This window comes from Pimephales promelas, chromosome 1 (assembly GCF_988280905.1).
Source record: "Pimephales promelas chromosome 1, fPimPro1.hap1.1, whole genome shotgun sequence".
NCBI lineage: Eukaryota > Metazoa > Chordata > Actinopteri > Cypriniformes > Leuciscidae > Pimephales > Pimephales promelas.
Window position 1 is genome coordinate 47,907,904 of NC_142769.1, and position 72,089 is coordinate 47,979,992.

General features: G+C 39.8%; 2 protein-coding genes across 4 annotated transcripts in view; both read left to right on the top strand.

Annotated features, from left to right (window-relative positions):
* Nucleotides 1-4,893: 4,893 nt before the first annotated feature.
* On the top strand, nt 4,894-41,251 carry serpinh2 (serine (or cysteine) peptidase inhibitor, clade H, member 2). Of its 3 annotated transcripts, none has more exons than XM_039658270.2 (6): nt 4,894-5,049; nt 6,515-7,146; nt 16,897-16,927; nt 24,215-24,276; nt 24,353-24,585; nt 40,842-41,251. In XM_039658270.2, the coding sequence occupies exons 2-6, from the start codon at nt 6,522-6,524 to the stop codon at nt 41,142-41,144; spliced, it is 1,254 nt and encodes a 417-aa protein (XP_039514204.2). In that variant the 5' UTR covers nt 4,894-5,049; nt 6,515-6,521; the 3' UTR covers nt 41,145-41,251. The 3 variants fall into 3 exon arrangements, with proteins under 3 accessions (XP_039514204.2, XP_039514202.2, XP_039514203.2); XM_039658268.2 differs by having other exon boundaries at nt 4,900-5,049; nt 40,839-41,251; XM_039658269.2 differs by lacking the exon at nt 4,894-5,049 and adding an exon at nt 5,099-5,201 and having other exon boundaries at nt 40,839-41,251.
* A 14,067-nt stretch (nt 41,252-55,318) lies between these two features.
* Nucleotides 55,319-72,089, top strand: part of dnah2 (dynein, axonemal, heavy chain 2) — a 224,084-nt gene continuing 207,313 nt past the window's right edge. Inside the window, exons 1-8 of the mRNA XM_089130887.1 lie at nt 55,319-55,408; nt 57,617-57,798; nt 59,686-59,756; nt 60,953-61,123; nt 62,014-62,242; nt 64,163-64,273; nt 67,255-67,493; nt 70,684-70,875. Coding sequence (XP_088987013.1) covers nt 57,651-57,798; nt 59,686-59,756; nt 60,953-61,123; nt 62,014-62,242; nt 64,163-64,273; nt 67,255-67,493; nt 70,684-70,875 — 1,161 coding nt within the window. The 5' untranslated portion in view covers nt 55,319-55,408; nt 57,617-57,650. The remainder of the gene's footprint in view (nt 55,409-57,616; nt 57,799-59,685; nt 59,757-60,952; nt 61,124-62,013; nt 62,243-64,162; nt 64,274-67,254; nt 67,494-70,683; nt 70,876-72,089) is intronic.

Genomic DNA, 72,089 nt, shown 5'->3' on the forward strand with positions numbered 1-72,089 from the left:
TTTAGTTAGCAACATTCTTCAATATATGTTCGGCAGAAGAGAGCAAGTCATACAGGTTTGGAACGATGTGGAAATGTGCTAAATTAGTAAACTTGTCTATAGTCAAGTCACCTTTATTTATATAACACTTTTTACAATACAGATTGGTTATGCAACAACGTTTCCAGAAGAAAATGGCGTCACAGTCCATCTTTTGTAAGTTCTGTGATTTTTTGTTTGTTTGTTTGTTTTAAAAAAGTTGTTAATTTAGTTAATTTATATATATATATATATATATATATAGCCAATTTGGAGAACACTGTGATGTCATCGTCCAGCTCAGTTCAGTTCTGCAGGCAGATTAATAATATTGTTGAATATTAAATGAAATGTCCGCAATTAAACGAGCAAAGGCCAAAAAGCCAATGGCGGGAAAAACGTGACAGTGGCGATGAAGCAAATCTCCATCAGGTGACGGAATAAAGAAAAAACCTTGGGAAAAACCAGGCTCAGTTGGGGTTTGCCTTCACCAACCTTTCCCATCTCTTATTAAAAATGAATGATTTCAGGGTCGCTTAGTTGCTCTAAATCGCTGCACAATGGCCCTTAACCCATAAACCCACATGCATGTTTGATGGGTACATGGGTTTCTTAGGCCTCTACATCATATAAAGTCAGAGTTCGGCGGTATAAACACGCAATTGCAAGAAAAAAAGTCAGAATTGTGAGATAATTACCTTTTTCTTATTATCACCACTGTAGTATAGCTTTGTGCAGGGAAATCTTTGCGTTTTCGCTCGCATGGCATTATGGAAAAACCTTGTGCATTAAATACGATGGAAATACATGCACCTTTTAAATGTTGAAAAAATGATATGTCATGCATGGGTTTTGTATATTTCTCTGTCTATGTGTGCTTTAACCAGACGGCGTTACTGAAAAACACCACCTCTGTCATCTGCTCCCTTCACCCGACACCCTTGTTCTTGACTCGGGATCGCCCTGAGGGTCGGCCGCCCGGTTCGCTTCGTCTCGCAGGAAAATCCTCAAGCCTCTGCCTGGAAACATCCGAGACAGAGAACAGATGGCGCTGTGATTTCTGACAATTGTGAACATGTTTTCCCCCCCAACTGCGTCTGTGTGTGTGTTTGTGCTCTTTTTGCTATCCAGACCTCCGCTCCTGTAGACTATACACCCTTGGGTGAGTATTTGTATGAATGAGAGAGTGAGAAAGAAAGGGAGAGACGGAGGAAATACATGTTTATGTTCTTTTCAGGCCTACTTGCTGCTACGGGTCAGACCCATAGAGTCATCGTGGATTAAAAGCACTGGGAAACGCGCCATAGGTCCATCACTCAACGCATCGGATCCAAACTAGCACAACGGGGTGTTGACAGATCTCCTCTTTTAACGCTGATCTCAGAGCGGTATTCCAGAAGCTCTCATTGTGATGGGAATTTGAATGCATGTGAGAGCGACTGCTCCGAAACCAGCATATATGGGAGACTGAGCGTGAAACGGGACCGGCGGGACCCACGGGTCAGGGATGATGATGATGATGAACTGGCGGAGCCCAACCCCACTGTTTGTCCTGAAATGGCTCCAACATATAAAAGACCCTGCAGTAAAGGTGTGTGTGTGTGAGAGCTTTACTGTCCACAAGCTCGTACGGAAAGTAAATCAGGGGCCTATTGTACCGTAAATGTCATTGGCCCTGCCTCTCGTCTCCTGTCGCTGGCAGAGCGTTTTGTGGGTTATGAGACTGGATGGACACCAATACTTTGCCTTAAAGGTGTCCAGAAGAGGCTGGAAGAGAAGATGAACTGTGAATTCGGGACTCTGTATGTTTTACAAGACAGCATCCATGAGGAAAATCAATTAAGCTGAGTGGTAAACGTCAGTTATTTCTGTATATTGTCTCTGGCACTATTAGGACGTCCAACATATTTGAAGCAAATTTGTGCCCTTTAGGGAGGCTTGTAATGAGAGTTTTTACACATTCTGAAGAAAGTGTTGGTGGTGCTTGCCTGTGGAAAACTCACCGCCACAATGCTACCGTATCAATTATCTGCCAAAATTAGAGTATTTTTTATAATAGTAAAGAATATTAGCCAGTATTTGATAATTGTGCGTGCTCATTTCCGCTAGTTTTACATTTAGAATACCATTGCCATCTAAAGTAATTCTCACAAACCTTTGCGAAAACTAATTAAAGGAGTAGTTCACTTTTAAAAAAAAATTTTGCTGATAATTTACTCGCCCCCATGTCATGCAAGATGTCCATGTCTTTCTTTCTTCAGTCGAAAAGAAATTAAGGTTTTTGATGAAAACATTCCAGGATTTTCACCATATAATGGACTTCAATGGGAACCAAATGGTTCAAGGTCCAAATGAGAGTTTCAGTGCCTCTTCAAAGGGCTTTAAACGACACCAGACGATGAATAAGGGTCTTATCTAGCGAAACGATCGCTCATTTCAAAAAGAAATAAAAAAGTTTAAGTTTTATAAGCACAAATGCTTGCCTCGCTCTGTTCTGTGAGGAGCGTTCGTGACTCAAAATGAACAAATCTTTTTTCGAGTCATGACTCGAAGGGTCCTTGATAAGACTTTTATTCATCGTCTGGTGTCGTTTAAAGCCATTTGAACAGTTTGCAGTTTGCACTGAAACTCATTTAGACCTTGAACCGTTTGGTTCCCATTGAAGTCCATTATATGGAGAAAATCCAGGAATGTTCATTTCATTTCTTTTCGACTGAAGAAAGAAAGACGTGGACATCTTGGATGACATGGGGGTGAGTAAATTATCAGCAAAAGTCTTTTTAAAAGTGAACTACTCCTTTAAATAACTGTTAAATGTAATGCAAATCTCAAAATTAATATTCTTTTCTCTTTTAATTCTTTTGGCTTTGATTTTAGTTTGTAGTAAATGTGAAAATCTTTTTTTTTTTTTCCTTACATGAAAATTATACTTCTATACTCAGCCGTTTATTAGTTATTGGCCATAACATTTTATAACAATTATTGCCTTATTGTATTTGCCAAAATCTCCTTATCGGTGCATGCCTTGTTCAGTCAAATCTTTCCGAGATGTTCAGGTCACTCCTCGAGTGAATGTTTTCATTTCTGTATGCCTCAGAATATGAAATCTTCATAAACAAATCATCATAAACAAGCTATGCATTCCCTTTTAGGTGTTCTAACCCAGTGTAGTCATGCCCCGAGGCCAAACATTTAACCCACAAACCTACTTTGAGGCTAATGTTGAAAATTTGTGTACGTGGATGACCTGCTAAATGGAAATAAGACGTGATGCATTTGAAACATCAACGGAAAGCCACGCATTGCTACAACTATAGACCATTTCACAAGATGTAAACAACACTGGTCCAGAAGCACTTCCTGTTTCAGTTTTTTAACACTACATAAAAGCTGGGATAAAATACAACCAACAGAACATTTAAAACTGACTCAAAAAGTTAAACAAAGATCTTTAAGATGTTTTCTTTACATGTGAAATAAAGAAAACAGTTACAAACTGAAACAGGAAGTGTTTCTGGACCAGTGTTGTTTACATCTTGTGAAATGGTCTATAGAGGTGAAATGAACATTAAGGGTGTGTGTAGGAGGTCAAAGGCTGGATATAAGAATAGCAAAGGTGTCAGACCGGTGAAAGGTGACACCCCGGGAAGATGCAAATCTCCCACAAGGTTCACAGGGATTTGGGAAGTTTCCCCGGGGACTCGTTTAGGTGCGGTAGATGGATCACCTGCACCACTGTATCTGTGAAACCTCCTCATTACAGTCCCGCCTGACTGAGATAACCTGATCTGTTTTACTGCGGCTCTTATAACCGCTAAGGTTTTGATTTGAAAACAGGGAGGGAGTGATTGTAGACCAGTATGGGAGAGCAACTAATTACAGGCTCCAATGACCGTGATGTTCTGCCAGTGTCCTTAAGGCAGCAGCTCCCACAGAGATGCTTAAGACGTATCCAGTTACACCTATCCTCCACATAAAGCAAGCAGCCATGACCAGGCACACATTAGTCATCATTACCGCTAGTGCACGTGTGTGTGAAGGAGGGGCGTATCTCCATCAGCATGCGCACGTCGGGGGTGAATGCACTATGAGGCCTCTGACAGCTTTACATTCAAATAGCATATGTACAGCATGCATGTCTAATTAGCCATCACAACATATGAGTGCACGCTACGGTGTGTGTGTATGTGTGACAGCCACACAGAGTGCTGAGAGTGCACTTGTGTATACGCTTTCGTGTGCTTTGTAGACGACTATCTGAGAGTGTGGATTAGAGAAGTAATTGGCATAGTCTATGTACTGTCATGTCCCAGCAGGCTGTTTAGTGTTGCGGCGTGTTTTTGCCGTGATCTGAGAGTCTGTCCCCAGGCCTGATCCTCCTTTTCCGCCGCCTCTGAGTATCTAAACATCAATTGATTCTGTCTGCTTGTGCTATCTGCTCATTGATCAATTTGCAGTTCAACTTGACTAATCTTGAACTTTACCTCAGTTGTGTTTTTTTTTAATTAAGCTTCCTATGAGAATGTTTGGAAAATGTCACATGCAAAATCCCAAAACTGGGAGCTCGAAATGTAAATCAGAAGGATGAGGAGTGTGTTTAATGCTTAAGTCGACCTTATGTTGGGCCGGGGCAGAGTAGTCCGCGCGCGCCCCCTTTCGGTCACGTTTGTAACTGCGTGCTTTGCTTTCCTCGAGGTACAGCTGAGGGAACCAACCAGTTGCGTAAAAAAAACGGCTTTTTGTAAATTTTGATGGTCAAAACACAAACTAAAATAACACTCTGACGCTTAATAACACTGATAGACAAAAAATGCCTTGGTAAACAAGAATGCCTTATTTAGCTAGAAAAGTAGATGGAATGTACGAATTCTGGAAAGCTGAAAAATACCCGGATTGAGAGCTTAGTAGAAAAGTGAGCAAACTGTGAAAAGACCCTCCTCTGTCACGTCTGAACCTGCCCTGTTAGTTCATTTTTCAGCTCAAACCCGCAGAAGAAGCCGGAGGAAAGAAGGAAGCTTTAATTAATTAACGGTACAAGCAAACAAGGAACTTTTTCACTTTGTGTTTTTGCCCCTCAGTTCTCCGAGCAGACGGAACAGCTGCTCGCGCAAAGCAAGCGCAAAAAATCAACATCTACTGTTCCTCCTGTATAATATCCTCCGACGTCTGCTGTTGTTTAACTGGTTTGTTTACTCGGTCTTTTCTGTGATCTCTCGGATATAACGCGAAATTTCATCAGGACTCTGTTCGGTTCATGGTTTTAAGAGGATTTTAATGTTGATTTAAGAGATGTATGGGGTCGTGAGGACGCCTGGTTACTATTTAATGCCCTGTCAGCAATGCAACTGTCTGGAAAACGAATTGGAGGTCGGGATTAGAGGGACAGTCGTATAAAATCACCACAGAAACCACGTTTAGCAGTTGCTACTTCTGCAAAACTATAATACATTTAACCTGAATCTCATTCAGAAGGTTTCAGAACCTATATTTCATATTCATTTATTTTTATTGTAGCCTACTGTGGTCAAACTATGATAACCACTTTTTTTTAAGGCAACTGAGAATTATTTTATTTTTCCTTTTTAGAATATCGTTGTTATATCTATGAGGTGGGTTATGGCCTGGGCCCCGGGCCCTTGAGCTGAGGTTTCTGAATCATCCAGAAGCAAGGCACTGCAAATGTAAATTTATATAGATAGTCAAACACTGTTTGCCAGTAATATAATTAAAATCAATGAATTTTGGGGGGTCTCCAAAAATCCTGGGGCCTCACAGGAGCATAATCCATCCTTGGGATTCACTTTAATAGAGTCTTGCATTTGTGAAATGAGAGAGAGAGAATTTTTTTGGAGGGGACTTGATATTGTCCGCAGTAAATTGATTAGAATGAAAAGTGGGCGTTATACCAGAATGAAGTGTTGTGTGTGTGTGTGTGTGGCGGTGGTGTGGGGGATTTATGAATTGAATTATGAACATGTTTTAATGAAGTAAATAAGATCAGTTTGTATTCACACAGCATTGATTTTTGTTTTCGCAGAGCTTGGGCATTGGATAGGGGAAAAAAACTCAAAAGTTGAATTTCTTATAACTTGAGCGCAATGTTATGACGTCAAATACGTCTGTCTAGCTTATTTACATTGAAAAACAATGGAAAAGTAGCGCCGTGTTTGTGAATCGCCCATCATTTACTCACCCTCAAGTTGTTGCAAACCTGTATGAGTTTCTTTCTTCTACTGAACACAAAGGAAGATATTTTGAAGAAGCAGTTGTTTGGCACCATTGACTATCATAGTAGAAAAGAAGAAAGTCAATAGTGCAAATCATTCTTTAAAATATCTTCCTTTGTGTTCAGTAGAAGAAAGGAACCCATACAGGTTTGCAACAACTTGAGGGCGAGTAAATGTTGGCAGAATTTTCATTTTTGGGTGGATTATCCCTGTAACAACACTTGTAGAATAATATTTGTATATTTTCTTCTCTTTCGCTTTCTCTCCAGACCTGCAATGCTGCCCATGTCTCCTGTCCCTCTCCTGTCTCTACTACTGTTGGCTCTACAGAGCGTCTGGTCATCTACTCCACAGGAACCCAAAGTTCAAGGCTCGTCTCAGCCAGAAATCTCCAGCTTACATCACCCCACCTGGAGCCTGGGACTGGAGCTGTACAGGTCGCTCCGCATCGACATCGACGCTTCCAAGACCAACACCATCATCTCCCCGCTTCTGTTGGCCAACTCTCTGTTGGCTCTAGGAGGTGGAGCTAATGGATCCACACTAGCCCAGTTTCATGATCTCCTGGGGATCACCAAAAATGAGAAAGCGGTTGGAGAAGCTTTGACCAGGGCGCTGAAATCTCTGCGTGAAGCTAATGGAACCAGCTACACGTTGCACAGTTCCTCCGCACTGTTTTCCAAACAAGCCGCTGAACTGGAGAAGAGCTTTCTGGAGAAGCTCCAGACCCACTTTGGGTTGCAGCATGTGGCCCTGGAGGATGCACAGAAGGAGACTGACATGGAGATGCTCCAGTCCTGGGCTAAAAATGGGATGGATGGGGAAGAGACGGCAGCTCTGGAACGAGCGCTCGAGACCAAACCTGGAGCCATGATCCTAGCCAATGCACTGCGCTTTAAAGGTGAGAAGAAAGAATGAGTTGGAAACGAGTTTAGCTGGCTTTATATAATGGTAGAGCACAATTTATTCAAATATAGAAGTTATTTTCAACACTGAATGCAAATGACATATCACAGGACATATGATGAAGAAGGACTAAAAAGCTTTTGTGAATTAGATGCTTTAGAAACATTAGGCATTAGACTGAGTTTTACTGAAGGTGCGGCTTGTCTACTTGGAGGATCTGGATAGTTGTGTCTAATCTTGAAGCTTTATGGTCCATTATGTGTTTGGACAGTGGCCAGACTGCATTGCAAAATTCATGGCCTCGTCTTGCCTGATGCACTGGAAAACCCGGCTCTACTTAAATGGCCTGTCGGGAGTGAATACTATTATTTTTTTTATCATTTGAGTTCCTAGCGATGCTTTGTTTGTGAACTAATCGGTGTTTTAATTATTTGTAGACATGAAAAATTTGTAGATTTGTAAATTTGAAATAATAGTTTGTTAATAGTGCGGCTCCGTAATCTGATTGGTAGAGCGGCTTTCCTGGAGGGCTGATGTACATTCTAACAGCATCGGGACATTCATGTGGGATTTAAATCATTGATTAAAGCAATTTGTTCAAAAACACTGATTCATTCAGCAAAAAATGGCCGCATCTGAAATCACATACTTTCCTATTATATAGTAGACACACACACACACACACAAAAAACAGTATCTGACAAAAGTAGTATCTCTTCAAAAAGTTCATAAAGAGATTGGACTAAACCGCTCGTATGGATTCGTTTTACAAATTTTCTGAAGAGACTCGATCAACTTTTTTATTTTAATCCCCCCAAAAAATACAAATCAGTATACGAATCTTTTTGGTGAACTGATTCAAAAGAGTCATTGGGATTAATCGAAATCCTCACTGAGTTGCAACTCAACTAATTTCAGGCAACCATTAACTGTTTTAATAATGTGAATGGGTAACATTTTCATAACCAATTCCAGGGTCATTGGGAGTTAAAACACTTTTACATTTTTCTTTTAAAAGAAAGGGCAAGAACTGATGTTTGAGCCAAGCGGGATCAGACGGAGCAGGGCTTCTGCTCGTCTGCGTGCTAGAGAATTAGCCTAGCTAGTACAGATTGTGCTCCTGCTTGATAAATGTAGTGTAAGCAGTTGCACGACTGATGCTGAAGGTGAAAATTAGCTTGGAGGATAAGGTATCACACTTCAGGGGGTGTGCAAAACACACGTGTGTGATTATAGTGAGTTATGTTGGTGTAGCAGACGCACCTGTGAGGACCATGTGTTTACAACGTATGTGTTTGTATTTATTTGTGTACTGTATACACACCTGTTTGTGTTCACGACGGGAAGTCTGATTCATTTTGTTGAACTTTTACAGTGAGTTTATTACAGTTACCAAACTACAATCAAATGATTTACACGCTTTTTTGAATGGGTCTGGACAAACGACGACAAAATTATTCTTTCACATATGTGATGGTTCACACGTTCGGGGTTGATGACACACCATGTCCAGTATGTCAGGAAAAGCCTATTAATCTTCCCAGGAGAGGTGTGTCACCTTAAATAATGTAGTAATGATCGTCTGCATCTCCTGTCCTGCAGTGAGTGGCTTTTGCCAGGGGTAGTTCACACAAAACTGAAAAAATGCTGTTAATTTAATTCACCCTCAGGCAATCCAAGATATATTGGTGGCTTTTTCTTCAGAAGAACAGTAAGGATTTTTAGCTAAAACTGGTCCTTGGTTACTCACATATAATGCAAGTCGATTGTTACCGTCACTTTGGAGTAAAAAAAACGAAAAAACTAAAATAAAAAACTAAGATACAATCAGGTCTTAAGCGAAACAATTGACATGCATTAATTTTGCATTGCATGTTTAATTACGTGGATGGCATGCCATGTCTGAAATAAACATGTCTTCTGTATTTTTTGTTCTTTTTAGAGGGTATTGCATCTAATACATTATTATTAGGGCTGTCAAACAATTGATCACGATTAATCGCATCCAAAACAAAAGTTTGTGTTTACATAATATATGTGGGTGCACTGTGTATAATTATTTTGTATATATATTAAAAATACACACACATGCATGTATATTTAAGAAAAAAATATTATTTATACATAAAATTTTGATATTTATATATAATATAAAATGTATTTAAATCTATATACAGTAAAAACATGAAAATATTTCTTAAATATATACAAGCATGTGTGCGTGTGTGTGTATATGAAGAGTTCAATTGCAAAAGCCTCTAAGTGCCATTTGAAATTTTCTTCTAGAATGATCATTTTTATCAAGCTTGTATATTTAAGTTGAGTGATTTTACTTAAATGGCAATGATAATTACCTATTAATTGTTATTTAAGTGAAATTACTGTAATATACAAGTTTGATAAAAAAAATCATCATTAAAGAAGGAAATTTCAAATGGCATTTAGAGGCTTTTGCATCTGAACTCTTCATATATAAAATAATTATACACAGTGCACCCATATATATTATGTAAACACAAACTTTTATTTTGGATGTGATTAATCGTTTGACAGCCCTAATTACTATATAATCTATTCACATGCATTTAGCTGACACTTTATCCAAAGCAACTTGTCAGTTCATGCATTATTCATGGGAATCGAACCCATGACCTTGGTGTTGCTAGCACCATTCTCTACCGCTTGAGCTTCTGTCCATATGAGCCCTGTGGTTCAGTGTGTAAGAGCGTGCATGCATGTTAACCACTAAGCCAAAGCTCTGATTTAGTATGTTTAACCTTGAACCCATGTTCAGACATTTAAAACCTGAAAGGAACATTTTTTGACACACTCTAGAGATGGTAGTTTTCTTGTCTTATTATTATTGAGCAGTAATAGTGGTAATATTGTATTCACACAAAGCTGTGCAGTGCCATGTTTAGTCAAATCAGAGACAGTTCAACAATACTTATGCTTCTTGTCATTTCCAAGAAGAGATGTTAAATATGCTTGAAGGGCTTAAAATGAGTTTTTAACATGCCGGTGTTATTTTCTGTTCTACTTCACTGGAGATCTGTCTCTCTCTCTCTCTCTTTCTCTTTTTTTTGTGCATTGTCTCACCCACATGCTGGAGTCTTGTTCTACTCATCGATTTCTTTGTCTGAGTAATACTGGCAGGTGCTTTGATCCTATTTTAAACACAGAGCGATGGGAACGGAGCGGTGGGAGGAGAGCTTCTCTCTACCACCAAACGCAACAGGAAATAAAGTTTGGATTGATTTTAGGTTGATAAGCAATCTAATTAATTTCTTTTGTTTTATGTTTTGACTTAATTACATATTTTTTTCCCCCATTCTCAAGCAAGAAGCGGGAGTCGGTGGACGTTCATTAATTCAGCCGATGAAATATACAAATTAGATCAGACAATAGATTGGGTCCTGTGAATGAGATTATGAAAATTGAATTCATAGTTTGGATTTATAATTTAAAAGCAGTCAGTAGTCGCACCGCTTCAGGGTTCTATAGTAATTCATTTAGTCGCCTGTGCAATATTAACTTTGTCCGAAGCTTTTTCATTGCCTCTCTGATGGGGCGTTTGTGGACTTTTACTCTGGTTGTTAATCTGAGAGCAGTTTTCTCTGTTCTCCTGGACCGTTCAATCATGCATGGGCCGCTTCAAGTGGATTTAAATTAATAGTTAGCTTTTTTTAGAGAGTAAGTTACAAATGTTTTATTGGCCACATCCACAATGCAGTTAAATTTTCCCCTTTTAATGCTTGTTCCCATTCCATACACAGTTTTTTTTACGGGAGTGAAAACTGCATTCTACAACCGAATTAACTCCCAAATAATCTATGCAATGTGTACGGAACCGAACAGCTTGTTTATGACATTTTGTCGTGCATCAGAGATGTGTCCCGCTTCTGTATGTCTTGATTCATTTGTGTTGCCAGATCTTCCTTGAAAAAAAGCGAAAAAGCCCAAAATAAAGCGAGTATATAAATAATAATAATATTGAAAAAAAAAAAATTGAAAACAATACCAAAAAATTATGACCCACACCTACCTACTTTATGACTCAAGCTCAAACAACAAGCCCAAAAATGCTTTTAATAAGTGGACATGGCAACACTTCAAACATAAATGAAACTCTGTAGATGATGGTTATGTTAAAATTGCAGAATATAATGAGTATTTTGTTGCTGTAATATTGATAATAGGGTGTAACAAATAACAATATATCGTTCGTTTCATTCACAATATATAGCAATACAAAAACGCAACAATATGTATCGTGGATAGTTTTATTGTCAGTACTACAATAAACTATATATAATGTATAATTTTGCAATGAGGGAATATTTCAGGGTTTCCGCGGGGTCTTAAAAAGTCTAAAATTTCAAAATCACAATTTAAGGCCTTAAAAAGTCTGAAATTGGCTGAAGTATTGTGTTCTAGGTCTTAAATCATTTTAAACGTGTCTTAATTTTCCTACGTCCAAGTAAATCTCGTTGAAATGTTCCTGAAGCGCTTTGGAGTGTGTTTTTTTTTTTTTTTTAATGGTTGTAGCTCTTTATTTTGCTAGTTCAAATACATTACAACTACAAAATAGACCAACATGCAACAGCCAATCAGTTTTTAGGTTTTAGTGTTATTGGCACATGCATATCGTAGATGCATACCACACACAGATTTTATTCAGCAATGGGGAAGTGGAAGTTTAGCGATACTTGGCTTGAAATATCTGAGTTTTGGATCAGATTTTGCTGATTTGGGTTTTGCTTTTGGATCATCAGTAGGGTTGGGTATCGAGAATCGAGTATCGATTGGAACCGAGACTAACTTTTCGTTTTTCCCGGAATCGTTCAAAAGTTAAAATTTCGATTCCTAGTTTCGATATTCACAGTCCGCCAAGCGGAAGAAGAAACCGCTGAACAACACCAACGAAAAAGCGTCTACCGGAAATGTTGGCATAACCACGCGAGTCAAACATGAGTACCTTACGTCGGCGATCCAAAGTGTGGCTTCACTTTTCTAAAAATAACGAAATCTCTGCAAAATGCAAAATTTGTGACAAAAGGAGTATTTTTACAGAAGGAGTATTTCCTTCAGAAAGGATTATTTCCTTCAGAAAGGCCGTTGGTTAGCTAAACTTTTTTGACCCTGCCTCTTAAAAGAATCGGAATCGAGAATCGTTAGGAACCGGAATCGGAATCAGAATCGTTCAAATTCAAACGATACCCAACCCTAATCATCAGAGCCGACACTAAAAGCAGAGGTGCTCTGGGTTCTCCACACGGTGACAAGACACCAGCCCTACATTGTTTCAAATGATGTTTCCGGAAACATCGCTAAATCCTTCAAGTGCGGGAAAGATAAAATGGCTTACATTGCGCGCTTTGGAATAGTGAATTTTATAAAAACAGAAACGGAACTAATTTCCAAAATCACGGGACGGTTCGTGCTGATTTTCAGTTTGAATAAATTAAATTACTTTGCGAATAATTTTGAGACTCGTTACACATTTCCTTTGTACGTTTTTTTTTTTTTTTCATTCATAATCGTAAATTCATTCATAATCGTCTTAAAAAGTCTTAAATTTGACTTTGTGAAACTTACAGAAACCCTATATTTGTGTGTACCAGTAAAACATGGCCTAGATTATTTAAATATATCTTGTCAGTGACCGAGTCTAAGCATATTCGTCAAAAATAATTCAGTATTTTCAGCTTCAGAATCATGAATATTATTATTCTGGTGTCACTATTGTCCTGTGCATTGGGTTATCAGCACCAAGTCCAAGCCTATTCATTTACACACACAATGTAATATCAAATTTAGCATTTTAATCAACAGTACATTTTCTGTTAACCTTTAACCATATGTCTTGGAGTATCGTATCGTGAGTTCGGTATCGTGATATGTATCGAATCGTGACATGAGGGTGTCATTACACCTCTAATTAAAAATGGATCCAAACCCGCGAGACGCCAGAACTTTACTATGCCGTCAATCATCCCAATTTCAGGAGTGAATTGTGTTTCGTACACACTTGTAACGATAATTTAGGGGATTCACTTCCGTACAGGCTACATGCTTAGTGCATGTACAATTCATAATTCCAGGTACACTGCAACAAATAGCCAGACACCATGGAGGACTGGGTTGGAGCTCATAGCAGGGGGCAAATGGAGAGCCACAGGTGTGAAGGGAAAAGAAAGACACGAGATTTTTGGTTTAACGAGAACTGTAGGCCCATTCGGGGTGTGTTGTGGTGGCAGACACAACAATCGCTCAGCTCATTACCTCAGTCTTTGTGCTCTGCACAGCAAACCCCAAAACAAGCTCATACACTTCACCTCCAAAAAGCAGAGCACCAAAGGATCTGGCGAGTGCTTTAAATCAAAGCGATTTAGCTTTATTGTTTGTGGCACGGTTATTAGTGAAAATGGGCATGAGAGAGGTTTCAAGATGCAAAACCACACAATAGCCGCATTGTCTTTACGCTCTGTAATTAATGAAGAAGGTATGAGCGTCTCTCTCTTGCGAATGCTCGTCGGGTCACTGTTTCTCTCTTTCAGTCACAGAATCTCCCAGGATGTTTTTCTTTCTTTTGATTGCCAGCCAAGACCGCAGTGACAAGAATCCTTGTGTGTGGCATTTCAGAAACTCGCATGGCAGAATCCCCCCTTTAATGCTCGCAGTTCCAAGAGCTTTGCCACCCCATAATAACTGACAGATACCATGCCATGTGTTTTGAACTTTAGACTGATCAAATTTCATCCCCCTGTATAATTATTGAAATCCGACTGCTCTGGCTCTTGGCTTGTGTTCACAAGCTCAAAGGGAACTGCTAACATACCATTGAGGCGCATGCAAAGCTTGGCACGGGGCCGACCGGAGAGGTTTGCTTTCCTTACACAGGATCAGGTGTTTCTCATAAGCAATGACGGTTGAGCGTCTCGTCTCGGGTTCGTAAAACTAGGCGCTTTTCTTTAAAGAGGATTTCTAACCAAGTTTCTGTCTCTGTTTGTTTTCTGGTTTTGTTAAAGGTATTCCTAATTATCTGTAAGGAATATGTTTTGAATTCCTCCGGTTGAGGATGTTTAATGCTGAAAGCAGTGGTTTTGGGACCAGGAGTGTTTAAAGGCGATTATGGAAATTTCATCTTGGGTGGCACATTCCTTTTTAAGGCACAACAAAACTGAGGCCTGGATAAACTGCTAAAGCTATAAATACAGATGTGCGATCAGGTGACTGTGATGGGAAAGTGAAAAACTAACACCGAATTACAAAGGGGCTAGAGATTCTTCTAATACTGGCCAGTAAATATATACAAATGGACCCGAAATGATATTTTTAACATGCAAGCCACATTTCAAAATGTATGAATGCCATTGCAATGGAACATTCATGAATTTTGTTCAAAGAAAAATAGCCTTAAGTCCACTTATCAAGCAAAATATTGTATGAAAAGAATGTTGTGTGGTTTCTATTTTTATATATTTTAAAATATAATTTATTCCTGTGATCAACGCTGAATTTTCAGCATCATTACTCCAGTCTTCATTGTCACATGATCCTTCAGAAATTTTTCTAATCTGATGATTTGCTGCTGAAGAAACATTACTTATTAGTATCAATGTTGAAAACGGTTGTGTTGCTTAACGTTTTTTTAGAAACTGTAATCTTTTAACAGTTTATAAGAACAGCATTTAAAGGAAATCTAAGTATTTCGTAACATTATGAATGTCACTTTTGATCTATATTGTGAATGCATGCTGAATAAAAGCAATCATTTATTTTCCTCCCAAAAAAATCTGACTTTTGAATGTTAGAGCTCTTAATCATGGATAGTCGGACAAACTTTTCTGATCTAAGTACATAATCTGAAAGTATCTTTAGTGTCTATGTTCAAAGTTAAAGGGGTCATGAAATGAGAAATCGGGCAAATACATTTGCATATGACTGCCTCAGAGCAAGACATCGACAAATAGTTCTACATCATCTCCTCATAGGCTCCGCCCATTGGCGTTCATTCGCTTAACGAGTCGCTTGACAGGATGTGAGTTTTGCGTCAAAAACATAAAACCCATTATCATCACTGACGCTGTCTACACTGATAAAGTTTACAGACGTGTGTTCAGTTTCTGACGAACTCCACACACTTGAGTCTGTCGACAACTTGACTAATGGACGAGTGGAAGAACTTTCACTTGGTACTTTAAACCACTTGTTTGTGTCTCTGTAGAGACTTCAGAAGGATTCCAGCGTCATAAACAAGTGGGTGATTTATTTTAATGTCGTCCCGGATCACGTCAGAGGATTATATGTTTATTCTGAGCTTTTTTGGGGGGGTAAACGAGGCTCAGTGTAATGGAGAGTTCACAAAGAAACTCTTGTTGAAAGATGAAGCAGTGACTGTATTGAATCTGACAGCAGCTGCATCACAACCTGTGCTCAATAGAGAGTAGGCGTTGACACTGTTTTCTATGCAGTGACGTTAGCCAATCATAACAGTGGCTGTTTACTGACGAGCCTTAAAGGAGCCATGCCTTAAAAACAGACAGAGGCTCAGAATGAGGGTTGAAATCGATAGTTTATACACTCTTAGAAGAAATGGTTCTATTTAGAACCAGAAATGGTTCCATCCCCCGCTTCATATATGGAACTCCAAAATGGTTCTATATAGAACCATTTTTTTGGTAAAAGGTTCTATTGGCCAAGTATGGAACCCCAGGGTTCTATATAGAACCCAGAGGAACCCTTTTTTAAGAGTGTATAGAACCTTTTAGGGGTTCCAAATACGTAGCGCTTATAGAACCTTTTAAGGTTCTATATAGAACCTTTTCTTCTAAGAGTGTATATTTGTTTTATTAACGTTATAAGTGAACCTCAAGGAACATAAAGTAATGAAATAATCAAATTCATGACCCCTTTATTGTGATCATCTACACTGGTGGTGTTTTAAAACAATTGCAAAAATGGCTCAAAAAGTAAAATTATTTTAGCATCATTTTTTCTGATGGAACTTTGATACGTTTTTTTATCCGACACAATGATATTTTGACATTTTAAGTGTGGCTAAAGTGTCCAAATAGTTTCTGGGGTGACTGTAGGTCTAAATAACAAGTGTCTAGGTTCAAATTGAGTTGCAGAGGCCACTGACTGTCTTATGTTTTTGTCTCTTCTCTCCTCTTGAAGAGCAATACAGTGCTTTTGGTGAAGCAAAATACAATAACGTGGCCTGGCTTAACCCCATATTGTCTTGCAATCATCCTTAGTGTTTGATTTGAGTCTACTGCTTTTTTCGTCCTCTCTTTTTCTCTTATTCTTTATCTTTCCCTTGACTAATCCAATAAGGTGGAAAGACTGTGGAAAAGAACATGTGACTGTAATACTGCTAATAGTCTCTTTATCGAATCTCATCTTTGTCAGTGAATTTAATGGGTGTAATGGGCTGTAATAATATGTCCTATGCCTCTGCCTCCCCTGCACCCCTCCTCTTGCCTTTTCTTTCTTTTATCTTTCGCTCTTTTTCTGGCATGGTGTCTGTGATGTTCTTTTGTATGATATGACTCATCAAGGTCTCAGTGCATGTCAGATCCAACAATGAGTTTGGCTGTAAGATTAGTAATGTAAGATAATAGTACTCGATGTTCTCAAATAGTTTGTGTCAGGACGTTAAAATGCCTCCCATGGCGTCCAAGTCATGTTCATTTATCCACTGTTCGCATGTGTTTTTAATGGATTTTTCTGTTTGTAGGGTTTTGGGATCGAGGCTTTCACCATGAAAGCCAAGTGTACTGTTCTCCTTGCATGTACAGATGCAATTTAACAGCCAGCCAAACTCCATCCATAAAGTACAGATGAGTCAGGATTCATCTTAGTCTTTGCCGTTTAATAAGATGCCAGGTACATTATGAATTAGGAGTAAAACTGTAAATAATAGCAAATAAACAATAATCAGAACAATAATACAATGACTGAAACTCTTATCTGACGACATGACAAATTAAATCAGTGTCATCAATTCACTTATGGAATTATCAGGTAACAAAGAAAATAGCAACAAAGATAGATATTGATTCATATAGTGATGTTATCACATGAAAGTAGAACGGAATCAACACATTATATGCTATGTCAAAGGAAGGCTAGGCTAATAGCTAAAGGCTATCACAAAAATAACATTAAGTCAAAGCTCCAAATAAACTTATCGCAAATATAAGCAAATATATATCATCAAACATTATGCAATGAAGAATTAACTTACAGATGATGCTTTTACAAACACAAAACAAAGGATGGCTTCGAAAGATTGAAGAGAAGCTGACTGCATGAAATGTGGTCACTTATATTTCTAGACAACTACCACAGGGGGGCGCCAGAACTAAACCAACTATACAAAACAATTCAAGTGACAATTTAACTTGAAGCAGAACACTCCCCGCCAGACGTCCTAAGGATGTCTCATTTAAGTCTTAATTTTCCTTAGGCAACAGCAGAACAACTTCTGTAATTGGTCTGAGATACTTTACTTCCTTTCCAGATCCATTTTTAGTAACTTTCAACTGAACCTTGCGTACTCTGCCATCAGTGCTTGGAAATACTTTGGACACAAGAGCCATTGGCCACTTGTTACGAGGGCTCTGATTGTCTTTTAGAAGTACAAGATCTCCTTCTTGAATGTCGGGTTGAGTACTATTCCATTTGCGGCGAATTTGTAGTGTTGGGAGATATTCACGTCTCCAGCGATACCAAAAATTGTCCGCAAGACTCTGCACCTGCTTCCACTGTTGTCTGAACATGTCACTATCTGAGAAGTTCCCAGGAGATGGAGGAGCACCAACCTTCTGAGTCAGAAGCATAGCAGGGGTCAGTATAAGAGGTGAGTCAGGGTCTGAGGAGATTGGAACTAAGGGCCTTGCATTAATTATTGCAGAAATTTCGGCCATGAATGTGCATAGGACCTCGTGTGAAAGGGAACGAGACCCATACTGCATCAACATTGAATCCAGAATCCTTCTCACTACACCAATCAAACGTTCCCAAGCTCCCCCCATGTGTGAAGCATGGGGCGGATTGAATTCCCATGTGCATGAGCAATTGGTGAGGTATTCTTGCATCTCTGGGTCCTTCACCATTTTGGAGAATCCCAGTTCTTTGCTTGCAGCTACAAAGTTAGTTCCACAATCTGACCGGAATTGTTTCACGGGCCCTCTAATGGCAAAGAACCTCCGTAGTGCATTTATACAGCTGGATGTGTCAAGGGATTCAATCACCTCGATGTGAACAGCTCGTGTGGACATACAAGTGAAGAGAATAGCCCAACGCTTGCTCTCTGCATGACCTCCTCTTGTGCGACGAGCTGAGACTGAGAAAGGACCAAACACATCCAAGCCAACATAAGTGAAAGGTGAGGATGCACTGAGACGCTCTTCCGGAAGATCTGCCATTTTTTGACTCTCCGTCTTCCCACGCAACTTCCTACATGCAACACATTTATGTATGACACTACTAACAGATCTCTTTCCATTAATCAGCCAGAATCCTGCTGTGCGCAGAGCTCCTTCGGTGAAAAGACGGCCCTGATGCTTCACTTGATCATGGAAGTGACGAATTAGTATGGTGGAGATATGATGTCGTCCAGGTAAAACAATGGGATGTCTCTCATCACTGACCACAGGTGCATGTGCTAAACGACCACCAATTCTGATTAGCCCATCTTCACCCAGAACAGGATTCAACTTAATTAGAGGACTATTCTGAGAGATTTCAGCATGTCTCATAAGAGCACTGTACTCTTCGGGAAAGACAGACCGTTGGACTGAAAGAAGGATGACCTTTTTGGCTTGGGCCAACTCACTCAGGCAATAAGGTTGATGACATTTATGCCAGCTTATGCGTTTGCAGGTCTGTTCTTCAGACATCGAATGAAAGGATCGGGCAACATGGATCAAGCATGCCACTGCTTTTAACAGAGAGTTCCATGTGGAAAAACGCTCAAAGCGCTCTGGGTTAAGTGGTTTCTCAGTTATACCTGTGGCAGCAGTGCTCACTTGAGGTAAAGGACGAACCTCGGAATCTGTCTCTGGACTCACCAGCTCAAAGGTGTCTTGCAAAGTTAGATCACTTTCTAAAGGTCCATAAAGAAAGTCTGGTCCTGTCAGCCACATGGTGTTTGCAAGAAGAGAAGCTGGAACAGACCTAGAGGCACAGTCAGCTGGATTGTGCTCTGTAGGGACAAAATTCCATTGCTCAACCTTCGATGATTGCCTGATTCTTTGAACACGATTGTGCACATACACATAGAACCTCCTACTTTCATTGTGTATGTAACCCAATACGACCTTGCTGTCGCAGAAAAACTTCACAGAGTCTGGTTTAAAATCAATCTCATCCAAGATGAAATCTGAAATCTCGACAGCTAACACAGCTGCGCAAAGTTCTAGCCTAGGGATAGTAGGTTCATCTGGAGGTGTCAATTTAGCTTTACCTAAGACGAAACCAACGTTGATCTGTCCATCTTCATGAATAGTCTTGAGGTATGCTACTGCTCCAATCGCTTTGAAAGAGGCATCTGAAAATATGCACAGCTCTGTAAATTTCGCTTTTGACAGTGACTTCAAGCTATATGTCCTCTGAACATGAATTCTCTCCAGGTCTTGCAATGAATTTCTCCACATTTCCCACTCTCTGCATTTCTCTTCCGACAAGGGCTCGTCCCAGTTATCTATTCCCTTTGACAGCTCTCTTAACAGGAATCTTCCATGAATTGTTACAGGTGCTGCAAAGCCCAAAGGGTCATACAAGCTGTTCACAGTGGAGAGAATGCCACGACGAGTCAAAGGTTTGTTGTTTTCTGGTGAATGGAATGTAAAGGTATCTGTTGATATTCTCCAGCTTAGGCCAAGACTACGTTGAGCAGGTATGGTTTCATCTCCGAAATCAAGATCCTTGACACCTTCAGCACGGTCTTCACGTGGAAAGGCTGCCAACACCAGTGGGCTGTTTGACATTATCTTGTGGAGTCTTAGATTCGATTCTGCCAGGGACGCTTGTGTCCTCTGAAGTAAATCAACAGCTTCGGAGGCAGTCGGAAATGATCTTAGACCGTCGTCCACATAAAAATCTCTCTTCACAAAGTTGTAGCTGTCAGTTCCATGCATAGGCTCTCCTTCTTTGGCAGCCCTATGCAATCCGTAGATAGCCACTGCTGGGGAAGGGCTATTTCCGAACACATGGACTTTCATCCTACATTCAATTACATCCTTGTCGAGATCATTATCCCGGAACCATAGGAACCTCAAATAATCTCTGTGGTTTTCTTTCACTGTGAAACAGTGGAACATCTGCTGTACATCTGCAGTCACGGCAACAGGCTCCTTCCTGAATCGAATCAGCACACCTAACAAGCTGTTGTTTAAATCTGGTCCTGTCAAAAGGACGCTATTAAGAGACAGACCCTGATATTGGGCGCTGGAGTCGAACACCACTCTGATTTGGTTGGGCTTTTTTGGATGATAAACCCCAAAGAATGGTAAATACCAGCGTTCCTGGTCATCGCTTAGGGGAGAAGCATACTCAGCATGATCATTATCAAACAACCTTCGCATGAAGTCTGTAAATTGCTGTTTCATCTCTGTTTTCTTCAGCAAAGTGCGACGAAGAGAGAAGAGCCGAGTGAGAGCATGCTCTCTGTTATTGGGAAGTTGAGGCCTTGGGTATCTAAAAGGAAGTGGACCCACCCAGCTATTGTCACTATCTCTGGAAAACTCCCTGTCCATGATCTCCAGGAAGAGATGATCCTCAACAGATAGAGCATGCTTGTTGTCATCCCTTGTGCGCGTGAACACCGAACAGCCAAGATGATTTTCTCTGCTTGCACCCTTGTAGAAATAAGGGATACCTTGTACTTCAGCTGTGAGACCCAAGTTATCCTTCAAGTTAACGTGACTTTGACATGGTGGAAAGTATGAGGTTCTACCATTGTCCAGCACATGTGTCTTGTAACTCAACACACTTGGTTTGTGAGAATTACCCAAGCATACATCTCCAACTATAAGCCAGCCCAAATCTGTTTCAATCGCAAAGGGAGCATTATGAGGCCCATTTATCTGGCGTCTCACCTTATGGACTCTCAGAGCATCACGACCCAACAGCATGAGGATCTGTGCACTGTCATCCATTTCTGGAATCTCAGAGGCTATCCTTCTAAGATGAGGATGACTTTGAGCAACCTCTGGAGTAGGTATTTCTGCCCTGTTATCTGGAATATCATTGCACTCAATTAGAGTAGGTAGAGCAATGTTAATATCACCGCTAACTGGCTCTATCTGAAATCCGTCGGCTCTCCTTCCAGATGCTTCAATAGTTCCGGCACAGGTTTTCATGAGATAAGGAGAAGCTGGACTATTAATGCAGAAAAGCTCGAAAAACTCTGATCTTACTAGTGACCTGTTGCTCTGGTCATCGAGCATTGCATACATTTTGACAGCGGCTTCTGGATTGCCATTAGGATACACTCTAACTAAGCATATCTTAGAACAGGATTTGGCTGACAAACCTTCCCCACAGACTTTGGTACAGGCACTGTTCACAGAAGGTGACGGACGTTCTTCCTCCCCGCCATGCTCTGAAGAGGTTGAGATTTTGGAGACCCATGGTGCTGGTCCTGGGTGGAGGGCAGTGGCATGGTCCTCGCTACCACATTCTGTACACTTCTCTGAAGTTTTGCAATTGCGTGCAATGTGAGAAGAAGATCCACAACATCGAAAGCAGATACCATATTCCTTTAAGTAGGCCTTTCGTTCCTCCAATGGCTTCATCCGGAAACCACGACACTTTTTTAGTGAATGAGGCTTGTTATGTATCGGGCAGTTCTTAGGGTTTTCATCACTAATGCCCGAATCCTTACTGGGGTAGGCCTTTTGAGAAACGTCGATTTTATGAACAGAAATGGGCATCCTCTGATGTGTTTGTTTTTTGAGGAATTTCTCATCTTTAGGAGGACCGGCAATTGTGAAGCTTGGATCATTTCTGGCTTTTGCCTCATAACAGACGAAGCTAACAAAATACCAGAAAGGAGGAAAGGAGGCATTATACTGTTCTTTATATTTCATGCCGTGAGAGAGCCATTTCTCTTGAAGAAAGTGCGGTAGCTTTTCCACTATGGGGTTTATTCCTCTTGCAGTATCCAGATATGATAGCCCGGGCAGATAGCCATCTTGCTTAGCCGCCTTTAGTTCTGTCAGGAGATCACCTAATTCTCTTAACTTGATAAAGTCCTTATTAAGAACCCTGGGGAAGTTTTCGAGCCTTTGCAGAAGAGCATTTTCAATTATCTCAGGTGCACCATAACATTCCGTTAATCTTTCCCAGGCGACGTATAGTGCTGCCTTAGGATCTCTGACATGAACTGACCGTAACCTTTTCACATGGTCAGATGATTCTTTGCCAAGCCATCTAATAAGCAGGTCCAGCTCTTCACCAGCTGTCAGGCCTAAACCCTCTGTGGCTCCAACAAAAGCTGATTTCCATGCTCTAAAACTCTCAGGTCTGTCGTCGAACTTAACGAGACTTGTATTTACAAGCTCACGACGTGCTAAATATTTAGCTAAGTCCATCATACCTGAGGCTTCTGGCTGGTGAAAGGGTACTGGCTGTGGCCATGCTGAGATAGGTTCCCTCTGAGAGAAACATGAAGCATGATGATCATATGTTTCCTGTTTAACTTCATTTCTGAATGACTGATCAAACGTCTGAGATGGCAATTCAGTGAAGGCATCCTGTGCACATTTCATTTTAATGGTACTATGAGCAGAGCAGTTGGGGTCTGAGGACTCAGGGTACAGCTTGTCACTGTAATTTGAATTCTGCATGTATGTTTCTTTGGGCTCATGTAGTTCCACCCCACTTTGTGTTTCAACATAGTCTTTGGTGCGCTCCACTTTGCTATGTGAAGACACAGAGAAGCTACCACTGGAAGCACTGTCCTCAATTGCTGCTACCGCTGCTTCTAGTACTTCTGCCTGGGCCAAAGCAGCGGCTTGTTCCTTTTCATGTTGGAGCACCTCCAAATCTGCTTCCATTTTGGCTGTGTCCAGTTTATGGCTCATTTCTAATTTAATCTTATCCAGTTTGATTGCATTTTCTTTCTTTACAAACAATACGCGAGTTCGTGCCGCTTCTGCTTGGGCTCGAGCAGTGGCTGCAGCCATGCTAGCTGACATCCTTGATGATCTTGATGATCGTGATGATCGTGATGAATGCGAGCGCTTCGAGCCCGCCTCAGAAGCTCGGTCTTCTGTGCTCATGGTTTTATCTGCGTTTCCTTCAGCAGAGACTGTAGGTTTCTCTTCATGGATCATGGTACAAATATGACCGCAATCTTCTGCCATGTAACTTGATTTGCTTGTAGGATTATCATCTTTTTACTGTACTGTTCTCCTTGCATGTACAGATGCAATTTAACAGCCAGCCAAACTCCATCCATAAAGTACAGATGAGTCAGGATTCATCTTAGTCTTTGCCGTTTAATAAGATGCCAGGTACATTATGAATTAGGAGTAAAACTGTAAATAATAGCAAATAAACAATAATCAGAACAATAATACAATGACTGAAACTCTTATCTGACGACATGACAAATTAAATCAGTGTCATCAATTCACTTATGGAATTATCAGGTAACAAAGAAAATAGCAACAAAGATAGATATTGATTCATATAGTGATGTTATCACATGAAAGTAGAACGGAATCAACACATTATATGCTATGTCAAAGGAAGGCTAGGCTAATAGCTAAAGGCTATCACAAAAATAACATTAAGTCAAAGCTCCAAATAAACTTATCGCAAATATAAGCAAATATATATCATCAAACATTATGCAATGAAGAATTAACTTACAGATGATGCTTTTACAAACACAAAACAAAGGATGGCTTCGAAAGATTGAAGAGAAGCTGACTGCATGAAATGTGGTCACTTATATTTCTAGACAACTACCACAGGGGGGCGCCAGAACTAAACCAACTATACAAAACAATTCAAGTGACAATTTAACTTGAAGCAGAACACCAAGATTTGCGCAGCTTCCTGGGCACCAAATACTCTAAAGTTCCCATGATGCACAGATCCGGTAAGTCCCAACAGTTATTTTTCATTGGCACACACACATCTAAGATATCTAAACCACCAAATGTCTGTTTTCTCAGGTGTATACCGTCACTACGAGGACATTGGGAACATGGTACAGGTGTTGGAACTGGGCCTGTGGGAAGGGAAGGCCAGCATGGTACTGCTTTTGCCCTTCCATGTGGAGAGTTTGGCTCGGCTGGATCGTCTGCTGACCCTGGATCAGGTGGAGAAGTGGATGGGGAAACTAAACTTCACAAGTATGGCATTATCCCTCCCGAGAGCCAAGATGAGCAGCGCGATTAATCTACAGGTAATAGTCTAAATATTGTACGTATCAATTCCCGCGCGGTCGTTATGAGTGTGTGAAATGCAATTCCAAAATATCACGTTATAGATAAATATTCTATAACCCACAATGTAGATAACACTCATTTAGAAAGCTAATGGAAGATATCCAGAGATGACATTAGCATAATGAGAACCAACCATAGGTCATAGATTATTCTCATTCAGAGGGAAAGCTATTTTCCTTTTAATGGAAATTGTGTTTGAACTGAAATTGCAGTCATGGTTTGGAATGCAGTTTTATGTGTCTTAGGACACTGAGCTATGGTTTTTATTCTTTAAAACATTCCTCAGTTGTGCATTTACGTAAGCTCTTCCATTGCCTTCTTTTTTGAACACCAGCAGGTTGAGCATGTTGCCCTGGGATCAGGGTGCAGATTACACAGGGGTTCGGGCAGTGTTCATTTTTGAAGGGGCTTTAGTGTCTAAAATGACACATTTTGTATTTTGATTAAAATATCTAGTTTCTTCTTTCCTCTCAAATATCTACATTCATGAATTTTCTTTCTTTCTTTCTTTCTTTCTTTCTTTCTTTCTTACTGGTACTTGCTAGGTGGAGGAATGTTTTCATAGTTCCTATAACTATTGGTATAAGTAACCAATTTTTGGCTAGTTTGCACCAGTAACTGGGAACTATTTTTGTTAAAGGAGTAGTTGATAATTTACTCACCCTGTGTCATCCAAGATATCCACGTCATTCTTTCCTCAGTCGAAAAGAAATGAAGGTTTTTGATGAAAACATTCCAGGATTTTTCTCCATATAATGGACTTCAATGGTAACCAAACGGTGCAAGGTCCAAAAGAGAGTTTCAGTGCAAACTAAAAACTGTTCAAAGGGCTTTAAACGATTCCAGATGTTGAATAAGGGTCTTATCAAGTGAAACGATCGCTCAATTAAAAAAAAAAAAAAACAAAGTTTAAGTTTTATAAGCTCAAATGCTCGCCTTGCTCTGTTCTGTGATGCACGTTCGTGACTCTCCTGTTCGAACTCGTTTATCAAAATGTACAAATCTTTTCCCGAGTAAACTCATTCATTTCGTTCGTTGAATGAACCAAACGACACGAAAAAAGATTTGTTCATTTTTACAATTTTAAGGAAAAAGAATTTTATTTCACTGGAAAAAAACTTTTACATAATTTTGGTGATCAAAGATGAGTTTAAAGTTTTAAACTTTGAAATTAATTTTTGGTATGTTCTATCTTACCTCAAGGGCATCCAAGGTGTAGGTGTCTTTGTTTCCGCAGTATTTTCAATTTTGATATTTTTAGGTCAAACCGTTCTTGTCTGTCAGTCATATAATGGAGGTCTATGGTCACCACCTCAAAGAGCATGCACAGAGAAGTCCAAATTAAACATGATTTAATGACTCGTAAATGTAGAAGTGATCTCTCGCGCATGTCCGTCACTCATTGTTTACACAGAGATTTCAGATCTTCAGATCAGAGATCACTTGGACGTGTCTGTGGTTACACGAGGTAAAAACGATATAAATACTGTTCGTTTTCTCACACATACCGCTCGTTTCATGTCTTAGGCCATCAATGTGTACTTACATTTACGAGTCATTAAATCATGTTTAATTTGGACTTCTCTGTGCATGCTCTTTGAGGTGGTGACCATAGACCTCCATTATATGACTGACAGACAAGAATGGATTGACCTAAAAAATATCAAAATTGAAAATACTGCAGAAACAAAGACACCTACATCTTGGATGCCCTTGAGGTAAGATAAAACATATCGAAAATTAATTTCAAAGTGAACTATCCCTTTAAGGGACACAATTACTAACTACAGGGTGACGTTAAACATTGTTGATGGTCATTTTGTGCACTATAGATGCCAACAGAACCCCCCACCAGCACCACCGAAAGTCATCCTGTAATTGTGTGTCTGTGAGCCCTTTAAGTGTTTTTTCATACAGACTAAAGACTCTTTTGGCATCCCAAAAATTCACGCTCCATCAAGGCCTGGGCAAAGCCATAGCGTAGTGGCCCAGAGCCCCTCAGAGAGATGCCATGCTGGGTTAGAAGCTCAGCAAGAGTCTCTCCAGCAGCTCGGCCACAAGACGCAGCCTGGACTCAGACAGCAGAAAGTGACAGAGTTTTCGAACAGCACAGATGGTTGTGCCTGCACTGCTGAACAGATCTGGATTTGGACGACAGAGAGTGACAGTGACAGTGACTGTGGCGGGCTTGTTTGGGCTGTTGAGTTCAGTAGATGAATCCGTGTCTGGTACGATTGGCTCGTGTGGTAAGCACATTGGATTCTTTGGTGTCTTGCGGTGGGTGGATATGTCAAGTACGCCTTCATAGCTCTCTTCTTGTGAATTGTGGAGGTGAAGTGTTTTGGAGCTTGATGAATGATTTTGTGACATCTGCTGGCTCTCCTCCTCTCTCCTCCCTCGCCTCTTTCCTGTTCGTCTTATCCTTTTTCTCTTTCCAGCTACCTCTCCGTCCTCCCTCTCTCAGCGTCTGACCTCAGCACATCTATCTCTTGCTCGGAGTCCACTGGTTCCTCCCACTCATCCTTCGTCTCCCTTTCTTTATTCATCACTTCATGCACCACCTCAATCTTTGTGTCTGCCCTCTCATTCTCTCTCATTTCTAGCTGGTCAGTGCCCCTGCAGCTCATCTTCTGTCTCGGCCCTTTTCTTCTCTCACACGCTTTCTTCTCTCTCTTTTTACCTCTTTCATATTCACCGGCACCTCTTTCTGCAGTCTTCATTTATTTCACTTTTTTTCTGTCCTCGAACATAAACAGAAGCTCACTCGAACATACTTGACAGGAGAATGAACCTCATTGGTTCTTGCTGAAGCTCAAATGTGATGCGTAACACGAGAATGAATCTCATTGGTTATTGTTGAAGCTCAAACGTGATGCGTAACACGAGAATGAACCTCATTGGTTCTTGCTGAAGCTCAAACGTGATGCGTAACACGAAAAATGAACCTCATTGGTTATTGTTGAAGCTCAAACGTGATGCGTAACACGAGATTGAACCTCATTGGTTCTTGTTGAAGCTCAAATGGGATGTGTAACACGAGATTGAACCTCATTGGTACTTGTTGAAGCTCAAATGTGATGCGTAACACGAGAATGAACCTCATTGGTTCTTGCTGAAGCTCAAACGTGATGTGTAACACGAGATTGAACCTCATTGGTTCTTGTTGAACCTCAAATGTGATGCGTAACACGAGAATGAACCTCATTGGTTCTTGCTGAAGCTCAAATGTGATGCGTAACACGAGAATGAACCTCATTGGTTCTTGTTGAACCTCAAATGTGATGCGTAACACGAGAATGAACCTCATTGGTTCTTGCTGAAGCTCAAATGTGATGCGTAACACGAGAATGAACCTCATTGGTTCTTGTTGAACCTCAAATGTGATGCGTAACACGAGAATGAACCTCATTGGTTCTTGCTGAACCTCAAATGTGATGCGTAACACGAGAATGAACCTCATTGGTTCTTGCTGAACCTCAAATGTGATTCGTAACACGAGAATGAACCTCATTGGTTCTTGCTGAAGCTCAAATGTGATTCGTAACACGAGAATGAACCTCATTGGTTCTTGTTGAACCTCAAATGTGATGCGTAACACGAGAATTAACCTCATTGGTTCTTGCTGAAGCTCAAATGTGATGCGTAACACGAGAATGAACCTCATTGGTTCTTGTTGAACCTCAAATGTGATGCGTAACACGTGAATGAACCTCATTGGTTCTTGCTGAAGCTCAAATGTGATGCGTAACACGAGAATGAACCTCATTGGTTCTTGTTGAACCTCAAATGTGATGCGTAACACGAGAATGAACCTCATTGGTTCTTGTTGAAGCTCAAATGTGATGCGTAACACGAGATTGAACCTCATTGGTTCTTGTTGAAGCTCAAATGTGATGTGTAACACGAGATTGAACCTCATTGGTTCTTGCTGAAGCTCAAACGTGATGTGTAACACGAGATTGAACCTCATTGGTTCTTGTTGAAGCTCAAATGTGATGCGTAACACGAGAATGAACCTCATTAGTTCTTGCTGAAGCTCAAATGTGATGCGTAACACGAGAATGAACCTCATTGGTTCTTGTTGAACCTCAAATGTGATGCGTAACACGAGAATGAACCTCATTGGTTCTTGCTGAAGCTCAAATGTGATGCGTAACACGAGAATGAACCTCATTGGTTCTTGTTGAAGCTCAAATGTGATGCGTAACACGAGAATGAACCTCATTAGTTCTTGCTGAAGCTCAAATGTGATGCGTAACACGAGAATGAACCTCATTGGTTCTTGTTGAACCTCAAATGTGATGCGTAACACGAGAATGAACCTCATTGGTTCTTGCTGAAGCTCAAATGTGATGCGTAACACGAGAATGAACCTCATTGGTTCTTGTTGAACCTCAAATGTGATGCGTAACACGAGAATGAACCTCATTGGTTCTTGTTGAAGCTCAAATGTGATGCGTAACACAAGACCTCATTGGTTCTTGCTGAAGCTCAAATGTGATGCGTAACATGAGAATGAACCTCATTGGTTCTTGCTGAAGCTCAAACGTGATGTGTAACACGAGAATGAACCTCATTGGTTCTTGCTGAAGCTCAAACGTGATGCGTAACACGAGAATGAACCTCATTGGTTCTTGTTGAAGCTCAAATGTGATGCGTAACACGAGAATGAACCTCATTGGTTATCTCAAGTCAAGCGAACATGCTTGAGCTTCCATTTACCACGACTGATGTGTGAGATGATGAATGTTTATATGTTAATAAAAGCCTAAATTCAATCTGTTCATCATATAAAGCGATCGAGTCTCTTCAGAAAATTTGGACAAAACGGCTTGATCCATATGGATTAGTTTTACGATCTCATTATGAACTTTTTGAAGCATCAATGCGTCAGTTGTAGCTGTCAATGGAGGGACAGAAAACTCCCAGATTTCATCAAAAAGATCTTCACTTGTGTTCTGAGGATGAACGAAAGTCTTATGGGTTTGGAACGACATGAGGGTAATTAATGACTAATTTTTTTTCCCTTTTTGGGTGAACAATACCTTTAATTTAAACATATTTCATTAATATCTTAAAGAGCCCCTATCACGGATTTTTGAAAATGACTGTTCATATGGTGTGGAATATAGCTCTAAGGGAATGAAAACATCCTGCAAAGATTTATATCTGAAAGTGCACCGTATATAAAGTGATTGTCTTTCAAAAGTGAGAGTCTATGAAATGAATTGTTTTTGAAACGAGTCATTAGCTGGTTCGTCGTGACGTAGAGACACATTGGCCGCGCCCAGTTACCGCGCGCGCAGACGGAAGTGTAAACTTGAAGTCTACACATTCAAATACTTCATCATCGCATCATGTTGAGAAGACGCTGTGTTCTACAATACAAAGATAGTTCAGCCACTTTGTTTTCATTTACCAGCGACGAGCATGTGAAGAATCGGTGGTTAGAGTTCATATTTGCAACGATACCACAACAGTATAGCCCGATTGTGTTCTCATCATTTTAATTAATCGTTCAAAAACATATGAATTCAAATGTGGATTCGCAAGCGGAGGGCTCAGTACTTACCCAGTGTATATGGATCAGCTTCCTCCTTCGAATCACAACCTGTAAGTATTATTAATAATTGTTGCTTTTATGGGTTTTGAACGGTTTTGCACCGTCGGGGCGCGACGCAGTATGTGTGTGCGCGTGTATCTGTGTGTGTGTAAGTAACGCTCAGCGCAGCTTCTAGGTCTCCAATGTCAATTTTTTTTAAATATGTGAAATGTTTGTCGCTGTTATTGGAGTTGTCATAAAGAATAGAGCGTCTTGTAGTACTGCAGTCCTTCATCAATATGTTTATGCGTTATGCTAACAAACAATAACTGACTGGGTCTGTCATCTGACCAATCACCGCCGATTAGCGACACGCAAAGGAGTGCTTCAGAAAAATGAGTCGTTGTACGAATCATTTGGGAGTTGGTGAGCAAATCAGTTAAAAATAAATGCATATTATAAGACAAATAAAGTGTTTTTTATCCTTGCATGCATGTTAAACTGTTTTTGGGAACTCCTAAAACAAAAATAGGAACATTTCAAATGCTATGATAGGGGCTCTTTAAGTGCATAAGTTAACTTTGACAGCCCCAAAATGACATTTTATTAAAAAAAAGAAAAAAAGAAAAAGAAAAATTCTCTCTGCTAACGCATTTGCTCTTCCTTGTGGTCCCCAGAGTCCATTTTGAATACCCCTGCTGTAGGGTCACTGTCCCAGGGTAATGTTGCAGGCAGATGACATGCTGTCTAAACCAAGGTTAGCTCTATCCTCATAGTAGACAGCAGACAAATGTGTCAAGAGGAGTCCAGCTAGGAATTTAGAAAAGTAGAGGTTAAAAGAGACAGAGAGAGAGAGAGTAGAAAAAAGGTACAACAAAATTGACAGTTGTTGAACTAGACAGGTCAAACGGGGCACAACTCTTCCCAGGGAGCACAGAGAAGAGACCAGTCGCTGCAGTGAGGAACAGCGTTTTGTTAAACTCTTGTAATGCCGGGTGAGAAATATAAGCGCCCACATGCCATGTCCGTGCACTCAGCCCTGCTCGGAAGAACAAGATTTTGACATTAAAATGAGCGGTAAGGATGCCCAAGAGAGACCCAGAAGCCTGCTTTAAAAGAAACCCACCGACAGCCCGGACATGACTCCCTTTTTTAAACTTGCTGTTCACACACTCTAAGTGATGCCCCAGCATTGCGGAAAGAGGCCGAAAAGTCATGAGATGAATAAAGCTGTATTACTTCTCTGACAAGCTCTCCTGCTGCTCCGCGTCATTCAGCTCTCTATCTTTCCGTTCTTTCATGCTCTTGTCTGGCTTTTTCTTTATTCTGCCACTCTCTCTCTCTCTCTCTTGTAGTGTCTGAGGAAATATCACTGTAGGTCAGAGACACTTGATTCCTCTACTTTTATATGGGCAGTGACAGAAGAGGGGCGCTGAGTGTTGCTTCCCTCTCCCTCTCCGATCGGGTCGAAAGTGAGCAAACACAGCCTCTGTCTCGAGGCGTAAATGGCGTTTTCCACTTTTATCCATCATCTCGCCTCAGAGCCTCAGCCTCCAACATGGCCGTCGCTCTAGGCTTCGGCGTGGACGTCTTCGGCCTCAGGAGGAGCCGCTATTATCCTGATTTCCAATCCGTATGCGCTAATGTAGCCGTGCTGCGTGGATACATGGGCAGGATGACCCAAATTGGACTGACGTGCAGCTGGAGAGGTGAGTGGTTATGAGGGAGGAGTGCTGGAGACGGGGAAAGGGCAGAGCGGATGAGCCGGATAAAAATATCCGCTCTGGTGGCGAGGCCAGAGCTCAGGAGCGGTTAGTGGCAGGCGATAGCGGCTAACAAGAGATTGAGTCTGGACTCCATAACGAGCACGAGGGGTCGAGGGGTCACCGTCTGCCTGATGCCTGGCAAACGCACACAGCCAGACACACTGACCTTAAGAGTCTGACGCAGGGATAGACAGAAAACACTCGCGCACACGCTTACCGTGCCAAGGCCTGTGGATGCCAGTGTGGCCGTAATTGGATTGCACAGTTGTGTGTGTGTGCCAGGGAGACGAGAGGGAGTCAAGCTAACATGCACACACTCATTGATGAGGTCATGAAGTGGATGTGGTGTGTGTGCCAGGACGGGAAAAGCCTGTTGTGTTTTAGAGTCCAGTGTAAAATGCTAATTCATAATCTCATACAAATATTGACATATCCTTTTTGTTATGTATAAAATTTGACGTCTTGTTGTAAAGTTTTTTTTTTGTTTTTTTTGTCACGCTTGCCAATTGCAAATGAATTTCTGTTATTATTTGTCATAAATAATTCTTGGCGGCAAATGAAATGTGTTCTGTTAATTCCATTAATGGTTCTTTTAGTGCTTCTTTGGAAGGGTTATTTGGAAATAATAAAGAGACGCGGTTCTTTTTATACGATCATCGTGAGTCTGTTGTCAATCACAAACAAAAAATGTATTGTTTTATTTTAAAAGTCTTCGTAATGAGGCACAAAAGTGGCATAAATTAAGTATAATATTATGATTATAATATTAAACAATAGGGATGTTCGCCAGCGTCATATGTGACGTCACGAAATGGGCGTGGGCGCGAACTGGTTGGCAGAAAGAACCAAAACATACGCTGCAGTCTGTGTTCTGTCAGCAAAATGATAATTCTTTGTACGAAAAAGCTAAAAGGAGATATAAGGTAAAGCTTTTATATAACCACGGTTCATGTTCTAGGCCTGATCCATATCGGCTGAGTGAGAATTGGAGCAAAAGCCCGAACACATGGCCACATTTGACATTCGGCAACATCTACAGTACCTGTATCTCATCGACACGCCGTCTATGTTTATCAGAGAGTCAATGAAGGCGTACAAATTTTTAGATGCCTATAAGTCATAATTACAAATATTACTTGTGTTAACTAAGGATAACTGGTAAATTTGTTACAACTAGTGTAAAATAGAGGTGTAATTTGTCCATGGGCTATATTTTGAATCAAAATTATCTTACCTCTGATATATAACTTTGGTCAACATGTACGTAAAAATGTATCAAAGAAAATACAATAATTTGCCCTTAATCTATAAGGTTGTGTACACAGATGATACACTGACTGTACAGTACCCAATCTTTGAGTTAAATTATGACTTTATAATACTGTGCGGCAAAGGGCCAATACTTTTCTGCCAACCAAAGCACATGTAACCGCGTCGTTTTTGAATGAAACCTCCATTAAAAGTCTATTAAACCAAACCTTTAAAAAGTTCATAAAGATATCTATACACTCTAAAAAATGCTGGGTTGTTTCAACCCAAATTTGGGTCAAATATGGACAAACCTAAATGTTGGGTTAAAAATGTAATTAGAAAATTTACAGCTTAATAAAATTTTACATTACATTTCTAACCCAACATTTGGGTTTGTCCATATTTGACCCAAATTTGGGTTAAAACAACCCAGCATTGTTTGAATCGAGTGGTTTACCAAGTCTTCTGAAGAAACATGATTGCTTTTTCAAATTTGTTTTAGGCTTTTATTCATATCAAGATAAACATCTCAGACTTCATTTGAATATCTTCGTTTCTCTTTTAAGGATGAACGAAAGCTTTCTGTTTTTGAAACAACATGAGGGTGAGTGCAGTAATTCAGAATTTATTTATTTTTTTTGTAGGGTGAACTATCCCGTTTGCAGAATACCACAGAAGTCAATATTTTAGTCCTGTGAATTTGTGTGTTTTCTCTTATTACAGCAATTTCTGTTAGCAGACTCACCCCGGCATTATGCCTCTGTTATCTAAAGTGGGAGGCTCCCCCTAGGGGAGGGGTTCTGCAACTGCTTCCACTGATCCATAAAGGTTTTTGATTCACTATACAACCTGCTCACAAGAGTCATTCATTTGGAAATTGGCTTGCAATGCACTGTTGATTTTAGCTGAGGCTCAGTGGTTCTCCTGAGCGCAGGAAATATTGAAGTGTTTAGTATTTAAACGGAAAATGTTTTAAAAATCAGTTGCTCCAAATTATTTTATTTTTTTTACCAATTTGGAACATGAATGTATTTATGTATGTAGACCTGGCTCCCAACTTTGAGAATAGATTTACGGCAGTATTTGTTTTATCGCCTGATAAGAGTCTCACGTTAACGCAGCACCTTAACGCCGATAACGGCCACCACTATTAATTTAATAAATGCATTTCATGTGTTAACACGGTGGTTTTGAACCAGCAGGTTTGTATTTCACACACATTTTTTGTGTGATTTTTTTTTTATTTTATTTTTTTCCCTGGAAGCTGATTCATGGCAGAATAGACCCCTTTTGCGCCGATGTCACAGGTACGTCATGGCGCTAGCTGCAGGCAAAACAAAGTGAAAACTGGAGGCGGCCAATACAAACCAGCACAGATTCGGCTACATAATAAGGAGCTTAAATTACTTTTATTATTATTAAACGTACAGTATGAAATTTTTGGCCACCAGGGGTCACTCATTTAAAATAATAACAAAAGACGTACTTTGATGACGTCGGGAAAGAGCGTGGGCTCACGGGACTTGTTGTCGCTGTCCATGACAACCAGCTCAGCTCATGGCATGACATCATCGTTTCACAAAATATACGGATATACGGCATCTCTCTGTAGATTTAGCTTGTCGAGAAGCTTTAAATGCAACCCCAATGTTTACCTGTGTCATGCTTCTCCTGTCCCAAACCCTTCTCGGGTCATATTTTTCACCCGTACGTTTGAGCTTTACTGAGCTGGCTGTAGCAGCAGAACGTGCAGGCAAAGCGTAATCGTGCTCCATAACTATAATACAGACCGCAGTAGACGAATATAAATATTTATATTACGCTCCTTCAATGAATGACCTATTTTAGAACATTTTTCATTTATAGAGCGCACCGGATTATAAAGCACATACTGTTTAGATACTATAAAGATTCTGCAGTCAAACGTTTGACTGGGTTTGCGTTATGCATCCACTATGTGCTAAAGGCTAAAGAGAATATAGTGAGTGCGCGGCGCCGGAGGTGAGGCGTTTATTTAGTAAGCATGAGAGAGCTGAAGCGGGCACGTACATTCGCAGCCTGACTCATACGAGTATTCAATGTGCGCGGCTCGCTAACAGCAACAGTTGGCTGTTTTGAATGAGTCGAACCGGCTACTGTGAACGGGGAGCGCTTTATGCGCGAGCAGCACCGGGGACAGTGTCTGTTAAGAGTGAGCGGGCACGTGATTTACACACATAAAAATACGTACTGCTTTTTTTTCTTCGTCATTTTCTTTGCTTTATTGACGGTAGTCCAGTGTTCCCCTTTGTGTTTGACGGTTTCGCCGGGTTCCGCAAGGAAGTTAGAGAAAATAGAAGAGCCAAAGGTTATATGACGGCATAGACGGGCGACGAAACGGAAATAAAGAAACGTCCCGTGTCTTCGAATTAAACGATAAATTTCTCCGTATTTGAAAGTTGGTGGAAACTGTCGGGATAATTGTAAGTACACATCTAATAGAAATATATAACATAGATACAGTTATTTTTGCTACTTTTAAAGCAGAAAAAATACATATTGTGGCTTTAAATGTCATCTTATTGTGTTGTTTGGTGCAAGAATCGATGAAAAATGAATATGCTGTAACTGGAATTTTTATTCAGTCATTGTTAAAGAAACAAGCTAATAAAACTTGCTAACTAGCGTTAGTGAAGCGGCCAGAGGGATCGTTCTGCCTCCAACTAAGCTCCGCCCACATAAAAATGTCACCGTGTTTACCAACTGAAAAGGGGTCTATGTGATGTAAAGGATAAACAAAAAGAAGAGTATTGAGCGTGCAGGGGAAGTAAGTGATGAGGAGAGAGATGGAGAATGTAAATTAGACATAAGGTACTAGTGATAAAGAACTCTGCCGATGAATAATGCCCAAGATGTATTCTGAAACCGACCGCCTTGATGCTGCGAGGCTGAATAAAACAGTTTCTGAAGGCTCAGTGTGTCACTGGTGAAGAAGCCATACACCATCAGCCGACGATTCTTCTCGTGCGGTATTCATGAGCTGTAGGTTTTTATAGTTGTGTTTATTGATGTACAGTAGGTGCTTGAGTTATGCTACTACGGCATAATGCTGCAGTTTGCAAAAAAGAAAAAGCGATGGAGAGAAAAGACGGGCTGCAACAGACCGAAAGAGAAGAAAACAGAGACGCTCCATTTCCACCCAATGAGCAGCATTAGAGCTGAACCATGTTTACACAGCCCTTCTCCTCGCTCCATCTCTCTCTCTCTCTCCCATCTGACCATCACATTTACTGCATTAGTTGGGAGTCTGTGTGCCACATTACTACATGTTATTTATTAGCCTCCTTTCATCTGTTTCCAAGGCAGAAACTACTGTACTCGTCTGCAGAGCCATCACTCAATCCCACTGCCTGCTGGGCACGTCTCCTCTCCGTAAACGTGTCATTAATTCATTTGGGGGCTCACTGCACTCAGGGAGGGTTTACCTGTCCCTCCTCTAGGGCATCCTTTGAGCTGCGTTGGAGTGAGGGCAAGCCTCACTAGCTTCAAATGACTCAAAGCTAAGCCGTGTGTCATCTTGGAGATCCGGACTCGGTTAATATGGTTAATATCCGACCGTCGGACCCAGGGAGGGTTTCTTGAATGAACCCGTGCACAACGCCGGCCCGTGCTGAATATTTAAACGCTGATTGTTTTAAAAAAAATCAAGTGACCTCAGCATATCCCTAGAGGTGCCGCCATCCCAAGGAGAAAGAGCGAGACGGTGAGAGAGACATGCTATTTATAGAGGCTGTCACAATGCAGGCTGGGAGATGCCTGCTAATGTTGCATGTGAGCGTAATTGCTGGAGACAGCACTGTCGTAGTAACACGCGGTGCCATGTCACGGAAGAGGCAACAAGCTGCTTCAGGTCAAGGCCCAGGAGCGGATGTGCCGGAATCTATAGTGCCGGAAATCATCAAAGTTACGTGAGATGCAAGGGGGAAAACCCTTGGAGACACAGAGAATTAATTAAAGGGAAGTAAATGCGCCCGATGCAGTGTCAGCCTGCATGGCAAGGACATACAGCCGTGAGAAAGCCTCAAGAGACTGTCACTCTCTGGAACATAAATACATGCTTAGATTAGATACAAGCCTGGACTTGCGGATCAGAGCGGGAAAAAGACTTGAGTGGAATTAAACAAGCGGCGGATGGTCAGATGAGGAATGAGGATGCCACAGAGGTGGCTGAGCCGTCGACAGGATCAGGCAGTGATGAAGTGATGGAGGAAAGAGGTAGGAGAAGGAGAATAATGGATGAGGACAATAGAAGTGCATTAGTGGAGGTGTGTGTGCCGAGACTGTTGAGAGAGAGAACCGCAGAGGGTCGAACCGTGTTAGTGAGGTGACAGCCTCCCCCACCTCTCTCCCTCATTATCAACCTCTCCGTCCATCATTCTCTCGTTTTCCACCTCCCCTTTAACTACCTCTGTGCCAGCACCAGGGCTGTGTGCCCATTCAGAATTGAATTGAGAATACATTTTAATTGCTGAATTGGAATTGATGTGGCGAACTTTCGGAGAAAAGTCAGTTCGTTCGGTTGCCGTATTTGGAACGCCTCCGGGCAGCTATTTCAGGCGTGTAAAAGCAACTCCTGTCTACAGTGCTTGAATGGGGAAATAGCATCAAAATCTCAAAAACTAGTGCCAAACTCACATTTAAGGAACATATTTCAAATAAGCCATAAAACCTTGATGCAAACTGTCCAATAAATGTAGCCTCTTATGCTCAAATAGCAGTAAAAAAGCATATATTTCAAGTTGGTCCATTCACTCTCAGAAAAAAAGATACAAAAGCTGTCACTGGGATTGTACCTTTTCAAAAGGTAAACTTTTGTCCATTTTAGGTGCTAATATGTACATTTTAGGTGCCTATATGTGCATTTTAGGTGCTAATATGGAAATGTAGGTGTTAATATGGACACTTATTTGCTAATATGTACATTTTAGGTGCTAGTATGGACATGTAGGTCTTAATATGTACATTTTAGGTGCTAATATGGACATTTAGGTGCTAATATGTACCATTAAGGTACTAATATGCACACTTTAGGTACAAAAGCGTACCTTTTGAAAAGGTACATTTTGGCATTTGTATCGCCAAAATACAAATGACTTATCGCCAAAATACAAATGACTAAAAAAAAAAAGACTTATTCATATATAATTATTAGCAGATGCGCTATACTTTTACTGTTTTGAATAGTAAAAGCGCGAGACGTATTTAGCGCGGTGCGATGGACACGATTTCGCACCTGTTTGTGAAAGTTTTCTTTTCTTTTTGTAATGGTTTGTTAAAACAGCACCTGCTTTTATTTAATCGTTTGGTTTTGTGACAAAAGATGAAAGAACCATGTATTAACAGTCAGATGGCACTTTTATCGATACTTTTTTGATTTGCTATATGTCTGAATAAAAGAAATAAAAGTTAACTGTCTATAGTAAAGTTAATAGAAATAACTTTAGTATAGAAATAACTTTACTATAGAAAAGTTAACTGTCTATCATACTGAAATTATATTATATATGAATATATATATATATATATATATATATATATTATATATGAATTATATTTTTCTCAGTTGCATCATATTACATTGAATCGCATCGCATCGCGTTGAATCGAATCGAAATCAGATCGCATCGCATCATAATACTGAATCGTATTGCATCGCATTGGTTGCTGCTTATATGTATCGTCTCGTATCGTTGGCTATGCATCGAGATGCGTATCGCATCGGCCTCAGCTATGGACATGCACATCCCTAGTATGTAGGCTATGATGATGATGATGACACCTTTTGAATCGCAGGCTACGACGCAAGTTAGCATAGAAGAATAAAAAGTCATTTTTATGTGCACTGAAGAAAGAGGAGAATATGGACACGATCATGTCTAGGGAAAAGAGGCCAACTTGGCATGCATATCTTGCAAATGGAGCTTGAGGAAAGTAATTGAGTAGCACACTCTGATTGCAATTCGAGCTTGAGTAAGGGAAGTCAAATCGAAGAAATTGTCACTTTTAACTAGGAAAGCAAAGTTGTCAAAGCCTTGTTTGACTAGTTTTATGGGCATATAAATAGATCTACTGAAGTATTTATATTTAATCATATTTAATTAATTACCTTTTTCAGACCAGGGTAGAAGGACACTTCTTTTCCCAGAACGTACAAATGTGTTGATTTTATTAGACTCGCCGTTCTGTCCTTCCGTTTTAAATTCTGCTTTCTGTCAGGTGAGGATAGTTAAATCACAATTACAATTGGTTCATTGATTTGAAACCAATTCTTTAATTCTGAATGTAGTGCAAACCTAACTAGCACACCAACCCAGCCATTCCTATGCCTTGAGCTCACATCATTTTTGCAACAAGATAGAGTATGCATGCGCTCTGCTTTAATTACAATAGTCATTTAGGCGGGAGTGCTTAATCATTTAGTTAAAGCACTTGCCATCGGTCTCAGCTTTCACAAACAAGTTGGGTGTCTCTCAATCTTCCCACAGCAGTTCACTTATTATCTCCTCTTCCTCATTCCTCCATCTCTCTCTCTCTCTCCCAATGCGGGTAACTGTCGTTTATCCAGGATCTCATCCAGGGGGAATATAAACTACCTGTCAAGCGAGCATCTTTCTGCCAAATTCATATCTGAAAGGAAAACAAAAGCGGGCCGAGGTCAGAGAGATCTTTTTTAAATTATTCATAAGCAGCTCTCTCTTGGCCACCGTCTTCAGCTCCTGTCGCATGCTTTGTACCGCCCGCACTGCCAACAAGGGCATCTGTCATGCCTTTAAAATAAAGGGGAGGCAATGAAGAGGGGAAACAACCAGATTTTTTGAAACATTGTTGATTTACAGTGACACTCTTTATGTTTTGCTTTCATTTGTCTTTTCTACCTGTCTGAAGAGGGACCGCTGTGTTGTTGTATTTCCACCATTGGGAGTCATAAAGGGGCATGAATGTTTAATTTTCCAAGGTCCAATTGGCCCATATGTGTGCTTTTATTTATAGTCCGCATAATTGATTCACATCATCTTGGGTCATTTGGAGCATGGCTTTTAGGTCTATTGTTCACCTGCCTTTTCAATATGATCAATTAAAGACTGTAAAAAAAATATGGGAGTAGTGTCTGTGACATCATCCATAGGTTTTTGAAGAGAATTTTTCCACCCAAAGTGGGCGGAGCCAGCCGTCGCCATCTTGGCAACTCCCGGATAAATGAAAATGAGCAAAAAGTCGGAGGTGATTAGCTGAGGTGACGCTAACAGACGGTAGACAAATGGCTAGTAGTGAGAGCGGCTTCAATCTGTCAATCAAGTAGCTACGCCCTTAATTATGCAGAACTTTAAGGCTTGATATAATTTATACTGATTAAAAGTTTAAAAAAAGTTGTTATGAAGGTAAAAATTAGCTATATAGACCAAATGCTGTAAACCTATATGTTTTTCTACTGTAAAGTTGGGCATTTTAACATGGTGGTCTATGGGATTGACTCTCTTTTGGAGCCAGTCGGTGAATTGCAGAGACTGGAAGGTTGCCGCTTGTTTAGAATAAACTTAAATTAAATTCTCTCTTTTTCTTGCACTTTTTTCCCCCATACTTCTCTCTTTTTCACTTCTTTACTCTCACTCAGAAGCAGCTGGCCACATTGGGTTTGGTAGGCGCGTGGAACGAGATGTCAGCTGATTTCTCCTCTGCATCAAGCATGGGACGGGGGAAGCTCCACCTGGGAGCCGTGCTGCACTGGACGTCCCTTGAACTGGCCCCTGAATCTGGCAGCATCGACGGTATGGATGAGGATGAGGACGTGGAGAAGCCAAAAAGATTCTATGCGGATCATTCCTTCATTATACTAGTCAGGGACAACAGCACTGGTGCATTGCTCATGATAGGTGCTCTGGACCACACTGACAGCCCTGCGGTTCACGACGAGCTGTAGAGCCAAAATACTTCACCTTCTGCTACTGACAGTGACAGTCCGCTGAAGAGCCAAAATGGCTGACCCACAGGTATTGACAATAAACTGACCCACTTATCCACTGCAAATCCACTGTCTTTCATCTGTCGTTCTTGTGTTATGTGCTGACGCGGTACATTTCACTTGTTTTACAGATATGAAAGAGCTTAGAATAGGTTGTATTTAAGTAGGAGAGCACAGAATCTGCGCCCACAGAATTATACCTCGGGTTTCTACAGAATTTAACCCTTATGCTGCATTAGGGACATTTTTGGTCTTTTGCAAGTTTAATTTCTTTGACCATTTTGGCTGTTTTAATGCAAATGGTATGAAATTTGGCAAAATTGTGACTTTTTGGATACATGTAAAAAATGTGATCCCATTTTGCAAAATATGTATAACACACACTGTGTAGATCAAATAGTAACACTCAGCACCATAAAGACCAAAAATGGCCCATTGAAACCCATTAAAACGTTGTTTAAATCTGAGGCTGTCAGTAATACATGAAACATGATTTTTGCACAAACATCCTTTCATTTTGAAGCAAAAGCATTATATTTGCATTATATAGTGTATTCCACCAGATGACGTCACTACATATTTATTCCCTATGGGTGGAAATGCACCTTATTTTAGGCAATAGGCAATGTTTAATAGGTGGCCATTTTTGGTCTCTAACGCGCTAAGTGGGATTTTTTGCAAAGTGGGACTGTGATAATCCAAATCTAAAGTTTTCTCTTTGCATTTAGTTTATTGAAAATAATTGCATTTTTGTGTTTTTTCCTCTTATACAAATCGATGGTTTCGCAAACAAAACTGGTAATTAATAGGGTTAAAATCCTGAAATTGAATACATTTTTGGTAGTTATGATGAGGACTGATGCTGGTTAAAAGATTTAACTTGGTAAAAGTGGAAAATAATAATAATATATAATATTTTAGGCAATGTTTAATATGTGGCCATTTTTGGTCCTTAATGCACTCAACGGTGTTAAAAATCTAATGCAGCACAAGGGTTAAACAAGTTCTATGCATCTCTTCAACTTGTAGTTTTGTTTATTAAATATTTGGGCTTATTTGAGAAGGCTTTCAGCTGTCATAATGAGTGAAGCAGTCACAGATCTGTTAATAGAGGGGCAAGAGATTTTAAATTATATATCTGTATATTTTTTCTTTCATCTACCATTCATTTATACTTAAATTTTATTATACTGTTGAATATATATTTTCAATCAGATCTGTAGAAAACGAATCTATACTTTTAATTTGTAGTAATTGCCTTAAATCGTTTTTTTTTTTGTTTTTTTTACATTTTTGCATCTGTTTTAATCTGAAATATTTTTATTTATCAGCTATAACATTCAAATAATTATCTGCTTATCAGCATCGACAAACAGTGCAATTGCACAAACTGAATGTTTATTATGCATTTTTTCTATATGTAGTCAAGGAATTATTCAAGCTATCAAACAACACACTTGAATGTGAAACATCAACTATAAACAAAGCATCTTTTAGCCTATTTTGTGTGTTCCTCAACAATGATGTTTGATTTCGGTCTTGGTCAAATTGAATGGAATTAAATTGAATTTAAAGGGCTCCTATTATTCTATTTTAGTTTCCTAATGATGTTTTGGAGTCTCCTACAACATGTTTGCATGCAATAAAGGTCAAAAAACCTTTTAATTTAATTCTTTTCATTTCCTCATAATATAAATTTGCACATCACCACATTTTCATTGATTCTCAAACGACTTGATGAATCAATCTCTCTAAATCCCTCCTTTCTGCGCTACTCTGCTCTGATTGGCCAGATATCTGATTGGTCTGCTGCATACAGCGCTCATGTCGAAAACAAAAAAAAACGGCCATTGCATTGCCATAACAACATCAACTCTGCTTGTCCTGAGGCTTCCTACACCTTAAACTAAACACCATAACGAACAATGACGATTTTACAATTTTCAATCTGAGCGCGAGTCCGATGAGGAAACATTGGAAGAACTATTCATTCAACCCGAAACTCCCTCATTTCTCAGTGATGCGCTACTTAGTTTGAGGTACATTAGGAGATTTTGCAACTGTAATTCCTCACCATCAGCAAACTGTTCAAAGGGCTTTAAACGATTCCAGATGATGAATAAGGGTCTTATCAAGCGAAACGATCGCTCATTTAATAAAAAATAACAAAGTTTAATTTTTATAAGCTCAAATGGTCGCCTTGCTCTGTTCTGTGACGCACGTTTGTGACTCCTGTTCGAACATGAACAAATCTTTTTCTGAGTCATTTGGTTCATTCAACGAACGAATTGACTTGGAAAAAGATTCGTTCATTTTGATGAACGAGTTCGAACAGGAGAGTCACAAACGTGCATCACAGAACAGAGCAAGGCGAGCATTTGAGCTTATAAAACTTAAACGTTGTTATTTTTTATTAAATGAGCGATCGTTTCGCTTGATAAGACCCTTATTCATCATCTGGAATCGTTTAAAGCCCTTTGAACAGTTTGCAGTTTGCACTGAAAGTGTCTTTTGGACCTTGAACCGTTTGGTTCCCATTGAAGTCCATTACATGGAGAAAAACGCTGGATTGTTTTCATCAAAAACCTTAATTTCTTTTCGACTGAAGAAAGAAAGACCTGGACATCTTGGATGACATGGGGAAGAGTAAATTATCAGCAAAAGTTTTTTGAAAAGTGAACTAATCCTTTAAGGATGCTGCGTATCTGTCAATTGCGTCGCTTCACTACCATTCACAAATCCTCTCGTATGGCCTCATGGGATAGTAAAGTGTCCATTGTATGCACACTTCAGAATCTCGCCAGAAGTAGTAGGACATCCAGGTACTTTTTGAGTATTGGGAATGCGAACATACTTATTTTTTCGCCTACTATGTAGTAGGGAAGAATGTGCTTTCGGGTGCAGTCTCTGTTTTTTCCTGCAGTGTCACTCTAGTTAGCCCTACCCAGTGAAATCTCACTGGTAAAATAGGGGTGGTGATGGCACAGTGGATAAGACACATGCCTTTGGTGTGAGAGACCCGGGTTCGAATCCACTCTGTGAGACACCAATGTGTCCCTGAGCAAGACACTTAACCCCTAGTTACTCCAGAGGCGTTCGACCTCTGACATGTATAGCAATTGCAAGTCGCTTTGGATAAAAGCGTCAGCTAAATGAATAAATGTAAAATGCTGTTTGCAGATTCTGTGGCCATAATGATATAGTTAAGATTTAAAATATACTGCTTGAAGTGTCAGTTTGTGCACTTGAAGAGTTCAGATGCAAAAGCCTCTAAATGCCATTTGAAGTTTTCTTCTAAAATGACCATTTTCATCAAACTTGTATATTTAAGTTCAGTAATTTCACTTAAATGACAATTAATGGGTAATCTTCATTACCATTTAAGTGAAATTACTGAACTTAAATATACAAGCTTGATAAAAATGATCATTTTAGAAGAACATTTCAAATGACACTTAGAGGCTTTTGCATCTGAACTCTTCACTTGAACAGTGCATGCTTTCCTGTGTCTGCAAGCCATTCACAGCAGAGACACTGACTGACAGCAACACTCACAGTGATAGACGTGCACTGCGATGAGATCGTCAGTGGGAAGCTCTGGAGCCAGTGTGGTGGGTGTCAACTACACTCATATCGACACACTGACACAACTCATTCCCCACTGTAACTGTAAGGAAACCCACCATGGTGACAGCCGAGTGAACACATGCTGATGCTGAGATACTGGAAAAGACACTCCGCAGACTCAGACTCCAACCGCTGTAAACATGTAAACTCTTCTGTCTAACAGAGTGTTTTTAAAGGTACTCTAAACGATGTCACGTGTTATTTAGGCCAAAACATTTTTTGATCTCCTCACTATCCGCTAGCTGCCTGTCCCCTGAACACACTTTAAAAAAATGCTGTCTCTGTATACACCCCTGGTTTCTAAAGGGCAACAAAAACAAACTGGGCCAACCCACACCACGAAACATAACAAACAGTTCCAGCCAATAACTGACAAGAAGGGTTTGGGCGGTTAGTTCGCGGATGAGGAGGAGGGATGGTCGAGCTAGCCTCCATTTTGTTCAGTAGAACCTCATTGGAGTACACAAGATCCAGGGGGCGGAGTCGGATCCAGATCTGAGGGGTGGAGCTGGGTAGGTTTAGGGGTGGGTTTAGGGATCAGGGGGTGGAGCTTGGTAGGTTTAGGGGTGGGTTTAGGGATCACAGGGGGTGGAGCTTGGTAGGTTTAGGGGTGGGTTTAGGGATCAGGGGGTGGAGCTTTGTAGGTTTAGGGATGGGTTTAGTGATCAGGGGTGGAGCTTGGTAGGTTTAGGGGTGGGTTTAGGGATCAGGGGGTGCAGCTGGGTAGGTTTAGAGATCAAGGGGTGGAGCTTGTTAGGTTTAGGGATCAGGGGGTGGAGCTTGGTAGGTTTAGGGGTGGGTTTAGGGATCAGGGGGTGGAGCTTGGTAGGTTTAGGGATGGGCTTAGTGATCAGGGGGTGGAGCTTGGTAGGTATAGGGGTGGGTTTAGGGATCAGGGGGTGGAGCTGGGTAGGTTTAGGGGTGGGTTTAGGGATCAGGGGGTGGACCTTGGTAGGTTTAGGGGGGGGTTAGGTATCGGGGGTGGAGCTTGTTAGGTTTAGGGATCAGGGGGTGGAGCTTGGTAGGTTTAGAGATCAGGGGGTGGAGCTTGTTAGGTTTAGGGATCAGGGGGTGGAGCTTGGTAGGTTTAGGGATGGGCTTAGTGATCAGGGGGTGGAGCTTGGTAGGTATAGGGGTGGGTTTAGGGATCAGGGGGTGGAGCTTGGTAGGTTTAGGGATCGGGGGTGGAACTGGGTAGGTTTAGGGGTGGGTTTAAGGATCAGGGGGTGGACCTTGGTAGGTTTAGGTATATGTAAGGTGGGAGGAGTTGGACCTGGATCCGACTCCTCCCCGAGGATTTCATGTTTTGCAATGAGGACCATCTGGTTTTTTTTGACAATATGAACGTCATTAAGAAGTGACGTCACCCAACAACGCTTAGAGCACCTTTAAGTAGCTCATTTTAAGATACAAATATATATCACTAGATACAGTAGACAGTAGTAATTGTGTTTTCACTTTATTTTGATGGACCATTTAACTCATTCTTTTGGGGATCAGTAACGTTGCACCTGTATTGCATATACCGATTGTCTTCATCACTGTCTCCTCTCCACTAGTAAACTGGTGTGTGGTGGCGTTCTGGCGCAAAATGGCTGCTGTCGCATCATCCAGGTGGATCCCGTACATTGGTGGTGGTTGAGGAGATTTCCATATAAAGTGCCTTTGAGTATCCAGAAAAGCACTATATAAATGTAATGAATCATTATTATTACCTACAGTACATGTCTACTACTGTAACTTTCATTAGCGTGTTAGTAGAGTATTAGTAGACTGGTAGGGTTAGAATAAGTTGACATATATTTGCAAAGTTAGGCTACTTGCAGTTATTAAAGGAATACAATTGTTGAAGTTGTTTCAAACCTGTATGAATTTCTTCCTTCTGCTTATCACAAAAGAAGACATTTTGAAGAATGTTGGTAACCAAACAGATGATGGACCTCATTGACTTCCATTGTTTGTTTGTTGCTAAGGAAGTCAATGGGGTTCATCAACTGTTGATTACCGACATCCTTCAAAATATCTTCCTTTGTGTTCAGCAGAAGGAAGCACTTACTGATATTAGTAGTATAAAATACCATGCCAATACTCAAAATATCATTATTTTTAGTATAAAAATAACTGCTACATGGATACATGCGACATAAATGATGTAGCAAAATCTGTTATTACAGACGCTTTCTCTAATCGCCACGAGGCTCTGAAACGAGAAGGTTGCTGTTCTCTCTGTCTCATCTCTTTCTTAATTTCTCCCAGTGTAGCTGACTCATCTTCCTGGACAAACTTACCCGAGCAGATCAGCAGATCAGGGACTCCAGAAGAGCACAGGCTAAGCTGGCAGCGCCACCCCCCGCCCCGGGATCACTCTCTCAGGGAGCCGGATCACTCACCCGGGCTGTTATTGATGAGATAGGCTTAATGCTAATGGCGCTAATGACTCGAGACTGCCGTCAACAACACAGACAGATGATAAACCTTTTAATCTTTTAATGCCTGCCCCAATCAATGGAGGCCAACGGCCGTACCACTTCATGCCAGTTAAACGCTGTGACAAATCATGCCATAAATTAAGAATTTACATGTTGATTTTACAACACAGGACTTAGTATTTGTTGACTTTTTATTGTGCGTGACTGGGGAAAGATGTCTGTGTTGTAAAGCAGTGCTTGTAACATGGCTTCGGGTTATAGTGCTGCATTCAATATACTGAGTGCACCCAAAAATGAAATAAATACATAAATAACCCAAGCAAGATAAAAATGTAATATCTTAAGCCAATAAAGCTGTTTGCAAGGCGGGTTTACAAGGCTATAAGGCTTTTAATGTTTCAATGGGCGTATTAATCAGCTTCCTTTTTACGCGGCACTTTATTCATTTGAATTCTCCTGAGTGGAAACCTCTCAAAGAAACATCAAACGAAAACAGAATAACTATGTTATAAAAATGGCCAAAGTACTGTATCCTCACCCAACCCCTGTCCAATAATTACATGAGCGACTGGTCCTCGAATATTAAAACTAGCTGTGATATTGGAACCGTCAGGCCTTTTAAGCGTGGACGCTAATTAAGGGCCAAAAATAGTGGGATTTTTCAACCTCTCAGCAAATACCGCACATAAACACAAACCGTTCGCTTCGTCCCTCTGCAAATGAATTATTGAGAAATAAAAGAAACGGGTGGGAGGAAAAAGGATCCCCTTTTTGCCATTAATCTTAAAAAAAGAGTGTCCCTACACAGCCATGTTTTATTAAAAGCTTTGAGGGCAGTTTTATTTGATTACCTCAGAATGCTTCGCTTCCCCGCGCTGGAAACACATTTTTAGAGGGCTATTATTTTTACAGACCGACTGTGTTTGCGGATAAAAGGGGGTTGTGGAAGGGCACGGATGGATTATTTTAGATGGAAAAAGTGTAAATGCATCGTACATTTGTCCACATAAAGAACATCAGATGTTTGTCCCTGTTGGTGATGAACGCGTGATGTCGAAACGCGATCCGCCACCACCTCGGCGTGCCCTGTGAACGCTGAACGCAATATGTGACGATGCTAAAAAATGAGTTGCGTTAATAATCCTTCTGAAAACCACCAGAGGAAGGTCATTATTCAATTGCAACTTCCAAAACTTTTAGAGGGACCCAGATGTTGTGTTCTGGCGATGACATGAGGCTCTCATAACCCTCTTGACTTGAGAAACCGAAGACTGTGAGCATGTCATTGGTCTATATCATGTGCACTGTGAACATTAAGCATGATGTGCTGCTGTCAGGGACTCGAGGCCCGAGGCTGGGCAACAAGAGCACATTATTTTTGCTCTTGGATGATTCGTGCTCACATCCTATTCAAGTCAAATTCATTAAATGGTGTTTTTTTTCCCTGCTGAGACCTACTTACCCACATGTATGATGCGTTCAAGTCCTCCTGGGAAGTTTGTATTGACGAGCTGGCAAGTCGGTGTTTATGTGTTTGTCAGAGCAAGATGGTGGTGTACCTTTAAAATTACACAAAAATACACCAGGAATTTTAAACTCGACTACAATAAGGTGTATTTTGCTTTTTTATGTTAAAGTCCCCCTGCAGTCAATAACTGTATCCTTTAAAGGGATACTCCACTTTGTTTTTTTTTTGTTTTTTGTTTGTTTTTTTGGAAATAGGCTCATTTTACAACTTCTCAGAGTTAAACAGTTGGGTGGGTTTTACCGTTTTCGAATCCATTCAGCCGTTTTTTTGATATTTAGATGAATATCAGTAACCAGACCAGGGGCGTAGCCAGAATTTTATTTTTGGGGGGTCCCGTCTTTAAATGAGGGGGCAACATTATTTATAATTATATATATCAAGTTGATCTTTCCGTGCTTTTTAAAAAAAGTGTAATATTGTACTTTGAGTTTGAGCGCCTGCCATTGTCACGGCATATTAACTCTCACGCAAAGATGAAGATGACAGCGTACGTTACGCGCAACACGTTATATAAACAAATCAAGTTTGAAAATAAGCCGCATTTTACCGCGCAGCATTTTGATTGGTCAATCTATCAATCCTAATAAAACAACTTTTTTTTTTTTTTAAGCAATCAGAAATCTGAGGGGACCGGACATGTAAATGAGGGGGCCTAGGCCCACCCAGGCCCCCTCGTGGCTACGCCACTGAACCAGACTGTTTCTTGCAGGGGCGGAGTGGGACCAAAAAATCTACCGGGAAATTTCGTAGACCACCGGCCCTCGTCGCCGGCACGATTAGCCAATAGGATTTACAGTTTTACTGATTTAAAGGGAACTTTGTTGTACTAGTATGCTGGAGTAAAGTTCATAAATGGTCGTTCTTTCCCATGGTACTTTCTAAAACTAGTTGGGTGGACTCTGTGCCTCTAGGGGGGTTCGGGGGCATGCTCCCCCGCAAGAAAATTTTGGACATTTTAAGGTTATAATGCATCAATCTCGTGCGAGATCGAAATTAAGACCCATGAACTGCTCGTTGAACAAAGAAAAAACATTAATTTGTACCAGGACAATAAAGAGGGCTCAAATATTTTTTTAGTTATGAGAGTCTCAGTTTGCATTACATTATCAATGGTGTTTTAGGATGCCAAACAATTATTATAATAATGTAATAATGATTTATAATTATTCCTATGACGTACTGTAAAATCCATTTATAACCTATAAATGTGTAAATGAAAATGAGTATTTCAAAAGTATATTTTAACCTACATTACACTATAATATAGGAAAATTAAAATACTTTTGTCCTAATTTCTTCACTTGCAAGAAATAAACCCTTGAGCTTTTATTTAGGAGAAAACACCAGATGATCGCGAGAGCAAAGTAGCCTAATCACGCAGAACAAACTGAATGCTATTCTAATGTCAGTTATTATAATGGCGCAACGCCATATGGTTTCTATTTTAGTTCGTTGGCAAAATATAACGCTAGAGACCTTAATGTTAGGTTGTACATTTTACATCTATCTGTGTTGAGAGAGAGTTCGGCAAGGCGGATTCGAACTCGCGTTCAGCAGCGCATCAAAATGCTGCATTCAAACATTTCACGCCCTACGACCTACGCCACTGAGGTTGTTCTATGACGGGTGTCGTTTTGCGTAAAGACAGGTATTTAGTGCAAATATATGCTCCGTTATAAAAAATGTAAAAAAAAAAAAAAAAAAAAAATGTTTTCTTCCCTTAGCTTGGGCCATGGCGAACTTCCAATAAATACATTTTATCAGACCGGGCCGGCTCTCGCGGCCTCGTAACACTACCGGCCCACCGGGAAAACTCCCGACTCTCCCGATTGCCACTCCGCTAAGTTAACGTTACTGGTTTCTTGTCCCATTGACTTGTATCGTAGGAAAAAATATATACTATGGGGTATATACTATACTATTGGGGTTTATAAAGGCAGAATAAAAAGTGATGGCGCAACGCCACTTTTGCGTTTTCTCTTTAGATCGTTTCCATGTAAACATCGCTTAAATCCACGATAGATTTTGAGGCCTGAATATCACCAGAAGAAAAAAGCCAAATAAACAAACTACACCACAATCTCATGACTTTAACGTCACCACCATTACGCTTCCGACAACTCTTCAGGCTTCATTTAAAAACATTTTCCCTGGAAGTTTGCGTTAATTTTCCTGATGAACACAATGAGACTGTGAAACTGGACTAGTGAGTAGATGAGTTTAATGTCCCTCTCTGACAAACTCCCATTTAGCCACTTGTTTGCAACCGACAACTAAAATCTTTAAAACACACACACACACACACGCAAAAAAGTGGTATTCTTAATGTATTTAATGTCACAGAACTCTAAAACGCTGTATATTTTCTGATAGCGACCACTGTTTCTTTTAAAATCCTATTCAAAACCTCCTTTATCTCCCATTTATTGTTTCAGGAATATTTTTCTCTCAAGAGGATTTTTTATTTTTTATTTTATTTATTTATTTATTTTGTACGCATGTGTGCAAAAGGTGCATTAGCTCAATTTAATATACTGCAGAAGACAATCTGGAGAGCAATGCACAGCATTACGGGAAGCATTTTAGGTCCCGGTAGGAACATTTAGTTTAACTTGCACTTAGATTTTCAGAGGGGGTCTGTCAAGCCACATACCTCAGTAGAGGTCTGAAAGAGAAATGCAGGGAGTGTGTGTCTGTGTTTATAATCAAAATGTGAAATGCATTATGGGCGGAGGTGGACTGAGTGTGAGTGACTGTATCAGAGACTGAAAGTGCACCCTCTTCATCCAACGGGTTTAGGGGGTTTAATGTTTAATCTCTCATTTTTAAATAAAAGATTATAGACCTGGGCCATGAACTTCAACTCCCATTGCTGCCTTTTGTCAAAGTCCTGCTCCACACCATTTTGACGCAGAAAAAAGGGAATGGAAATGGCACCGGGGGATTTGTGTGCCATCTGAGTTGCTGCATTACAGCGAGTGAATGGAGGTTCACGGATCCCCAGGGTCAGATGCCTTGTGGGTCATTCCTGGGATTCGGTTATATTTCAGTCACTTAGACTTTTTAAAGTGGCGGTTTTCCAAAAATGAAATGTTTCGAGCTTTTTGCAATACGTTGGTATGTCTATTATAATGGATATAAATAATTGTTGAATTTGTACTTGGAAAATATTTAACAAAACGTGCACAGGGTCTATGATTTTTGTAATATTGTTTTAATTCGTGTTATTTTCTTGTGAAAAAAATGTTTTTTCTAAAAAATTAAAGATATTCTATAAAAAAAGACTATAAAGTTATGAACTCAACCCCGTCACGCCAACCAATTTAGACTCCACCCATATATGTGACATAATTTACCAGAAATGACATTATTCAGGTCTCTTTAACAGTGATGCAGAAGAGGGTAAGTAGTTTCATCCTTTTTATTCGTATTTTTGAGGTGTATTATCTATGAGGATACTGTCAAGCTTAAAGGAGTAGTTCACTTTTGAAAAAACTTTTGCTGATAATTTACTCACCCCCATGTTATACAAGATGTCCACGTCTTTCTTTCTTCAGTCGAAAAGAAATTAAGGTTTTTGATGAAAACATTCCAGGATTTTCTCCATATAATGGACGATGAATAAGGGTCTTATCAAGTGAAACGATCACCACTCATTTAAAAAAAAAAAAAAAACGAAGTTTAAGTTTTATAAGCTCAAATGCTCGCCTTGCTCTGTTCTGTGATGCACGTTTGTGACTCTCCTATTCGAACTCGTTTATCAAAATGAACGAATCTTTTTTCGTGTCATTTGGTTCATTCAACGAACGAAATGAACCAGTTGACTCGGGAAAAGATTCGTACATTTTGATGAACGAGTTCGAATAGGAGAGTCACGAACGCACATCACACCCTAACCCTTACCATTTGAGCTTTGTTATTTAACTTTTTTTTTTTTTTTAATGAGTGATCGTTTCGCTTGATAAGACCCTTATTCATCGTCTGGAATCGTTTAAAGCCCTTTGAACAGTTTGCACTGAAACTGTCTTTTGAATCTTCAACAATTTGGTTCCCATTGAAGTCCATTATATGGAGAAAATCCTGGAATGTATTAATCAAAAACCTTAATTTCTTTTCGACTGAAGAAAGAAAGACATGGACATCTTGGATGGCATGGAGGTGAGTAAATTATCAGCAAAAGTTCAAAAGAAAAAGAAAAAAAAGTGAACTACTCCTTTAACTCAACTCCATCACGTAAAATTAAAACGGAAAATTATTATTTTTCAAAATTTTATTTTAACCCAAGTATATGCAATGTACTCATTTCATTATTGCTGCCACACATGGTCTACTCTGATACACGACACGAGGCCATTTTGAGCAAAAAACACATCAATGCCGTCACTCAACCCTGTCACACATGTACTGTATATTTCTCATTGATGGTTGCAAACTTGTGACAGGGTTGAGTTTTTCACTTAATTTAACAATATTTTTTTATTAAAACAAAATATAGTCATTGTTTCAGTACGTGTACTTGCATAAAAACTAATTATTTTGCTTTATATTTGATGTTAATGTGTGCACTTAAACACTGACAAGCAAGAAATGGCAGCCACGTCAGCAGCAGAAAGACTGTTGTGTTGCTCCAGAGGGCACAATATGACAGAGAGACCAAATTAAACAGATAAAATTGTCTCCCTTCAAACCGGTCTTCAACACCGTCACGCTATTCTCAACCATGTCGCATTGATATTTTTGGGAAAAATAGGGAAGGCGATTAAAAATTGAGGAATTTAATGCTGATTACCACCTGACATATTAAGCACTAACACACAAAAAAATGTGGATTTAGTTAAACGTCATAAAATAAAAATAAACAGAGACCACAGACACAATTGGTCTATTTTTAACTTCAGTCCCATGAAAATGATCACAAATGTTAGATTTGTAGTTGTAGTTGCTGCAGATGTTTGTTTTATAACAAGGTTAGCTTAAAATCCCCTTTAAACCAATTCCATTTAGTCTCTTACGGGGTTGGAAATAAAAAGTGTTTAAATCTGAAGAAAAAAAAAACCCTGAAAATATTAAAAGGTATTTAATGCCAGAGGTGGGAAAATATGATTTGTTTGATATGTGCCTAATGATGTGCGGTATTAAGTAATTTAATCATCGTTTTTTTGAATTTATTCTTAAAATCCATGTTGAAATATTATACCGAAATGTACCAAATCCTATACAGCTTTTGTACTCAGAGCCATTTTAAGAGTGGTAAGAGAAGTGATGAAACTGACAGACAAATGTTAACAAATATGGGTTTTAAAAACTCGCACGTTTCAGTGGTTTAATGCATCCTTGAGCTGTTTTGCATTCAGTAAGGCAATAGTGAGTCGGTGCTCCATGAAAGAAGATAATCATTTCTCTCTCGAGACAAGGCCATGTGTGCCATTACGAGCAAACATAAAATATAAGCATAATCCCCTTCCAGGTTTTTATTTAACACATATTGTCTATTCATTTTTGACTAATTAATTTCTAGTGACTAGTGTCTTTTCAAACATTAGCAAGTTTTCATTAATTACTTATTTATTAAATGAATATACTTTTCAAAGTTGGTTACCTATTTATTAGACACTAGTTGGACACATCTATTAGACACTGTCTTTTTTGTAATTGTTTAGTAACAATTAGGCCACTGTAGAGATCAGTTAAAAAGCTTACTATAGTAACATTTGGAATAAATACTATAATAAATGTGTACTATGTGTAGATATAGACCTAAGTACCACAGTATTTAATGAACACATACTAGTAGACCTATCTATTTAATTGGTATGAGTATCTAATGAATAAGAACTTGTATAATGATTAAATACTAATATGTTAGTATATATTTAATTGTTACAATGATTAAATACTAATATTATGTTATATATTGAATTGGTACAATGATTAAATACTATGGTAGCTATTATATATTTAATTGTTACAAGTGTCTAATAAATGAGTACTACTATCTAATAATATCTAAATAATAATAATAAGTTAGTACCTAACGACTAACTACTAGAATATAAAAAAATATATACCACACCAGTCACTATTGGAATACATAGGGGTCAAAACTGAATATAGATACCTGAATGAAAGATACCCATAGAAGTTAATGGGGAAAAAAAGAGGTTTACTAACAATAGAAAAGTTACTAGTCACTATTGAAACAAGTACAAAATGCTGTATTAAAAAAAAAAAATAGGTAGGCTTACATTTAATAACAAGTAGGCTAGTATTAGTAGTCGGCCAGTATGGAATAAGTAGCCTACTAGGATTTTAAGGATTAAATGTTACAACGGCTTGCCATACGTATTTCTTATTCCCACAAATTGAAGCATCACCGTGTTTATTATTTATTTACATTTGTTTTTTGTACATTCATTCAAAGCTTCTATGACTTTAGACACATGCGCAATATCCGTGCACAGAAATCCAGCGTCATGCGTCGTTTCCATGGAGACGCGTCCACTCAGTCCCCACGCGCAGCGTTGTCTGAATTGGGTTTAGCCTACCGCTTGAAACAGTTTGAAAACTTTGAGTTTACGCTCTTTAGTCATTTAACAGTTATATAGTTGAAAGACGTTGTCTGAGGCAATATCTCAGAGGTAAGAGTGATATTTTGCTTGCTTCTTTGAAACTTGACTGAGACTTTAAAAAAATAAAACGGTTGCTATCTGCCTTTAGCACAAACATTATTGTAACGTTACTTTATTGAGGCCTAACGACGTTATGTACGTACTGTGATATTTGGTGACTTATTTGATTATGTTAGTGCTTTACACAAGACATTTAACAGCTGATTTGTTAAAAATGTTAAAAAATAACCGTGTCACTCGACACCAGTGAGTAAATGAACAACGAAGAGTGATGTGTGTGTGTGTGTGTGTGTGTTATGTATATATATATATATATATATATATATATATATATCACAGGTGTTTCTCAGGCTTTTAGATTATAGTTAGCTTTTAGATTAGGCTACATAACGTTAGCTGTAGATGTTTAAAATCATATGGTTTAGCTCCTCTGAGAGCTAGATTCCCGAAGTATATAGCCTAATCAGTCACAAACTTGGCTTTGTCATTTCATCTGATGCAGTGTCTCAAACAGACTTATTTTAACTGATCAAACCTGCTGCCTTCCAAATTTCATCTGATCTGACGGGATCTGCAGTTTTAAATGATTTCCATTACTCACAGACTCCCTGTCTTACCTTTTCCTTTTCATCCTTTTTGTATTGCCTCCAAAACTGTCTACTTTATTACATACAGCACTCAACAAAACTGACAAGTTGGGAGCTGAATCAAAGCTTCAATAAAGAAGGAGGGCCTGCTGGTGTTGACAACTAAATGTGGAAATGGAGGGAGAGACATCAGCTTGGAAAAGATAAATAGTTTATGAGCTAGATATTTTTTGCTCTCGCTTCCTGACTGAGGCAGATTTATCCATATCGTCTGTCTAAGAAGAGACTACGAGAGAAGGCAATACTGTGAAACTCATAGCGAGTCTGTGCTAAAAGGTTCTTCTCTGATGTTCACAATTATTTTTTATTTTTTTTCTGCGTCTGTTCATGCTTTTATTTACTTGGATCAGGAAAGGCTTGGAGAAATCACAGAGCTCTAGACAGCACCATTAGGATGTTGAGAACATTTTGTAATTGAAGCTTCCCTGCTGTGAAGTCTATGTGCACATTTATATTGGTTAGGTTTTGTAATGTGATAAGCAAGGATCACGTGACACCGAAGACCGGAGGAATGGTGCTGAAATTTCAGCTTTGCCATCACAGGAATAAATTACTTTTTAAAATATTTGATTATGTTGATTTTGTAATAATATCTTTACTGTATGTTTTTATCAAATAAATTCAGCCTTGTTGAGCATTAGATCTAATCAAAAACGTACTAAAATCATATAGAACCAAATATATAATTAGAATGTTTTTGATATCCTCAGCTTTATTGTTTTCATTTTCCTGTATTATTTGAGGTATAATTCACGTTCATAGCCCAAAAATAGTAGGCCTGTATGGCTTGAGTTATGTGCCAAAGTTTAATATATAAAGGCACAATATGTAAGATTTTGGGGTTAAAAAAAAACACTATAAAAATGTTATATTTTGTTGTACTCACGTTATCCCAAATGTTTTCAACAATGTTTAAATCCAGAGAAATCAGCTATTTTAACACGAAAAAATGGCCTGTATCCGCGTTACCCTCGATTTACGGCTTTACTTCTGTAGAAAGCATGGAAACGCCAAAGACATCTAATGTAAAATGCATTTTAAAATAAATTGGATGCCGTTTAGCATCACATATCATCCAGCTTTTTTTATATTATATTCAAATATCGATGTAGTTCACTGCAGTGTGCAAATAGTGTCTCATAGCAGCCACAGAACTATGCATTTTTAGTATGATTCAAACATTTTGATCATAAAATAAACAACAAAACAAGAGGATATAAGCATAATTAAAGCTCCAGTGCTCCTCCATGAGACTGGAGATCGGTGTGTCGCGCAGGTATCTCTCATTAGCATTCGCTCCTCCGGCCTTGTTCCACTCCCGCGGCTCTCGGCCCCGCCCTACGTCACACAACAATAATGTTAATTCAACTTTAATACATTAGCTCAACCACGAGTCCCGTCGGACTGCTTTCCATGGGCTGTGTGGAGGTGAAGACGACAACTCCCATGATTCCACGCTCATTCACGGCGTCCTCAAGCTACGCATTTGTTATTGTTTTGAAGAAGTGACCTCTAGTAGCGAGTTTACGGTTATTGTATGACTCTGTCTCTCCTTTACTCTAACTGAAAGGTAAACGAGCTCACAGAGGTATCAGTCCCTCAGGATGGCTGACCCTGGGAGCCCCGATCCTGCCCGTTCATCTTCCAGCATGTCCAAGCAGTCTGTCTCAAGGAAAGGTCACTCCAAGAGCAAACACATATCCTCCACACCGGTCCCCAGTGACGTCCCTTTAGAAGTGCCAGAGGTTGCAGGTATGAAAAAGAAACAATCCGCTGTGAAATCAGCTCTCTGATCTGTCTGTTATTTACAATGTGCTAAAAAAATTCATTGAATTTAGGGTCATTATGTTTTTGGCAATGGTGCCAAAAATGTCAGCATAATGGTAAAGTGATGCAGAAAACTATGACAGAAACTCCTTTAATGCCACCCAACGCTACCTCTAATGCTTTTTTGAGTTATTTTATGAAGTAGACTCTGTTGTGAGCACACACACACACAATCTGCAGTTAATGCAACCCCATTTTCACATACACACCGACACTACTTTAATTTTTTTTTGTAAAGCCATAAAGTAGTGCAAGGCTCTACCACAACCTAAATCTAGGACCTCTGCATCCAAGACCATTGTGTTTATTTTCACACTTCTTATTGTACTCACATTAGAGCTGATCAAAAAAGATCACAAACGCGATTCAAACATCGACGTGATCTTATTCCTAAGAGACAACGATTCTAATACACTTTTGAAAACACATTTGCTGATAATTTACTCACACCCATGTCATCCAATATGTCCATGTCTTTCTTTCTTCAGTTGAAAAGAAATTAAGGTTTTTGATATAAAAATGCACTTCAATGGGAACCAAACGGTTCAAGGTCCAAAAGACACTTTCAGTACAAACCGCAAACTGTTCAAAGGACTTTAAACGATTCCAGACGATGAATAAGGGTCTAATCAAGCGAAACGATTGCTCATTTATTAAATAAATAACAAAGTTTAAGTTTAATAAGCTCGCCTTTCTCTGTTCTGTGATGCACATTCGTGAACTTGTTTATGAACAAATCTTTTTCCGAGTCAATTTGTTTGTTTTCTCTCGTTGAATGAACCAAATGACTCGGAAAAAGATTCGTTCATGTTCGAACTGGAGTCACAAACGTGCGTCACAGAACAGAGCAAGGTGAGCATTTGAGCTTATAAAACTTAAACTTTGTTATTTATTCATTAAATGAGCGATCGTTTCGCTTGATAAGACCCTTATTCATTTAAAGCCCTTTGAACAGTTTGCACTAAAACTGTCTTTTGGACCTTGAACCGTTTGGTTCCCACTGAAGTGCATTATATGGAGAAAAATCCTGGAATGTTTTCATCAAAAACCTTAATTTATTTTCGACTGAAGAAAGACAGACATGGACATCTTGGATGACATGGGGGTGAGTAAATTATCAGCAAAAGTGTTTTTATAAGTGAACTACTCCTTTAAGTCAGTGTTATAATAATAATTATCACCGAAGTACTGGGATAAAAGTTTATAGTTTATAATTGACGCTTCAAATAAATATTGTGTCTATTACATCAGTAGGAAATTGGTGATTGGTCAATGCAGCTCCGCTTCAAGTCGCACACACGTATTGAATCATTCATTCAAGAGATTTGAAAACACTGATTCATTCAGTAATGTAACATATGAGGTCTTTATGAGTGAGTCATTGAATCATTCATTCAAATCGATTTAAAAAAAATAATTAATTTAAATTATTTAAACAATTTTTAAATAGAATGCAGCGATTTACATTTTGTCCGAGACTCTGAACCTCTGGTTAATACGTCTTTTTGTCTTTTCAGAATCATGAGTCTCAATTTATCTAGAATCGTGCAGCTCTAATTCACATTTGGCCGTTCTAAAACTTTGTGCTCGTTTTATTTATTCACTTTTTGGTTGGTTGTGTTTGAGCACCACATAAAAACAAAGTTAATTTGCAGATGAACCATTGTTTTATCATTCTGCGCTTTCCACAAACCTGCAAAGGTCATCTAGACCTGAATGAATTATGGTGCAAAATGTCTTCAGATCTGAAATTAGACAGTTGTTTGAATTATTTTTCGCATGATGTGTTTGTGTATGGGTTTGTTTTTCCAGTTGAGAAAGAGAAGCCTGTCTCAGAGGTGGATGTTTCAGCAGAAGTAGAAGATTCCTACACGAAACGGCTGGTAATTCACTCATACATGCTAAATTACAAGCCTTTAGGCACAGACACTGATAAATCACCTCACAATGATTGGGATTCTTATCTGATTATAATCTGCAATTTATAATTTTCCCCTCGCGCCCGCGGTCCTGGTTTACTAATCAGTGCTTTCATATCTGCGTTATTGAGTTCTTCTAATGATGTGAGTGAATATTTCATCCGCTCTCCACATGCTCCGTGGGCTTAAAGGTCTTGTTTGGGCCGCGTTCACGTACGAGACCTCATCATCGATCACGCAAATCTGGAGGATGGCAGCGAGCTACTTCAAGAAACACTGCGAAATTCCACCCAATGGTCTTTAAAATAGAGGAAGAAGAGAAGCATATTGTTGAACTGGAATTTCCGTCACAGGCTCATGCATACGCATGACGAGGTCTTTGGCTTAAAAGAGATAGATAACCCCTGGTCACAAATGATGGCCGATGCAAATAGCATGGGAGGAGGAGATGGCTGAGAAAGTGAGGGGCGAGTGGGCAGAGCAAGCCAGCGAACTTATAGCGTCTCTGTCCTTTCATCAATGAGGTTAATAGAATTAATTACAGCCCTCTGGCTGGAAAAAGGCAATGGCATTTACATGCAGTGGCTGAGTGTGTCCGCCCCTGCTGGGAGACCCTGTAGAATAAGCAGCTGGTGAGCCGGTTGTAATGACATTTGTTATAGTAATGCACATTCACTGACATTAGCCCTTTAGACAAATATCAATATGTTTATGGTAGTTATGTGACGCTTTTAGCATAGGGATATGCTTAATCATTAGTGTGTTGCGTTGTGTCACGCCACTTCTGAGAGGATGATAAGAGTTTTTCATACAATTTGACATGCGAAATACTCCCACATCATATAATTTAATTCAATGCACATATTTGTATAGCTCTTTTCACAATACATATCGCAGAAAATAGATGTCTCTACATTACAATTTACAATTTCATGTCGCAAAAAATCACACACTGCACCTTTAAAATAGAACATTAAAATAGTGAAAATATTCCTCAAGATTACTGTTTTTACTGTGTTTTTTGATGCATCCTTGGTGAGCATAAGAGAGTTATTTCAAAAACATACTGACCCAACATTTTGTCTTGAAATAAAAATAAAAAAAAAATATTAAAAAATTCGGATTGCTATAATTCTCTATAATCATTTTTTTTCTTCCAGAGAGAAACATTTAAACAGCATTTAGCATTGAGTGGAATATCAAAGGAGTCATGGACAGAGGAAAGTGAGCGAGCCTTGGATAAATTCATCTCAGACACTTCTGTCAGGCTTCTCATTGTCTACCATGACCCTTTCACCGGCCTACGCGTGGACTACGCCATGCCAGCTCAGGTATGCTGCAGCTCTATCTCAAGAAATTACATTTAATGTCCCAATCAGAGCCTTTTGTCACAATCTCATAAAGATTTCAGGGTTTGAACGTGCTTGTTTTTTATAATAATATTTTGAGTTAAAATTTAATGAAGGGCCATGCAGAGCTTTCATAGTAAATGTGTTGTTCATGCGTTGTATTCATTTCCAATACATCTGGTGACTTGCCAGAATACCAAAGATCTCATAGTTTAATAGTGTGTCTTGACCTCTGGCAGTGTTGTAGTCGAGACCACCTCACTCGAGTCCGAGTCGACACCGAGACCAGAGAGAGTCGAATCCGAGCCGAGACCAGAGACGGTCGAGTCCGAGTCGAGACCGAGACCAGTGAGGGTTGATTACCTAATTTACTTTTATTTACTTTTATTTACTTAGAGAAATCCTTTTTTTTTTTTTACTGAATATGATCAGTTTAGGGTAAAAAGGCCACATAGTAGGTGGTGTTAAAAGTAATTTTATTACAATTTGTCATGCGCAGTTGCGCACTAGAAAATCACCAATCACTGGGCGTGTCAATCAATTTAAAGAAATATTTTATTAATATACATCAATAATCATGAAAAATATTTTTAATTGAACTCGAGTGGACTCGGGAATGATTCCGAGTCCTAAAAAAAAAAAATGTTCGAGTACGAGTCAATTCCGAGTCCAAATGGACACGAGTCCATGACAAGACCAAGACCATTAAAATATGGTCTCGAGACCGAGTCCGAGACGAGTCCGAGTCTCGAGTACTACAACACTGACCTCTGGTGATCCATTAGCATGAATTACCAACATTTTCTCTTTCCCACTTATCCATCTAACATCTCTCTCTCTCACTCTCTCTCTCTCTCTCGCACTCCCCTCAGGTGGTGGAGCAGATGTCCTTCTTTATCCGGGCGGAGGACAGTATAATCACAGAGGAGAGTTTTAGGAGCTCGGTGCAGTTTGGTTCTGTGAGGGGCGGGGCCTTAGAGGGTCTCCTCAGGCTGATGAATGGCATTCACACACCTCAGGTCACCCTTAGCACTGCCTGGCCAGAGACCGCCAAGAACAACTACTCTGTAGAATTGCACCGCTTCATTACTAAACTTACAGGTAATGACAGAAAGTCACAGCGCCATCTAGTGTGGGCGCATACCAGTAACCTCCTGCAGATGCTCGCATGTCATTTGCCATCACTTTACAGTTTTCACAGCATTAAATAATTGTATTGAAGTGCATGAAAAACACTTGAAAAAGGGGTCTCGAGGGTGCCAAGGCCGTTTTCAAATGAATAAAAAAAATGCTATAGGATTTACTTTGAAACAATTTTCACTCAGAAATTGCTTCTCAGTTTCACATATACTTTCAGAGAAATGACACATTGAATTAAATGTGAAATGTTTAAGTAGAAAGACTGAACTTAGTATTTTCCTATAAAACAGCTATTCACACACAGTCTTTGATTAACATCTCGAACTCTTTCAAAAACACAGCATTTTTTTTTGCATTGAAAACCTGTTGCAGAGGGCAAACCAGGCTATTTTCAAACCTGTACATGCTCATTTTCTATTCACATACAGTAGCACAGGTTATTCCTCTCATCCATATTGCAGCCGACGGCTTCTTTCACATTAGGTTGAGCCTAACCACTACTGTCCTGAGATCAGATTCCTATTTTGTGTTTCGATTTACTCTCCATAAGCTTAACAGGCATAACTGATTCAGAATCAGCGCTTTTCTGGGGGTCTTTTCGCACAATGACTGAGCTCCCCCCACTGTCAGCCATTCGGAGGTAATCACCTGGCACAGTGGAGCACCGTGATGGTTCAATTATTATACTCATCAGTCCAATCAGCACACCCACATCACCCAGAGCAGCACGAGTCTGACTAAACAGAAATAACACTGCGACCAATCACAGGCTCTTTTTATACGGGCCAGTGCTCCTGGGTAATCAGAAAGACGTTCGGATTTTGACAATCGCTTTTTGGTTCTCTTCTTTTAGCACATCGTTCAGTAGATCTTGTTCAAGAAATACATTTAAAAGTCAATGGAGATGTATGTACAAATGACTCAAAATAGCATAATTAAAATGGACCCAAAGCTAACAGTGAGGTCACAGAGTGCTCTTCAGTGATGTATTCAGCTGGTTAAGTGGTATTTCAAAGGATTGAGTAAAAGCCACAGGTATATTGATGCTAGCCATGCTTTTTCCAAAAGTAACGGCCCGAGCTTTGTTCATTCTTACTCTATGAGGTAAAGCCTTGGAAATTTATCTTTCTCATTTACCAAAGCGGAAGAATTTGGGCTAAAATTTGTGCTGAATAAATATAGACACTGTATACCCACTCCTACACTAACAAAAGGACGCAATACACTCTGTAGGATTAGACGCACAGGTTTCGCCTCCCAGCCAGCTGACTCATTCACTTGCTGCTGTTTTTTTATGTCTCATTATTTTCCTTCTGGTGTATCCCGTTTGCTTGTCTTTGTTCTCCCTATAAAGGCCAATCGAATGCTGTCATTGTGTTCCTACACTCTCTTTATTTCTACGTCTCATTTCTGCCGTCACAGAACGAAGCAGCTCGTCTAACTTGCACACACTGGCCTTGTTCCTTTTCTTCTTTTCATTTCTCAGTAAGCTTTGCACTTTTTGTGTCTCACTCTCTTTCTTCTGTCTTCCTCCATCAGACTTTTTCTTCTTCCAGCAATTTCTTGTGTCAGACCACTATTAACTTTTTATCCGCCATTTAAAGTGGTTGCGGCGAGCACCGTTTTGATGTCCGTCATGGAAGGAGCAGCAGATACTGTAGAAAGCTACAAAGAAAACAAACAGCTGTTTGTGAAAAAAACTGTTTGTGACTGCTGACATGTGCCAAAGCTTAGCAGTAAACTTTGTTTCCATGAATTGCTCTTGTGTTGATTAATTTCACCAAAAAAAGTGAAAGTAAAGTGGGGAGCAGTAGGAAATGAGGAATGACATGACGGATGTGATGACTTTCACTGATGTCCAACTATTGTTGTTCTCCACAGACAGCAGATTTAAACATCTCGGCAGCACGGTGCTCTACGTCCCTCTGGAGGCTCTGCAGCACCGCCCAGAGGAGGCCGTCGTGAACAAGAGTCTGATGCAAAGGCTGGAGAGTAAGAAAGCGGCCGTGTGTGTGTGTGTGTAAATGGGGGGTGAGGGCTTGAATAATTTCTGTGAGGAATGAACAGTGTGAATAGTACATAAGACGCAGGAAATTGCATCTACCGTGACAGTCCGTGGCCAGAGCCTGTGAGTGTGATTTACACAGTAACCACAGCTGAAGGGCAAAAATAAAGGGCTAATTCAATTCAATACTGCCATGCTGCTCTAAGAGAGTTAAAGGAGTCTTTATTAAATCTGGTGGTCCTGAAGGGGTCCGGGGTTAAAAGGACATTCTGGGGGCAGTTGGACGTGCTGGAGGAAAAGGTAATTTAGAAGTTAAAGGAGTAGTTCACTTTTGAAAAAACTTTTGCTGATAATTTACTCACCCCCATGTCATCCAAGATGTCCACGTCGTTCTTTCTTCAGTCGAAAAGAAATTAAGGTTTTTGATGAAAACATTCCAGGATTTTCGCCATATAATGTACTTCAATGGGAACCAAACGGTTCAAGATACAAAAAACAGTTTTAATGCAAACTGCTCAAAGGGCTTTAAACGATTCCAGACGATGAATAAGGGTCTTATCAAGCGAAACGATCGCTCATTTAATGAATAAATAACAATTTTAAGTTTTACAAGCTCAAATGCTCGCCTTGCTCTGTTCTGTGATGCACGTTCGTGACTCTCCTGTTCGAACTCGTTCATCAAAATGAACAAATCTTTTTCCGAGTCAATTCGTTCGTTTCGTTCGTTGAATGAACCAAATGATTTAGAAAAAGATTCGTTCATTTCGATAAACGAGTTCGAACAGGAGAGTCATGAAGGCACATCACAGAACAGAGCAAGGCGAGCATTTGAGCTTGTAAAACGTAAACTTTTTTATTTATTTTTTTAAATGAGCGATCTTTTCGCTTGATAAGACCCTTATTCATCGTCTGGTGTCGTTTAAAGCCCTTTGAACAGTTTGCAGAAAGTGTCTTTTAGACCTTGAACCTTTTGAGTCCCACTGAAGTCCATTATATGGAGAAAAATGCTGGAATGTTTTCATCAAAAACCTTAATTTCTTTTCGACTGAGGAAAGAAAGACATGGACATCTTGGATGACATGGGGGTGAGTAAATTATCAGCAAAAGTTTTTTCAAAATTGAACTACTCCTTTAACTTTGGAAAAACATCGCAGGACACAGTATGACGGATGTCCCACTCAGGGTGTTTTACAGCAGACAGCAGAGCAGAGACTGTTTGTCCTCGAAAGTGCTTTTATTTTAAATTTCTCCACTGTGTTAAAGTCCCTTTCCTAATACATGTTCAGTTTAACACCAGTTCCGTTCACACAAATGCACATTCTTGCATGAATCATCAGTGCTTGCTGTTAAAATATGCAGTTTGTGGTCGGTAAGATTTTTTTTTATATATATATTTTTGAAAGTCTATTATGTTCACCAAGGTAAATTGTAAAACAGTGATATTATAAAAATCTTTTTACAATTTACAGTGGACTGTGAGCAAACTGACTGCCACGTCTCTTAGTCTTTCATTCAACACATTCACAAAAATCGAACCATTAACCGAGGTGAATTAACACAAAATATAAATGTGGAATAAATATGGTTTTCTAGCAAATATGTGTGCCAAAATTATTGGTTTTCTAAATTCGAATGAGTAAAAATTAGTAACTAGTATAGTCTTATTCATCATGGTATGTTTTAATGTTCAGGAACATTTAAGTGATAAGTAATGCCTCTAAATGTAGAGGTGTGACTCTTTATCATTTCCATTATATGCTCTTGTGTTGATTCATTTCACCAGCATGCAGAGCTCTGTAAAGTGGGCTGGATTTGCTGTCTACAGCAGTAAGAAACAAGAAATGACATGACGGATGTGATGTACGCACAAGCTAAATTCCAATAGTCATCCATTACTATGGGAAAGACCTGAGAATACAGTAATGATTTTGATTTGACAAAAGATTGGTCATGAAATGGCTTTACAATAATGGTTGAATTGTTCAAATACTAATTTCCATTATCTGAGCAATTATTAAGAAGTTTAAATAAACAAAGCATGTATGCCAAATAAAATAGGTAAAATTGGTGATGCTACAGACAGATGCTAATTTGCTTGCTACTCTTGGTAGATTGCGTTGGTCCTGTGTTCTTTAATTTGCACGTCCTCAGTAGATTGTGCTTGCATGCTAATTTGCCCTGTTTAGTAAATCTGGCTCATACATGCAGCATATTTTGCATATTACATATATTTTGCATTACACAAAACACAGAAATAATGATGATTTAAATTCAAAATATAAATAAAGAAATTCCTTTGAAAAAAAAGTGATATGAAAATGTTTTGCTGATTATTTTCCACTCTTGCCTGTTTAAGGGTTAATGGGTTCTTGCTGAATAAAAGTAAACTTCTTTAAAAAAAAACAAAAAACAACAACAACAAAAAATCTTACTGAACCCAAACTATATTATATTATTTTTTTAATCCATTGTCAAAATTGAATGACTTACTCTGCCTGTGAAAAGACATTTTGTCTGACATCACTTAGACAAATACATACAGTATATAGCCATTGTTTTAGGGTGTTGTATGTAATTCAGCATTACTAAATCTTGCCAGTAGTTAACAGTCTTTTAATGCTGGTTAATGTAAGTCAATCACAACCAAAATGAATTACCATTGGGATGTGATTCTCTCCAGGAAGAACTTGAGTCTTGACCTAAAGTTAAATTCAGTGGAGTATTCAGTTGCATTCAGAGCAGAACTGAGGATAATACACCCTTATTGGAAGCTAAAAGCATTCAAATTAGCCAAAATATTTAATGAGAGATAACTTAAGGGGTGCACAAAACTTTGTGAATGATGGGCATTTAAATTCAACAGCATTCTTTGGCCAGAAATTCCATGCAAACCTATTTGTCTGGTTTGATTTAATAAAATGCAGCACCTTACAAACCAAAACTCTCTCTTTCTCTCTCTCTCCCCCAGTGGTGATGATCCACTGGACACGTCAGATTAAAGCAGTGCTCAGCGCTCAATCCGTGAGTGACATGGGAGACACCTCAGGCCCGCTGGAGGAGATCTCTTTCTGGAAGAGCCGCTGTGCTGATCTGGAAAGCATTAGTAAGCAGCTCCAGAAACCTGGAGTCTGTCATATACAGGCCATTCTTCAGCTCCACACATCAAACTACATCCCATCCTTCTGTGAACTAGCCAAGCAGATCCAGGTACAGCCCAGTACCTAGCTACTTGTGTGTGTGTGTGTGTCCATGAGTGTGTGAAAAACTGTGCAGGGCTACATGGCAGGAATTGAGCCGAGGGGTAATGGGCTGAGCAAGAACATTCTCTGGCTGTTGATGATTTATATGCGCCTTCCGAGCGGCTTCTCCTCACCCCTCGGAAATGAGGCCGTCTCACGTTCACTCTTCGCTATTAAGAGTTGGCCCGGCTCCTCATTTCAGCGAGAGACGGAGCCTGTCTGTCAGCTCTACTGCAGCGCTTAGTGTCGCACCCTCATTGCCCTTAAACACTGATTTTAGATCAGTTTATGGTTGTTCTTATAATGACTTGGGATTGGGGTTTAGATAGAGGGAGCTGGTCCTGCATCAGTGTGGAGGACACGTGTCCCTTTCTCTGATTGTCATCCCTCCAGCTTCATTCTGCGCAAAACTGCAGCAACTGCCATCCTTAATTTTACACAATCTCAAAAGCCTCTGAAAAAAATCAATGTGACCAGTGTGAAATAATTAAACATCAGCTCTATTTGACCTTCAGGGGCACCCATGGCTGCTTGTAATAGTGACGTTGTAGAGTCAGCTGTGTGCCTGATCACTGTCCTGTAACAGCCAATGTTGTGTGTCACTTTACTTGGGTAAAACCCTTTAAGCTTATTCTGATGTGGTTGAAGCTGACCTTAACTGTGCAAATTGACTTCAGGGGCCAGTTGCATAAACATAATGAATAAGTTAAGACTGTAGTTGTGTCCCAACTGACGCACTATACACTTATACACTATATACTCATGCCCGAAGAACTTTATAAGGTTATTTTGTCATTCAACAACTTCCTCCCGGGTTCTACGCTAAGGTTTTTCCCAAGGAGCACATGTGAGCACGTTTGACCGCAAGAGATTTCCCAAGATTTCAAGAATGGAATCTGTTAGTGTATGTTGTGCTGTTGTGGTCACATTGCGGCACTCCACACATTATACTGTTGAACAGGGCTTGACATTAAAGGCCAATTTATACTTCTGCGCCGAGGGTACGCCGTAGTGTACGGCGTTGGCTACGCACGTAGGCGACGCCGTTGTGAGCATTTATACTTCTGCGTTCAGGTCTTGGTTGCTCTGCAGTACTGCTCCGAAACGCTAGTTGGCGGCGGAGGGTTTCAATGTTCCACTGTGTTTAGATTCCTCGCGGCTAGGTTACTACAAGCAATATCGACTGAAAGAGAGCGGATCATGTTTGAGTTGGAGCTTATTAAGGTGGAAAAACAGTTCACTTTAGTGAAATTACTAAAAATTACTAAAATTGAAAGGCAGAAATGAGAGAAAACTTCGGAGGAGATGGTACGTGTGGAAATCATAGACAGTGGTGGAAATGCGTGAGAAGGTACGTGCGGAAATGCGTAGGAGGAAATGCGATGCTACCAAGCCGACCAATCACCGATCTTGCGGTCCGCGTCGTCGCGACGTGTAGTTACGTTTTTGAAGAGGTGTGCGTCAGGCGACGGCGAAGGGTACGCGCTATGGGACGGGTCTGTGCGTATGCTACGCTGTACCTACTGCGCTCACCCTACGCAGAAGTATAAATTGGCCTTAAGGCTTGTCCGCTTGTCCGGGAGAAGTGGATTTTCTGTAGGACAAGTAGATGAGAAAATTAGTTGTCCAACCGGACAAGTTAAATTTCAAACAAAATAAAATGCCATGTTACTTCACATTATGTGCCACTCGTTACGTCTATGTTACAGATTTAATTTTACCGATTTGAAACGAACACATTTTTCGCGCTGCCTGTGAATGTCCTGAATGTGACTCACAGAAAGACGCGCGCCAGTATAATGTGCATGCACAGGCCGCGCGCCAGAAGTTCTCTTTCGCGCTTGAATGAACATCAACAACACACACAATTAAGCCAAAATGCCATTTGTCGAGTATCTTCATAACATAAGAGCAGTCTTTTGATGGACATAAAGAGTTGTGACTCTGAGAATGAGGTGCGTGTGAGATCCGCGTCTCTGTCCACAGCGGTTGCTCTTAAAGGGCCAGCTACCAATAAAGCGTTCTGTCAGTAAAAGGGAACAGAGAAAATTACTCACTGCTCTTGACTAAAGAACTTGTGTAGCTTTTATAAGGAGTAGTCTATATATAATTTTCAAAAATCTTTTAGTGTTGGCCAGCCTTAAGCAGTTATTGTAACTGACCCAGATGAGTAAAATCGGTGCAATGTAAAAACTCAATTATTTGATTTGGGTTAGGTGGTGTTAAGTGGTGTCTGTCTGTTTATCTATCGTCTGTCTGACTGTCTGCCTTTTGTCTATCTCTCTCACTCTCACTCCTATCGTCTGTCTGTCTGTCCTCTCTCCTTATCTAACATCTGTTTGTCAAGTCAAGTCAAGTCAAATATATTTATATAGTGCTTTTCACAATACAGATTGTATCAAAGCTGCTTTACAGTATCAATCAAGACAACTTAACAGTGTTTGTTTATTCATGGAAAAAAAAGACAATCAAGTTTGGTAGAGCTGATCAATGATGGGTCATTTAATTTGAATATCCCCAACTGAGAAAGCCAATGGCAACAGTGGCAAGGAACCGAAAAACTCCATTAAGTGACCCGATGGTGTCCTAAAACTTCATCAGATGACCCAATGGAGAAAAAAATAACCTTGGGAGAACCCAGGCTCAGTTCTCCTCTGGCGTTTATGAACTAGAGGCCAAATTTACAGTAACTAAGATAAAAAAAAAATGTATATGAATGCCTGGCTAAATAAATGCGTCTTTAGTCTATCTTTAAACTGGGTGAGCGATGCAACAGCTAAAATGTGAAAATGCTCTCCCTCCTTTGGTGGATCTGGATATCCTAGGAATGACCAGAAGCCTCGAATTTAGCGATCTTAAAGAGCGCGATGGGTTGTAGGGCGATAAAAGATCCGTTAGCTTAACCATTTAGAGCTTTATAAGTCAAAAGCAATACCTTGTAAATAATACGGAACTGTATAGGTAACCAATGAAGTGATGATAGATGTTTGTCAGTCTGTCTAATGTAGTTTTTTAGTTTTACTTGTTGGGACCCCAGCAAGAGTATCTAATGGGGATCCAAATAAACAAATCAATCCATCCATCCATCCAACAGTGCCTGTCTGCCAGTCTATCTGTCTGTTTGTTGAAGTAACATTGGTTTTTGTTTTGTTCTCCAGGACAGCACTTTGCAGGCCCAGTCAAACATCTCCTTCCTGTCCTTACTGAAAGAGCCTTGTGAGGAGCTTGCTCAGCTTAAACCTCGTGAGATTGTACCCAAACTCGCTCACATCCTCAACATAATTCGTGTGATATGGGTCAACTCCAGCTACTACAACACCCATGACAAGATCACAGCTCTGTTATCCAAGGTACGTCATTTTACCGTGAATCTGATTCATTCAGGAACACTACTACTGTGTGTTTGCTCAGAGATACACCGGTTAATTCTACCATGGCTTCATTTTGAATCATGTTTAAAGATGGAATTAATTTCAAAAACATGTGTTACTCTGATTGCTCATGTGATATTGCTAAAATATTCTATTCTATTGTTCAATATGTAATCCTTTTATTTAGTATGATAACATTGCATGCGCATTCTACAAATGCAAGTCACCTGTGCGAGCAATACTTTACATCAGTGTTTCCCAATCCTGTTCCCGGAGGCACACCACAACTAAACATATTTGAACTTAACACACCTGATTCAACTCTTCAACTTGTTTGTAGAGACTCCAAACCAAGAAATATATGGGTCAGATAAGGAAGACATCCAAAATGTGCTCTGTTGATGTGCCTCCAGGAACAGGGTTGGGAAACACTGCATTATATGTTAGGTTATCTCTTTATAATAGCACATGAGTGAATTGATTTTGCAATGCTCTGACAATGAAGATTGATCCACTACGCGGTTTTATTGTTATGCACAACCCTTTGTCTAGGAAATCAATCACTTCATGCATAATTTTGTATGAATCAGCTAATCTCTCATGCTCAGAGGTTTTCCCTCAATCCACTCCCACAGACCTATACAGTCATATTAGTACCTGCTGTCTGGATCCCACACCCCCCTCCTCTGCTTCCTGCACATCAAAGTTCGGATTGCTTTGGGCTCCGCCACATAGATAAGCCATCAGCCGCAGTGGCGTAGCACATGTAACACGTGTTCTTCAGATCAGAGGAGCGGGGCCTTGCGTCTCTACGCCACCCGCTCGCATCGGTTCACTTGCTTTTCATTTCCATCCCGGGCTCCTTGAGAGCATCAGGGAAACCGTTTAACCTTCTGTAATTACGCTCTGACCCTTCCTCTGCAGGAATCACATGGTACTACTGCCACTTTGTTTCTCTCTTCTTTTTTTGTGTCCGTTTCATTTTTCTTTTTTTTTTCTCTTTTTCATTCTTTTCTTTGAAAACACATCAAGGCAAATCGGACTGCTACAAAAACATTTGGTCTAATTGTTTCCTGAGGGGTGAGACCGTGCGCACAAGCTGAAATGGCCGAATTAAATCAGCAGTTGTTTTCCAAAGAGACACTTTTATTCTCTGAGGTCATATTTGCACCTTTGACCTGCATATGTTTAAT

Bases quoted from the DNA above. Each gene is read 5' to 3' on its own strand.
- serpinh2 (XM_039658268.2), top strand. From the start codon at position 6,522: ATGCTGCCCATGTCTCCTGTCCCTCTCCTGTCTCTACTACTGTTGGCT. The intron at 7,147-16,896 runs GTGAGAAGAAAG...TTCTGTTTGTAG, and splicing joins CAATGCACTGCGCTTTAAAG to GGTTTTGGGATCGAGGCTTT. The intron at 24,277-24,352 runs GTAAGTCCCAAC...CTGTTTTCTCAG, and splicing joins TCCCATGATGCACAGATCCG to GTGTATACCGTCACTACGAG.